The sequence below is a fragment of the Notolabrus celidotus genome, chromosome 2 (genome assembly GCF_009762535.1).
Source record: "Notolabrus celidotus isolate fNotCel1 chromosome 2, fNotCel1.pri, whole genome shotgun sequence".
Lineage (NCBI taxonomy): Eukaryota > Metazoa > Chordata > Actinopteri > Labriformes > Labridae > Notolabrus > Notolabrus celidotus.
In genome coordinates, this window is record NC_048273.1 from 22,168,013 (window position 1) to 22,238,645 (window position 70,633).

Sequence of the window (70,633 nt, forward strand, 5' to 3'; positions counted from 1 at the left end):
TTAATCAGAAAAACTCAAAGGGATCAGTTAACAGACGTTTAAATTATAAAGTTTGAGAAGTGCCTCAAACTGAAAACACATGACACATAAGAATTAACTGATCACCACATCAGTATCTTCTTTGTTTTAAATGTCTCTTTATATTTCCTTCATTCATTATAAAATCATCATATTTCATATTTCTATCCATTTCATCTTTAAAACCTGTCCTCGTGCTGCAGATCAATTCATGCTGTGTATACTTTGTCTCTAAATTTTTACTTGGAATTTTATTTTAATGAGGAACAAAAATATCCCCCACACGCTCTCACTCCATTCAGAGGATTTATCAAAATATACATGAACACGTTGATGATCCTGCTGTTTCCTGATTGAACTTTTACCTGAAAACTCAGTGAGTTCAGAAATGATTACACAGTTCATACAATTCAGTATTTAAACGGTTCAGTGGCACAGTGTTCACCAAGTGTTCGTTCAGTCTTGGAATCGAACCTATGATCTCTGAATCAGTCCCCTGAGCAAAGTCTCTGTCTGTAAACAACCCCCTCCTGGATCGTCCCACACCTGTATGTGGATCTAGAGCTCCATTCTGCTGCTGACAGCTCCCACAATGAGGTGGCGCTGTAGGCCCCGTCCTCCTCTGAAAACACCCACGACACCCGGGCATCTGGCAACACCACCGTGTCATTAACCCACCATAGGACACCTGGTAGAGGTGAGCGTAACCCACTGAGGACGCAGACCAGCAGGGGAGGAGTTCTTAGATCCTGAGCGAGTGGGATGGACGAGAGGATGTTAATAGATGGAGCTGAACCTGAGGACACAGAAAATAAAAATACATTTATTATTTTAAAGATAAGGTCAAAATGACAAAAATGTAACTCATTTTAAAATTGTGTGGCTCCATTCAAATCTACCTTTTCTGTGTTTACATGTTTGTTCATCAACCTACAGACAGCATGCAAGTGTACATCTCTGAATGAGTATAAAAATACATGTATCTGTATCTGTTAGTATCCACATCCCTGACATTAACTCTTGAGTCAGAGGTAGAAGAAAGTTCAGAGACACAAAACAACACCAAGATGTAAATAACAACATTGCAAGACAAAAAAACTGACTCAGAATAATTGTAAGGTCAAAAAACAACAATAAAGGTGTATTATAAAGAGACAGAACAACAAACCAAACTACAAAAGAGACACCTTCTGGCATGTATCTGTGAAGCACAGGATCATCTTCATCATGGTCCACCACTTCATCACTCTCTTCCACCAGCAGCTGAGTCCAGGTACTGAAGACCATCGAGAACATGGTCTGTCCTCTGTGCAGAGACCAAACACACCCACACCTGCATCAGAAAAACAACATTAAAGGGAAGGTCAACGTTTCTATGTGCCCTGCAAAACTCAGCTGAACTCTTACACATTTAATGTTCTCAAAAGTACATGCAGGGAAATACACAATGCTGTGCTTTAGTGACCCACACTGCATTTAAACTTAGATTACAGTACATTGAGGTGTTATAATGGAGACTCACCGTAGGAGGAAGAGGAGGATCAGCAGCAGAGTCTTCATCCCAAAGTCCTTGGTCTTCAGCAGTCAAGCAGGCTCACCTGAAATCACAAACCAGATGAGGATTATTCTGTGTACATATAAACTGTGAATGTAAAGTATTTTTCCTTATAATGTCTCCGGTGTTGAAGTAAAGTTCTGAAGTCCATATAGAGGCAAACTTCACTATAAATAAACATTGTGAAGCTTTATATTATAATTAAACAGCAGGTGTGAATGTGTGTAACGCAGGACCCAGTTTACCTATCAGTTCCATTCAAATACAAAATAATATAAAAGAACAATTTGTTAACAGCCTAGATGATGGTTTACCTTGAATAAAAGTGAATGAAATGTTGCTTTACAATTTGAAACCCTGAATAAAGCCCACTCTGGGTTTCTAAAATGCATTTACCTTTAGTGTGTTCAGCCCTAAGCAATAGATGTGGATCCTGCAGATCTTTGTGTGTTTGTGATCCTGTAGACTTTATGGGAAACAGAAACATGAAAACTGTCGGAGCAGAACAGCCACAGTCTCCAGAGGAGACAAACTGCTCCAGGATCAGACCGACGGTTAGTTCAGACGGTTGGTAAACGACAGAAAAACAGGAAATTTTCTCACTTCACTCTTGAATTGACTGTTGGTTCTCAAACTGTCAGATGTTCCTCAAACACTATAACAGATAACAGACAATAACAGTCAGCGCTACAGACATAAGAGGTGGCATACATAAAGATAAAAGATTATTGTCCGTATTTGTTACGTCAGAAGATGGAGTCAAAGTGTCTCTGCATCATCTTCTAAATATAACAAATATTAAGTGTCACCAATACACCTATAAATATTCTGTTATTTTATCATTCAATAGATTTGACTCCTGTCAGGCTTGAAATGTTAAAAATTATGTGTCTTATTTTCGTCTTATAGCTTTGTATTGAAAACATTATGCAGGGTATTCTAACGAGAGATAGTTTCAGTTATTCAGTCCTTGTGTTTTATTTTTCTGATGGGATTTAATCCCTTATTTAAATCTGGCATCTTCAAAATATAATCAGTAAAATAAAGAACAGATGGATAATAGGCCTAGTAGGATTTATCTGATGTTTTGTAAATTCTGTGAAAAGAGGCATTTAGGCTATTTGTTCATATTCCTATTTCACTCTAAGCTTAATAGGTCAGATTACAATGGAAATACAGTATTTGCTCAATATACATATTTAAACTATACTTGATGAGCTGATGTTTTGATGTTTTTGTTCAAAAGACGTGATAATGAGGTTGTGTTCAATTGATGTATCAGCAGGAGTTGCCAAGTCTGTCACTTTTCAATGAAACAACATGTTAAAAAAAATCAGTTTTACTGACACTACAAAGATCTGAATATTTCTTACTCAACACAGTAGTGTTATAGACTCTGAACATAAGAGATAAATGTGGTGCAACTTGTTTCTTCTATAAACTTTGTACTCTGAATTTGTTCATAAATGTGTGAACTGTAACCAACAGCATTGGTTACAGAACATATATAAATGCATAAACTTTGATAACCCTGGTTATTTAAAGCAGTTCATGATCCCATTCTTCTCAAACTACCAACTCAGACACACAACACAGCTTTTTTTTCTCTGTTCCTGTTGTCTCCAAGTCCACAGCTCAGAAAGCCTTCATGTTCAAAGCTTCTTCAGATTGGAACACCCTCCCTGCAAATATTCGGTCCATATCATACTTTCCTTTGTGTTGGAGCCATGAAGGAGTTCAACTGTTTATATTATGTTATTTTTTAGGTTTAGGGTAGGATATTGTTTGTATACTTTTTGTGGTGTTATTTTTGTTGTTTGTTTACAATATAGTTTATTGTGGGATCAGTTAATTAGGTTTTTGTTGACTGCTTCATTTACGCTATTCAAGCTATTTATCGCTTACTTTTGCTACTTTCTGTTTGTGCACTTTATCGTGAGTTGATTATTCTTTTTTCGTTAATAAAAGGTTAAACTTACTTTTTTGTGCAATAGTGATTTTTTGCTTTAGCTCGTCCGACAATAACTAGGCCCAGCATCAGCCTCTCAGCGGCTTTTGGCTCTTTGTAGTCGTTACATTTTGTTTAAAACTGTCCTGTCATCTTATTATAGAACAAGCTGCACCTGTACATAATAACATACTTAAACCCTTTCATGATACCATTGATTAAATCATACTCCTTAGCACTCTTACTACTATGACTGTTAACCAGACCACTTTATATTGACTGTTTTAATGAGTGGTTGATCCACTCTTTATAATGCTCTGTTGTGAACAAGGTCTCCTGATTTCCAAATGTATGTGTATGCGTCTGTATGTGCGTGTATATATGTGTGCATATATGTCCAAAGCTTGATCCGTAAGGATGAGAACCTTACAGACATGTGCATATGTATATAGATATATATTTTTTTCTTACTATGATCTTTCTATCTACATATATACATGTGTACATTCTTCTTTTTTTTTTGTAATGTAATGCCATCGAACTTCGTTTAGTTGACTTGTTCTTTTTATTTTTTATGTGTATTGGTTACTAGTGTGTATATATGTTTGTCTTGTAGGACCCCCTCGAAAACGAGATGATATATCTCAAGGGGTTATTCCCATAGGCTATTCGTAATAAATATTTTCAAGTGAAAAAAATATCTTAAAATGACAATTCTCTTTTAATGAGCGAAACAGCGCCCTCTAGGCTGTTATTGTTAATTGGCAGTCAGCCTTTGTGGTGAGAGAGAGTATTGCAGTGAAACTGTGAGGGAGTGATGTGAGTCAAAAGCTTGTTGAAGCTAATTTTATTCGACCATTAATATACAAAAGGAGTGAAGATTCGAAGGTACAGAACCCCACCGAAGGAAGAAAACTAAGGTATGTTTAACTCTGGCTAAAAATAAGATACATTTAGAAACACTTAACAGCAAGGTTAACTTGTTTTACAATGGTTAGCGCAGAAAGTGAGAAGCTCTGTAAACAAACAAAATGGCATTGTAGTAACACGTGGATCAAATTATCAGACAAGACGACAGTTTAAAGAACAACTGAGCATGTTAACACACCTGCAAAGCTTCTTTTAGATTCTGATTACTTTCTAACCCTACCAAAATTAAGTCTGTTATCAATGCTCACTAGAGATGGGATTTATGGCTCTTTGAAGGGAACCGGATCTTGAGGAGCCGTTCCTTTCAAAGAGCCATTCAAAAGACTGACTCTTTGGCTCATTGTTATATTTATTTATTTTTCAGAAGTCAACCAGGGGTAAGTCATTTTCATCAAGGAAACAATCACTGGTAGCAGTTAGAAGATAAGATTTGGATCAGAATAATTCAAACTTACACATCCCACCAATATATACTCTATTGGTGGGAATTATTCTGAAATATTGATTATAATTTCATTAGGCATTGTAAACATTCCATAAGATGGTGCCATATCCCCATGCTTCCACAGTGAGATCACTATTTTGAATTTTGCCTTACCAAAAAAACTTTGTGGCACTATAAAAACTACGCAGGCTACAGATAACTTCCATGCAAAACAACTTTACTGTAAAATTTTCCACACAAGAACATTTTAACAATACAGAAAAAAATATAAAAATATGGAGCTTGCTGTGGACAACTCACACTCGGAGATGGCGTTGGTCGTTCACGTGAAGGCAGCGGGACAACTCAGACTCATGGGGCACACAGGTGACAGCGGCCTGAAGGCAGCATGGGCAATCTGCATATAAAAACGGCTCCCAAATGAACGTCTCGAACTGCGAATCGTTCACTTAAAAGAGCCGTTCAAAAGACTGACTCGTGTGCGAACGTCACATCTCTAATGCTCACCTATCTTTCACTTGAGTCAGGTATTTTTAACTGAATCAGTGTTAAAATAACAAGACTAAGTGTCCATACCCAAATAAAGCCCTCTCCATGCAGCAGAATCAGTAGAACAAAGCTGCTAGTCACAAGAAACAATCAAACCCAACATTTCATAAAGAATATTACACTATAATTTACTCAGTTAATCAGTCAAGTAGCAAACGAGACAAAAGATACATTATATAGACTGCAGTAAAGTATGATTGGAGGGTAGAAGTATCAACACAGATTTCAATAATGGTGCCACATTCTTCACTTCATCTTTACTCACAACAAAAAAACAATGTCATTACAGTGAAGGTTAATGTAGACTGCAGGTGTGTTGTGGCCATACAGTACTGCACTCAGCTTTAGAAAAACAGAGATAAAGAGGAAAGATAAAATCCAACAGATTTTATGTCAACTAAGAGTCTGAACGTGAAATAAAAATGTAAAAGTCAAAGTAAAACCGTCTCAGTCCAGATCAGAGCTGTGGTCTGATCATGTCTCTTTGCGTCCCACCTCCTTGTCCCCGCCCAGACTGATCCCGCAGTAATAAAATGCTGTGTCGCTGTGCTGGGAGCTGTGAAGCCTAAGAGAGCCGTCCGACCCAGTGGAGACTTTATCCGGACTGATCCCGGCTCCATACTTCAGGACAGAGTCGTTTGACCTAACACTCAGCAGCATCACGGGACCCTGTCCTGCTGCCTGCCTGTACCAGCTAATTGTGGAGGAGGCGTTGCCAGGTGAGGTGGAGCCGGGTGGGGCGGCAGTGGAGGTGCTGTTGGTGGCATTGGAGACGTCCAGCAGGGGGCAGTGCAGGGTGATATCCTCCCCTGCTCTCACATGAACAGTGGAGGTTGGTAGGGTGGAGACATGCTGCTCCAGACAAACACCTTTAACGACAGAACGACAAAACATTTAAGACAAAGTTACAATACAGGAAGAAGACTGACATCATTATTAAAGATTCACACTATTAGATCATTAGTGGTAAGGGTTTGGTCTTTTTAATATCAGAAACATGAAAATTAGGTGATCAAATCCAGCAAACTGAAGAAGCAAACTGAAGAACAAACAGGTCTTTAATCCATTCATATCCTGTTAAAAAATGAACTGTGTGTCATAGATATTTAAGCTGTGTTTTGAGAGCATTAGTGGTAAGACATTGATAAATAAAATCAGACTCACCGCAGACAGAGATCAGAATCACACAGATCAGTTCAGACTCCATCCTTCACTGACTCTGAGAGCTGGGCGCTGGTTAAGCTCTGATAACTTGCTCAAACAGGAGTCTACAGACAGATTACTTCAGGGGTCTTCCCTCAGCCTCTCATTGGACTCTGCTGCATAAGAGGCCTGATTTGCATATCATGTGACCATGCGCACTTGAAGCCATAGTTTGATGTTTTTTTTGCCAGCCAGTTTAGCCAGTAATATTCCAGAGTTCTAACCACATAGGACAACTTTGAGACATAAGGTTTGGATAGCTATTTAAAACCTGCACTTGTCAGGAATTAAACCCAAAAATCAGAAATTAAACAGCAACTTTATGCCAACTTGCTGCACTGAGAGAGAAAGCGACCACTGTCTAAATACTCATTTACAATGTTTCCAGACATCTAGGCCAATGGAGCTGTGGAAAAAATTTCACTGTGCGTTTGATTCATTGTTATAATGCATATGTCACACCCTATAACATCCAGTGAGTGATAGAGAGAGGATGTTTGTTTTCATCTTTATTCCCACGTTTATTTCCATCTATAAAACCAGCACACGCAGCAGAGTCCTCCCCATCCCTCCTGTCACTCAGGGTGCTGTAAATCCCTCCAGACTTCATCCCGATCAGCTTGTGGAAGACTGTGATGCTGATTGATATTCAGAACAGTATGGTTATTATTATTATTATTTTATTATTATCAGTTTTCGGCCCCTGAGGACGCTGCTTGGTAAAAGCCTTGTTGTTTGTCTGTGCAGCTGCTCAGTGAGTAAATGTGGGGCTGAGACTCACTGACAGTTGATGTGACCACAAAAACACCTGCAGGAGTGAAAACATCAAATATGTTATTCCATGGGCTGAAGCAGTCAATAAACCACATAGATAAATAATCTGCAACAATTATATAACTGATTAAATGTTTTATTTTAGGAAAGAAAAAAGAGACAGCACTAATGTTCCTGGGTCAATTTGCCCTGGGGCATGTTTAATTATCCAAAAGTGTCAAAACCCCCAAAATCCTAATAAACATTTGTTTAATCTCATTATTAACTCCATTACTAACCATTTAAAACCACATTAAGTGCAATGGTGTTTTTTAATTCTCTCAGATCATGGTTCAATGAGGATAACTCACTCCTTTTTTAATGAAAATCCACTTTAAAACTTTTTTAAATGTACATTGGAAAGACCTAAATATAAATACAATATTTTTACATGACATAGATTTTATTTTGTATTTTGAACTATTATTTTTTTTATGAAGTGATGTTGATAAATTAACACAAGACACCTCTTCTGTCACATGCTGCCCTGATTTTGAGGCTGTTTTTAGCTGGTTTGGAAGGCATATATTGCCTAAAATGTGTATTGGACCATTATATTTGTATATGTTGATTTCACAAATAAAGCCAAGCAAAGATGTTTAATACCAAAAAAATACTTTTAACATTTTTTTTTTTTTTAGATTTTTGAACTTTAAAAAGGGTCAATTTGACCCGCAACATAACAGGGGAGTTAAATAATTTGAAATAATATGTCATCTGTTGATTGTTAAAACAGAATGTTTCACAGACAGGCGCATGTGCTGCTCCTCTCCATGATGCAGCTCCAGTTATTACTAATTTTAAATAAACAGGATCTTTATTCTCTGTACAAATGTATTATAGTATAGTACAGTGAGCCTCTGACTGCTGTGTGTGTAGTGTGTCAGAAGAGGGCAGTATATCACACGTCTCTGACCTGACTTCAGTGCATTTGATGAAATAATATGATCTGTAATAAAGCGTTCCTGCCTCACAGAGGTGCTGCTGAACCTCTACACAGAAACCACATTAATCAGGGTATTTTAGTGCACAGTGAAATAAATCATCAGATCATCAGACACACCCTGCAGGGACAGATCAGCAGACTAGTGACTGCTGCAGAAGAAACACATCGTCTCTGTTAGAGAATCTGAAGCTGCTGAAAGTCATCACAGCACTGAGAAATGTACTCGATGAAGTACTCGCATATCTCTTCCTCCACTTCTGATTGGATTGATCGATCTTTTAAACAGAGAGGCAAACGAAAAAGTCAAACTTCCTCTGTTTATTCCCTGCTTTAGTTTTGGGGCTAAAGATGTGTTCGAGTGAAGAGACAGACTGCTCAGTTTGTTGTCAGCGTGCTAGCTCCTGCAGCTAATCCCTGTAGTATTGTTTCCTTCCTGTGCGTGTCCTCAGCATTAGGACAGCTCTGCTCTGACTTTGCCTCAACACAGCTTCCTGTGTTTTGACAGAGGAAGCAGGGTGAGAGGTCAGCCGGCTGCTGTTCACGCTTCAGAGGTGTGAGGGTTTTTTAAGGTGATCATCATGGAGAGCTTGCTGTTGGCTGAATGTGTCAGAGCTGCACACACTGAACGTTTGGGTCTGATTTACTCTCTGCAGAATGTTTCTCTGTTTGTCTGCAGTGTTTTAGCCTGCGGTGCACATTGTTCATGATTGTACACAGCTGAATCTCATCAGAGTGACTGAGCTCCAGCTCCTGCAGTTAACCAGCTGCATGCAGCCTGGTGGACTGTATGCAACAGGCTGTGTGTTAGTACAATAGGTGAGGTCACATGACTTTGATTTGAAGCAAAAAAGTGCTTATGTGCATTTTAGATACACGGATTAAGGAAATCTGCAAAATCAATCAGCAAACTCCAGGACAGAAAAATAATGCTCACACTGAAGCATGAAAGACTGCAGTTCCTCTAGTGTTCACTAGAGCAGGGCTTCCCAAAGTGTGGGTCGGGATCAAGCAGCAACCTCCGGTCTAAAAATAAGAGTCCAAAGCGTAAGTGCTAAAAACTGCAGTTCATCAAGGATCCGCTTGAGGCTGGCTCCAGAAGTACCGGAAACCACATACAGACTAATTCAAAAAGCCGATCTTTACAGCAGAAATAAACATGTTTACAGCCTGGTACAAAAGACGAGTGTAGTCTGGTTAGCTCATTTCTCGATCGGCACACACTGTAGGGGGGGGTGATTTTTTTCTAACACGGCAATTTCGAAGATATTGAGATTACTAGTATTCCAATGAGAGGCACAGCTGACTTGATTGACAGGCGGGAACACTGTAGCTGTTGGCTAGGAGGCTCAAAGCCCGCCTCTTTATGTCACAATTGCTCGACAGCAGCAATATGGCTCCTGCCAACGATTGGCCTCAAAACAGTGCTTCAGGGGGCGCTGGTGGCCTAGCAGTCTAACCGCTCCATGTATCGAGGCTACAGTCCTCGTCGCAGAGGTTGCCGGTTGGACTCCCGGACGGTCGACCATTTGCTGCATGTCTTCCCCCACTATCTACTCCCCATGTTTCCTGTCTCTCTTCAGCTGTCCTATCAATAAAGGTGGAAAAAAGCGAACAAAACAGCGCTTCAGAAACAGATGGGTGACGTCACGGATACGTCCGTAGTCCATCAGTCTGTGGTCGGTCGCGAGACACAAATGTAGAGTCGTGAGATCTCTTCCAGAATGTTTCTTAAATAATTATCTAAAAATGTTCACCATTACTTATTTTTGTTATTTACCTTGTTATTAATTTTTATCTTCCTTTTTAATGTTTGTACTGTTTATTATTATTATTTCTTTACAATTATTATTATTATTATTATTATTATTATTATTATTATTATTATTATTATTATTATTTCTTTATTATTATTATTATTATTATTATTATTATTATTATTATTATTATTTCTTTATTATTGTTATTATTATTATTATTATTATTATTATTATTTCTTTATTATTATTATTATTATTTATTTATTATTATTATTATTATTATTATTATTTATTTATTATTATTATTATTATTATCATTATTATTATTATTATTATTTCTTTATTATTATTATTATTATTGTTATTATTATTATTATTATCATTATTTCTTTATTAGTATTATTATTATTTATTTATTATTATTATTATTATTATTATTATTATTATTATTTCTTTATTATTATTATTATTATCATTATTATTATTATTATTATTATTATTATTTCTTTATTATTATTATTATCATTATTATTATTATTATTATTATTATTATTATTTCTTTATTATTATAATTTTTAATTTTTTTCTCTTCTCTTTGTTGGTTTTGTATTACTTATATATAATTTGTTAACTTTTGGTGAACAAAGAAATACAGAAAAAAACAATAAAATAGGTAAAAATAGTCAATTTTACCATTTTATAGTACCAAATATTGACAAAAATAGTAGCTAAACTTGAATTAAAACCTTGAAAATATAAAATGTAACGAGTTTTCTGCCTTTCTTTGTTGGCACATGACTCCTAAGTTTAGGGTTAGTGAACAGTTAATTATCAAAAGCATCAGTAGCAGTAGATTCATTCATAACGGCACAGGAAACACAGCTACATGCTCATATAGGTAGGGTCATTTTATGTAGAGCAGCTAAATGAAGCCACATTAAATCACTTTGAGGGACAGTGGGGGTTACGGGTCTTGGCACCCCTGCACTAGAGTGTCTCCTGCAGTGAGTCTGTCCTCATAGAGGCCCATGTTAAAAGGTTACAGCAGAAATAAACATGTTTTACAGCCATGTACAAAAACAGTTAATGTCTCTACAGCTCATTTTTCTATTCATAAATATATATACAACTCACCTGTTTACATGAGATAAGGATTAAGGGGAGGTAGAATTAGGGGCGTGGCTTCTTTGGGCAACAGGTGGGAGCTCTCAGAAATGTCCAGTCTACTTGTTTTATTCTGATTCTGTCTTTGATTTTAACTCTCTAACACAGCCAGATTATACCACCAGTATGTAACTCCAGCTTGTTGGGGTGTGGCAGGAGGAGTGTCCTGGAGGAGGAGATGGGTGTGTCTTTGGTGAAGTGGGTGTGGTCCCGAAGAGGATGGCATTCACCCTGTGTGAGTCAGAAGCTTAGAGCTGGATCCTTGCAGGAATTCAAATGTTTATAGAGATGTTGTTTGGCTGTTTCCAGGAGTCCAAAGACTGTACTACCTCGCTCCTGATCACGCTCTCAGCCAATCACATCTCAGACAGACTGGCAGGGGGCGGGACCTGTGCCAGCTGTGTGCCAGCTGCTGGCAGGAGGTCAGGAAAGAGTGAGAGCTGCTGCTGAGGAGGAATGAAGGATAAAGGAGGGCGTTTTCTGCCTTTATTTCTTTCTTTTCTTTTTCATCTTCTTTCTTTCATCCTTCCCTTTTCTTCTCCTCTCTGTTTCTGTTTCTGTTTCTCTGAGTTTCATTTCTCTTGAAACAGCCTAAACCAGTCCTGCTGCCAAAGATCCATATTTACTGTTCAGAGTTCATCCAGGTCCATGCATGCTGCCAGGCCGGGAAACAGAAACAGAAAGCCTCAGTGTTCACACACACACACACACACACACACACACACACACACACACACACACACACACACACACACACACACACACACACACAAACACACACACACACAGAGTTTCTTTGGAAAGTTTCGTTTATGTGTGAAATCTGTGTGTGTGTGCTCTTATGTTGTGACTTTCCTGTTGACCATGGCGTCCTCTGTGGGCTCAATAACAGCGACATGCAGGGAGGAGGAGGAAGAAGGGGGGGACGTAGAGGAGGAGGGGGAGGTTGGGCGGGGAGTGGTGGATGTGGGGGGGAGAGTGTAGCAGGGTGAGGCAGGGGGTGTGGCCGAGGTTTTCCTCCTCCTGTCCCCCCTCCCTGTGTTCCTGCCTGCAGGGAAAGTCCGCCTCACTCCGACCTGAGAGAGACTGACTGAGAGCAACTCTACAGCTCGTCTTCATCATCCTCCATCCTCTTCACCTCCACCTCCACCCTCCTCATGGCTGACCCCTCCAAGTCCTCGCAGACGGCCAAGAATGTGGTCATCGCCCTGCTGGCGCTGTGGTCCATCATCTCGCTGGTCGTCATCGTGGTGTGGTCGACGTCTCCAGACATGAAGAGCGCGGCTCAGTGCCGCACCGAGCTACAGGACACCACAGAGAAGCTGGAGGGCGTGAAGGTGGTGTGCAAGAAGAACAAGGTGGCGCTGGAGGAGCAGGTGGAGGCCGAGCGGGAGGAGCAGCTCAAGCAGAAAGCAGAGATCCTGGTGCTGCTCGGACACCTCAACGCCACCAACCACACACTGGAGGAGTGCCGGCAGGAGAATGTGAGTGCAGGAGTTTATTTCTCTGATTCGGTTCAACTTAAAAAAAGGACCTGATTAAACAAGTCAAACTTTTTATTTTATGAATGAGAGAAATCATAAAAGTAGAATCAGTTTGTCTCTAAGAAATCTGAGTGTGCATGAAAACAAACCGACAGATATTTGATGTGATGAAAAGGTTGTGAGTTTGTTCTTGTTGAGGAAAGATGAACATCCTGTTGAATCAGTTCACTTTCATTTTTGATGAAGCCTCTTTCTCCTTGTGTGCTTCTGTGTGGATAAAAAACACACAAAGGTCAGAGGCAGGCACAAATATATGAAGTAATCAGTCAGTCTGTCGCAATGTTCCTGTAAATACCCACATTTGGTCCCGAGGGACATGAATTTAAATACTCTCACTCATCTTACACTCTCCTTAAAGGAATCATATAAAAGAGAATAAGACCTCTGGTTTTGTATTACATACATTTTGAGACACATATATCTGATTGGTTGCAGGGATCCATGACACGCAACACTTTATAAATTGTTCTAGTGAAACCTTCACTTAATTCATCTGAAGTAATGCAGAGGCTTCATACCGGCCTGCATCTGACAATAAACATGGCGGCCACCTAGCGGGTTAACTAGCTGGTCTTGTTGCTAAACATACTGTCACATCTTTAGCAGTGTATATCAGCCAAACACAATAGATGTGTCTTAGTTCAGGGGCACTGTGCATCTGAAGACTTCATTCATTTCTCATTTTGCATTTTGTGCATCTTCTTTGGCCCAACATGTCCAGCGACTGAAATCAGCTGACGCTTAGAGGGTTTTGTGCCAAGCGCGGAAAAGTGTGGCTATTTGGTTTGAATAGAAAAGAGGCGCTACCAGAGAAAAACAACTTCATAGCTAATGCTATTGACTCTTAATCCTGCTAGCACACTGTTAGCTTTTTTAAGCTAATAACTGAGTTGAGCAATTTACGAGCTGAGCAGATTAGAGACATCCGGCCAAGTTGTAGCTCATGTCAGATTTATGCTGTGGTGTAATGACCAACGTGACTTTAAACTTGTGTAATGTTTTGGATCAAAGGCAGGAGGTCGAGGCAGGTAGGTAGGACCATAAAAAGACGGAGTTAGAAACTTCAGGTTAAAAACCTTTCATGGATGCTCTTTAGCTGGGTTTTAGGCAAGCAGCAACCTCCGGTCTCAAACTATGAAGCCCTTGTGGAAGTGTTATAAACTGCAGTTCCTCGACAATCTGCTTGAGGCTGGCTGCAGAAACACCGGAAACCACATAGACACCAATTCAAAAAAGATGATCTTTAAAATAAACATGTTTACAACCTGGTTCAAAAAACGGCATGGCTCTTTGTAGCTAATTTCTCTATGGTGGATTTTTTTCTGACGCGACGGTTCAGAAGATATTAAGATTACAAGTTTTTGCCCAAATAAGGACATGACTGACTTGACTCCCAGACAGGAACACATAGCTGTTGGCTAAGAGGCTCAAACTCCGCCTATTTACGTCACACCATGCCTGGTTGAGTTCCGCATTTCCAATATGGCTGCCGCCGTCGATTGGCTTCAAAACAGTGCTCAGGAACAGATGGGTGACTTCCAGGATACTACTTCCATTATTTATAAAGTCTATGGTTTTAGGGAATCAAGGTGAGGCTGTTGCTAACTTTAGCTCAGACCTTCAAATGATTAAACAGTGATATGACTTTAACAGTCAGACAGCAGTAAATGTTTTATTGTTGTAACTCGTAACAGCTCGATGGGGAGGCTGATGAATATGAGAGCTTGATATTGAAGCGCTGTAATAATCTGATGGTCGGGGGCGTGCATCACATTGCATTTAAATGAAGCACAATTAATTTTTTGGTGCTTTAGGTCGTGGCTGTAGACAAACATCTGCTCGTTTTTTTTGTTTCCATTCATTCACTTTTTGAGAGACTGGCGAACAGCTTCAGTTAGCTTACAGCCTTAAAGCAGAGAGAAGGTGTCAGCATGTGTGTGTCCAGCGTTCGGCACTACACCAACAGACAGCTATTCAGATCCCAAATAAAATCCTTGTTTCATGTGGACACAGACTGCAGGTCACACAGACAGTAAATAACATGTGCACCTCTGAATAAATGAGCTGTTTCTACAGTTTAAACTCTTCCACAGTGTGTTACCGACTCCTCACCAAACTGATACTGAAAATAGAATCTTAATTCAGTTGAACTGCCAAAGCAGCGCGGCCCCACCCTCTTCACCAAAACACTAACAGCTTCCATCTGTCCTTACAAACAACCAACTCAGAGGCAGATAAGTAACGGATTATACCCAGAGACACTGGGCAGGGAGAGTGTGTTAAATACTCTATGATGTGAACACACACACCTCTCACTGTTTCCACTCTCAGAGGAGTTTTTAACATTTTCCTGTACAGTCTTTGAATAGTTTGTCCCTCCCAGCAGGCCGACAGTTCAAACTGTAAAAGGTTTTGTTTCTTCCAACATTTCCAGCTTCGGATTCTCTGAGTTGTTGGTTGGAAAAAGTGAGTGTTTTCCTTCACTCTCCCTCCTCCTCCTCTTCTGGTGGTTCCTCCTGACTCATTCCTCCTCTTCCTCTTCCTCCTCTTCCTCCTCCTCCTCCTCCTCCCTTCTCCTTTTTATTTTCTTCTCTTGTGACTCTACTTGTAAAAAAACGTCTGACTTCATTGCTTGAAGGGAAACTCTGAGCCTTGAAAGTCACATTTATTAATAGAAGAAGAAAGTGTGCAAATATGTTGGAGTGATGTTTTCCTGCCGACAGGAATGTTAAAATTTGCGACTGTTTGCCAACTTGTACCGCAATTCCCAGAATCCCCTGCTTACACTGCTGTGTCACCATGCGTGTTCTTATGAAATCAAGATTCCTCCAGAAGTTGCTCACAGCCCCGATGAAAGCTCCATGTGAGCTCTTGTGAAACATCATCAGTCTCAGATTTAGAAGGTCAAAGTTCAAATGCAGTCGGCAGCCATATTCTTCATTGTGAGGAGAACAAACTTATGAAAATGACACCATGATATCACTGAGAGTAAGACAAAGATAAGATAAACCAGAGCAGTTAAGTTGTGTTCAAAACAGCCAAAACAATGAGCTAACTACATGTCCCAGAATGCATTCTGGGTCATGTTTCGATGGATTTCTTCTGTTGTGCTATCACATTATAAATAGCTAATGTTAAACGACCAACATGAATCAGATTACAATCTCATAACTCATCGCTTATCATCTAGCGACTTACCTTCAATCAACCGGTCCTAAGTTTGCTGAAATAACATCGGTTTGTGGTGAGTCTCAGTTCCACTGTAAACAGTTAATTCCACAGAGGCTTCACTCCGGCTTACTTCAGAGGTACTGAACCTGAAATTGACTTTCTTGTTTTTAACTGGTCTTAAGTTTGCTGAAATAACAACATCATGAAGCAGATTAGTCACAAGTCAAAGGTCAAACATTGTCAGGTCTGTCCTCCTTATACGCTGATTGTCTTTGGTGACACAGCATCAAGCAGATTTGTGTCTCAGTGTGAATGTTTGATCTAGATCAGATTATTAGCTGCTCTTCATGCATATATCTGTTTATAGAGAGAAATAAATCCTCCTCAGATTATTAATCATGGGAGCCGGGGTGTCATTACGTTGGATTGTGTTCCACCCATAGACTGTAAAAAATATGGACGTAGTATCCGTGACGTCACCCATCTGTTTCTGAAGAGCTGTTTTGAGACCAATCGGCTGCGGCAGCCATATTGCTTCTGTCGAGACAGTGTGACGTAAAGAGGCGGGCTTTGAGCCTCCTAGCCAACAGCTGCAGTGTTCCCACAGGCAGCTGTTCCTCTCATTGGAAGACTGGTAATCTCAATATCTTAGAAATTGCCGAATTAGAAAAAAATTCACCCCCCTCACAGTGAGAGGACATCGAGAAATGAGCTATTCAGACTACACTCATCTTTTGTACCAGGCTGTAAACATGTTTATTAATGCTGCAAAGATCGTCTTTTCCCCATTCATGTGTATGTGACTTCCGGTACTTCCGTAGCCAGCCTCAAGCGGATCCTCGATGTACTGCAGCTTTTAACACTTCCGCATTGACTCATATTTTTAGACCGGAGGTTGCCGCTTGGTTCCACCTGCTTTTGCTCTCCACACAGACACAAAGGGGGCTTTTTGTTGCTGTTTGTTGATGCAGGTTATTTTCTGTACAGAGACTTTAAGGTTAAATAGGGAACAGTGCATAATGACACAGGCTGTTTTCATGGATTCACTACTTGAGAATAAAACATGGTTTTGTTAGTTTGGACATCACTCTTTATTGGCTAAGATGAACCTAACGTTTCTGTGTTGAAACCAAACAGTGGCAGAAGTAACTAACCATTTTACACACTTGGTTTGGTGTGGACTTTGCACGATAAGTCAATACCCAGCTGCTCGCAGTGATTTCAAATCAAGCCTTGGCTGTGTGGATGGAGCGGCTCCTCCCCGGTCTGCAAGACAAACTTCCTTTAACTGGCAGAGACTTCGAACAGAACCAGATTCACTGAGAAAAGACAGCCTCAAAACATTAGCAGGCAGAAATCTGATGATAGTATGGAGAGCAGGATATGAAATTAATCATCAAATCTGAAGTTCCCCTCATGTTGGGCATTTTTTGGGAAATCCCCCCATTTTAAAGACATTTTTCAGGCTCTGCTAACTCCTTAACACTGACATCTCCCCTCAATACCTCCAGCTGCTGTGTCTGTGAGAAAACAGTGTCAGATTGCCAACAATCGAACATTTTTCTTCTTCTCTCTTCCTTTTATACTTTTATGTAACTGCTACAGGTCACGTCTCATGATCAGCACAGCTGCCACACAGCTGCATTCCTGCACAGCTTTTATACGTGAGCTGAGCTCTGTAACTGCTCCCACCTGCAGCTTTGATTGACTCCACCTGGGCTCAGACTTTTCTGATCAGCTGCAGTGAGCCCAGTGCATGCTGGGTAAATATCTGTCATCTTTAACGTATCAGTGATGATAACAGCTCGGCCCTCCTGCCCTCAGCTGTGAAACTCCTGAAGCTCGTGTGGTATTTGCAGAAGCTGTGAGACATTTTCAGGGAGTGGGTTCACTCTGTGCCTCTCTTTGATCGGAGTCTCTGTTTCATTGATCTCAGCTCAGGTCGATCAGTTTGTCCTGGACACGTGTGTGTGTAAGTGAGTGTGTGTGATCAGGTCTGTTGTCATGCGTCTAACTCACTCCTGATCGTGTGACTTGGTGGTTAATCTCTTAAAGCTGTAGCAGAGTCCAAAAGAGATGAACATGGTCCACGTGCTGTCTGTCTGTGTTTATATCTGTCTGAGTTAAAGGAGTTCTTTAGAACGTTGCAGAGGTTTCTGAGAAGACTGAAGGGGGTGTTGATAGGCCTGAGAAGGACCTGGAGTTTGTTCCGGGACTCCTTAAGATCATTCTACACATTAGTAAAGATTCAAAGATTTTAAATATTAAAGGAGACGCCTAATGTCTCTCCTTGGACCAAAAGAGCATGGAGTTTTCTCCTCATGTCACTCATGTTTATTTGCTTTGGTTTAAAACAAACCCTGAATATTTGCCCTCCTGGATACGTCAGAAACACTGGAACAAAATATGTCGTCTCTGTGTTCATCTGTCACCTGGACTCTCTCCTGGCGGGTTAATGTCCCCTCCTCCTCTCTGAACTCTCATGCTGCTTCCAGCTACTTGAGGCTAACCGAGACTAGAGTGCACCGAGACCAAGACAAGACCAAGACATTTAGGGATCGAGACCGAGTCAAGACCCAGACCAAGGCAGGGCAAGACTGAGATAAGACCAAGACCATATATATATCAATGAAAAATCATGATGAAAGTTAACAGAATAAAAGACTTCTGTTTATTTTATTTATGTTTGCTTTAAATACAATTGACAGCGACAAACAAGGTTTGTTCTTTTTTTGTTGACTTTCTTTTGATGCGCTGTTAGAGACTTTTGACTCCTTAAGTTTCGTTTTGGTCGTTTGTTAGTTTAACTCTCGCTTTTGGGTAAAGTTAAAACAGTGTTTTCTGTTCCCTGTGATCTCAGGAGAGGTAGGAGGTCGTAGCGGTAGCTGAGCAGGATTATTTTGTCAAGCCTTTTTTTTCTCATTAGTTGTGTGCATTTTCTATTTTCTATTGTGGCCGTAAGGTGAAAAAAAATGAATGAATTGGGAAAGGGTTCTCTCTTATCACATGACAGGGACACAGAGTGCACCAGTGGTGATCTTGACCGGTCTTGATATAAAATACGGAGTCTGCCCAGTCCGAGACCGAGACAAGACCTAGTAAAAATGCTTTTGATTCTGAGACCTTAAATAGGCAGTCTCGAAACCAAGACCGGTCTCAATTACTACAACACTACGGATGAGTACCAAGATTTCTTTGATGGACAGCAACTAGAGTTCTGCTTCAGCTGTGGAGCACCTGTATATCTGTCTCCACTGAGTCTCAGCTTCACTATATCTAACAAGTCATGCTAAAGTCAACTGAAATATTGTACTACAGCAATGTGAAGCAGAGCTATTCAGATGTTACTGAGATTTATAATTAACAGATTCAAAATGCTTGTTATGTGGACAGAGTTGGTGTTGATCTTCAGGATAATCTCAGGGTGTCAGACTTTAGTGATGAACATTCACATGTTTGTTTTGCCCAAGTTGGAGAGAGGTAACTCAAAACTAATTGGTTTGTACTCTGACTCCGTCGTCATTGTGCTGCTTCTTACTTTGCTCCCTCACAGAGGTCTGTAAAGAGGTTAAAGGTCTTCCCGTTAGTCTCTTGGTCATGGTGTAAGCCGTGTTTGTGTAGTTCTAGTGGTCATTAAGGATGTGAAAGCAGTCCTCGAGGAAGTTCAGGAGCTCTCAAGAAGTGGACTGTATCATTGACGACACTGTGAACAGCAGCCTCTGATTGACTACTGAGAAAATTGTGAGATTTTGTGCAATGTTGCAAAACAAGAAAAGGCATGCAGGAGCGTCATCGTGCTGACCCACTGAGCAGCGTGTTAACCTGTCTCCTGCACTTCAAAAATCAGTCACTAGTATCAGTGTGAGGCGTTCAGGTGCAGGTGTTGTGTGAGGAGAAGAAAACATCAGCAGACGACAAGAGAAAGCTCCAGTTGTGGTTTGAAGAATTACAGTATAAGTGTGTGTGTGTGTGTGTGTGGGGGGGGGGGGGGGGGGGGGGGGGGGGGGGGGCTACTGTAACCACCAAGAGACTGAAGTGATTATCTCTATGAAAATGAGCTTCACTGCTGCTTCCTGGATGTCTCCTCCATGTGAGCAGATCCAGGTGTTTGCTGGGTCTTGAATCTGCAGCATGTAAATCAAGAGTAATGTCAGAGATGAACAAAGCTGTGTTTTCACACTGTGGTGAGATGACAGAGACTGCAGTTGACTTCAGATTTTCACAGCTATGTCCTTGAAAGTCTTCCAGAGGCCCTTGAGAAAATTTCAACTGGCTTTGATATGGCTCTATTGGCCCCTGAGGATGTTTCAGAGGGCCATAGGAAGGTTTCTTTGGTGCTTGATGAGGTCTTACTACCATACAAGGATGCTCCTGGGGACTCAAAGGGTGCATCTCAAAGCTCTAAACTTCTATCCTTGCATCCTTAACTCGTGTCCTTCGCTTACGTCCTTCACTCGTCCGTCTTTTTTCTAGTATTAAACTCAGTTGTTAAATTTCAGAGAAGTCTGAGCTGCTGCAGCGTCCAATCAGTGACAGGTGTTCGTTAAGGGGGCGTGTCTGTCAGAGAAAAGACTCCCACAAAGTCTGCTCTAGTGTTTCCTCACTCATCGCTCCTCCGATCAGTCTCCTCCGTCCTCTCGCCTCTCTCCTCCAGTAGAGTTGAGAGCTTTGGGACGCTACTTATAAAGGGGGGGTCTATAACTACTAACGGTTCTGCAGAACGAGGAGCGAGGAGACTGAAGTTAAGAGCTTTGAGATGCACGCAAAGACTCTCTGTGAAGAGTAATGTTCCCGTGGTCCTTGGAAATAAAGATTGTTAATTTGTACCTTAATTAGTTTCCGAAATGTCTGATCAGCTCTACTGCACCACCGGTGGTCAAACGGAGGAACTGCTGCAGAGGAAACAAACAGCTGATGTTTGCTCTCAGCAGGTTGAATCTGTGTGATGCTTAGCGAACATGACGTGGCAGTTAAGACTGTAGAGTTAGCTGTGATGTAAGTTGGCACGTCAGTTCTGTAGTCTGTGTGAGTACACAGTGTGCACTGTACATTGATGTTCCTGAACGCCTCTCTGCTGATCTAACTTTAACTGCTGCGTTCAATGAAAGGAATGTTACTAAAAGTTCTCAGCGTGCAGTCTGTCCTGCTTTCAATCAGCAGATGAGAGCACAGAGTCTGGCCTAATCTGGCACAGCACGGTCCAGCTGAGGGTCCTTCAGAGCAGGATCACCATGCACATGTTGGTCCACATGTGCTCAGAAATGTTCAGGATGAAGTGTTTCTTGTAGGATCAGTGATTTTGGTGCTAGTTTAAGGAAAGATAGAATGGTTAATCAGATCTGATTTGTGTGTGAGTTTTAAATGTTAATTCTTGGTTTGATGATTTCCTGACATCCCTGAATGCACCAGGCTCAAGTAGTGAGCTCACAGTGGAAAAAAATAACTGAAGTAGGGACGATAAAACACTTCTGTGGAGTAAGAGATAATATTTGGGACTTTCTGTGCCTTTATTTAGAGGATAGGACAGTTGATGAAGGAGGAAACTGGGATGTGACGTGGGGAATGTCATGCAGCACAGAGCTGGAATACAGACTGCATGCTTAAAATATCAGTTTATATTCACTATACATCATCACACAGCAAAGCAGTACTGACTTACCTGTACTTAGACATTCTTATATGAATGTAATCAGCAGCCACAGAGAACTGGAGAGACGTTTTGAGACAAAGTGTGGAGCATCAATAACTGCTCTGATCTCTGTGATATTTGAATCCTTCAGTGAAAACTCTCTGACGCTCCTTTGATAACCTGAATATGTGAACAAAGTGCGTCAGCATGAGAAATGTAATGAGCGTAATGTTCCTCTAACCCGTGACCCCCCCAGTAACAGCCTGTTTGTTTTGCCCCTGCAGCTCATCTTGCAGACGAACGTCAGCGTCCTGCAGGAGAACATCGAGCAGTTGCGTCTGACGGAGGCCAACCTCACAGCTCAGATCAGCCTGCAACAAGGTAGGAAAAACTGCATCACTGCCATGAAAGGAGAGTTTCTCCCTCCACACCGCGGTATTCTTAGCTGCATTTTCCCCCCCTGTTACTATGACGACCCGTGAGTCACCGTAAATAAACAACACACGCCATTGGTTAGAGTGAGCGGGAGATGGAGAGAGTCTCCTTTTAATTATGTCAGAGGAGGGAAAACCAGGGATATAAAACGTATCCTCAGTCACAGTTTAAGAAGAAAATAACACAGGCAACATTTTTGGGAGCTTTTACTCTCTGATGTGAAATAAAAAGTTGTATGGTGAGCGTGATTCAGTTCCTGAAACAGGAGAGTTTGTCTAAAAACAAAAATGAAGGAAAAGGGAAGATTATACGACGAGCACGAATATAACGACAAAGACTGAAGGCAGAACGACAGGCTGAGAATAAAGGAGAGAAACAGAAGCTGAAGAAGAAAATAGAGTTACTATTTTGTGCTCAAGTGAAGAATGAAAAAGAAGATGCTTTGCTCCAAATGCTACATTTTTTCTAGGCTGCATAAACATTACACAGAAGTGACAACATGGACATAGGAGACACCAGACAGAGTGATGAAGCAGAGGAACTTATAGCGAGTTGAAAACATGTGAATATGTTGGTACCATTTCTGATGAAGTTGAAGAGTAAGGGCTCAAATGAGGGGCTGGACTCGATGGTGAGCCTCCCTGCTCCTGGTCTGTGACGGTCAGCTCCCTACAGAGAGGCAGATAAATATGACTTCAGATGTCTGCACATAGATCAGGAAGTCTTTTTTAACACGACTGAAAATCTCTGATGCTATAATAATAAGAAAACTTTATTTTGTATTACTTTTCTTTGAAAGGCTACAACGTGCCTCAAAGAGAGAGTGGAGGAAAAAAAGGACGCAGACAAAAACAGCAATGAGTATACAAAAATGCAGGAGTTATGACTCAGAGCGTCTGAGAGCGTACAGTCAGACTAAAAGAAGAACCTAGATCTAATAGAAAAATCTAAATGAGTCATCTTCTAAATATGAAGGACAATATGGTTCGGTCTACTACAACTAAAAAGCAGCCCTGATCTGAAACAGAATGTCTTTCTGCATGTGAAGAAGTGACTGAAGAATGATCACTTATATGAGGGCACTACGGTGGTGCAGTGGTTAGTGCTGTCGCCTCACAAGAAGGTTCCTGCTTTGAATCCAGGAGCACTCCTTTCTGTGTGGAGTTTGTGTGTTCTACCCAAGCGGCAACCTCCGGTCTAAAAATATGAGTCAATGCGGAAGTGTTAAAAGCTGCAGTTCATCGAGGATCCACTTGAGGCTGGCTCCGGAAGTACCGGAAGTCACATACACATGAATGGGAAAAAGACGATCTTTGCAGCATTAATAAACATGTTTACAGCCTGGTACAAAAGATGAGTGTAGTCTGAATAAGCTAATTTCTCGATGTCCTCTCACTGTGAGGGGGGTGAATTTTTTTCTAATTCGGCAATTTGGAAGATATTGAGATTACTAGTCTTCCAATGAGAGGCACAGCTGCCTGCAGGAACACTGCAGCTGTTGGCTAGGAGGCTCAAAGCCAGCCTCTTTACGTCACACTGGCTCAACAGAAGCAATATGGCTGCCGCAGCCGATTGGTCTCAAAACAGCGTTCAGAAACAGATGGGTGACGTCACGGATACTACGTCCATATTTTTTACAGTCTATGGTTCTACCAGTACGGTGTGCGTCTGGTTTTGTGTCTGTTTGTCCTGTGATAGGCCAGAGACCTCTCAGCCAATCACAACAGGGATAGGCTCAAACAGGAATCAGCAAGTGTTCAGACTTCAGACAGACTCATTATGAACAAAAACACTGAGAAACCTGGGTTTGGGCTGTGTTCTCAGTCCAGAGCAAGGCATGATGGGAAATGTAGCACGAGTAGTCAAATAACTTGGAGAGGATTTCCCAGTGAGTGCTATGTTAACGTTAGCAGATTGGTCTGCTCACACACATCTCTGTTCCTCTGAGTTTTCCGTGTTAAGGCCAAATTCCACCAGATCCGTCTCCGATCCGTCAAGGCACCGGATCTGACAGGAAGTCAGGCTTCAAAACAAAATAAAGACCTGGTTAATTTTCAAAATAAAACACTCTGTGTTATCATTAGATCGTTTTTAACTTAACTATGACAACAAAATGTCATTTAGAGTGGAGGCAGGCCTGGAGTCATCAGGTCAGAGGTTTTCAGAGGCTGATAAAGACAACATGGATGAGGAGAGGAGGAGGAGAATCCTTGATTTAGTAATTACTGTGGGAAAACCTTGGTCACATGACTCCAGCTGCCTGGCGGTTTCGCTCCGTGCTGCTTTCTGAAAGCGCGACCGGTGGGTGTTGACGGACGAGAGCGCACAGAGCCGGACCGCAGCGGATCGGAGACGGACCGGACATGGAAGACCAGTGTCAGACCAACACGCAGAGATGCAGCAGCTATACCTGCATCCAGCTCGTCAGTCTCTGATGAAAGTTGAAATCTTCCTTAAAAAGCGGTCTTTACATAAACATGTTAAAGAAGTCTTTCTGTCCTTAAACACAGAGCACGTTCTAACGTGAGGCACAGAGAGCTGCTGATGTTTTTGCCTCAGGTTTTGGACGCAGTTTTCTCCTTTGTTAAATTTAAGGAGGTTTTTTTCCCTGACTAATCCTCTCCAGCATCTGCAGCAGGGCGGGAACAGTAGCATGATGGGAAGTGGAGGGAGCGTTTAATGACAGTGACTTCCTGCTCAGAAGGTGGGGGGGTGAGGTGTTGAATTCCAGTAGGAATCAGATATGAGAGAGGCATTGTATTCATGGGGAGCTGCTGATAAACACGCCTCATGTGTAATGAGAACATGGCAGGCAGGAACAAAGAAACACCTTCGCAGTTCAGGGCTGACATCATATTTCCATTCAGCTCAGTATGTTTACATTAAAGAAATTCAGACTAAAATGACTCCTGTAAGAACACTAATGTGACTAATAAAAATCTCTCACACTGAGAGTCTTTCTCAAGACATCTAAATACCGAAGACCTTACATGTAGCATCAAGTCAGAGCACTGTTACTGAACAGAGTGTGTTAGGTTCATTATATCTGACATGATCTGGGTAAATACTCTAACCTGACACCTGTGAGTCCACATGTTGATGTGCATCAGGGCCTGGTTGTTCGAAGGGTTTAATCTGGATCAGATTTGGAAATCCATTCTGTGCAATCCATGTTCAGTCCCTTTATTTAAACTGGACAGCAGTAACCTGACCATGAGACAGATTTAAATATTCTGCCAAATCTCACTTATTGCATGGAAATAGTTAATTATTTTGATGATAATGGTTCTGAATGAAACATGGTTAGATTACAAAATGTAATCTGATTTTGTGATCCTTTTTAAGGATTTAATCTAAGCTGGTATCCAGTCAGATAATCCAGTTGTATCGCTCTCAAAGAGCTGGGCCTGGTTGTAAGGGCTGCAAAAAGTCAGCTCACAAAACAGGAAATTAAAGTGATAGATGGAAGAAATATTGCCTGAAATGAAAACTAGAAATAAATATATCTGCAGGAGAACAGCAAAAACACAGGAGGAATCAATCTAAACCTATCATTATAAAATAAAGGTCAGATCTCAGCAGGTAAAGTAACATTGCAGTGCAGCGAAGGAAAGAATATCTCTCTCTGAGGTGTGCTGGAGTAAAAAATCCAGGATCTGCTCACAATAAGCTAAAGAACAGAAAACATGAGAGCTGGCAGCCGAGCTCATTCCACTCATAACACACAGATAAGACTCTGCGCTGCCTTATAAGTTAATAGAGACTCAGAGCTGAACCGAACCCTGTTCAGACCTGCTTCATTCACTGGGTTATTCCCAGACCTCAGGCTCAGGTCACACTGTGTCCCAGGACCCCCCCACCCCCGTCCTCCTCTTAGTTACTGTTGCTGTGTTGGACAATTTTTAAACATTATCACGGCTTCATCTCCAACCCAAGCAGAACGAGAGTCCTTTTATTCTCTGATATTGACCACACCTCATGGTCTTCCTCATAAAAGCTCTGCTATTATTTTATTGATTCTACTGCTTCTATCTTTCTTAACACCAGTGTTGTTTTTGGCAGCTATCTTAGTTTTAGTCCTAGCCTTAGTCTTTTGGACGAAAATGCTTATTAGTTTTAGTCACATTTTAGTCATTTATATAAGTGATAGTTTTAGTCTAGTTTTAGTCAGTTTTAATTAAAAAAAAAAAAAAAAGGATTAATCTTTTTCACAAATAAATTACTGGAAATTATATCAAATCTGATATTGTTTATTGTTATAATAAACAATAGTAGATGTATTATACACACAGTGTTATTTCTCATAGGCCAGGCTTATGTTAAGATAAAGGCAAATGAAGCATGAATTAATATGATAGACGGTTTATTTATCTACTTGAATTACAGTTGTAAACTTACTAAATACTTTGACTTGCAGTCTTCGAAGCGTTCACCACAACTACTTAACAAAATTCTGCCAAACAAATGTTTTAAGTTTAAAGCATGTTTAATGTGAATCAGATGAACGGAGGTGTTGCACACAGAGGAGACGCTCAGCTGGGGGCTGCGACTGAGTGACAGCTCTTTTCTCTGCCGCCGGACTGATTATGACTCAGTTGCACTCCTGGCTGACACCTGACCACATAAACATGCTTATTTTTCTCAATAAGAACGAGTAGACCGTAAACTGGACACTGTGAGTCTTAAATATGATTCTGTTCAGTTGCCCTGTTGCAGTAAATCCACGTTGTCTAGGTCTTCACTGACTCTGCGTAATATCTTCTGAACCGTTACGTTAGAAAAAATTTCACCTCCCATACAGTGTGTGTCCATAGAGAGATTAGCTTCGTAGGGCCAAGCCGTTTTTTGAACCAGGCTGTAAACATGTTTATTAATGCTGCAAAGATCGTCTTTTTCCCATTCATGTCTATGTGGTTTCCGGTGTTTCTGCAGCCAGCCTCGAGTGGATTCTCGATGTATTGCAGTTTATAACACTTCCACATGGGCTTCATCGTTTGAGACCGGAGGTTGCCGCTTGGTCTCGTCTCGTCAACGAAAACTCACACACGTCTCGTCATGTTTTCGTCATCAAAGCGCCATGTTTAGCTCGTCACCGTCTCGTTATCGTCATGAAAAAAAGGGGCGTCAACGAAATAATTTCGTCATCGTCATCGTTGACGAAAACAACTGTGCTTAACACTTAGATATCTTTCCCTTTTCTACTGTTCAACCTCTCTATTGCTTTGATCTCACTCTGTTGCTTTGTCCTCATTCTATTCCTGCGATCTCATTCTATTTCTCTGATCATATTCTATTTCTTTAATCTCATTCTACTGTTTTGATCTTATTTCATTGCTTGATCTCATTATATTGCTTTGATATAATTATCTTGCTTTGATCACATTATTTTGCTCTGATCACATTCTAAGTATAATGTCCAGCAGGGAACAACCCAACTATAGCATTCTATGAGAAAATGGTCCTGCTTCTCAGCTGATTGTTTTCCTTCAGTAAACATTTTCCTAATGAGTTTATGGTCTCATTCTCTAGTTTTAAGTCTTCTTCAACACAGCATAATGTTCATTTAGCAAATGATAGTCCCATTAAGAGTCACTGAGACCCGAAGCAGGGGCGGAGTTAGACGGAATACCTGGGACTGACGAAGCAATGTCTATCCACCCTTAAATGACAACAGAGGGTGCTGAAGTAACCAGGAGAGAGACTCATATTAAGATTCAGAGCTCCTGTGAGGACCCTTCTCTTAGCGTGGGGTTTGGCGCCCTCTGTGATCAAAGCAATGCCTCTGATCTTAGCTGATTGAGTCCTCTATTTGTGTTTGAAGTGATATAAAAAGAAAACACGTCACCCATTTGTCTAACAGTCAGATCAGACAGACAGTGAACCATTGCTGTGGAGAATGTAGTGTCTGGTACTGCAGCAAGCTATGTCACCTTGTCTGACATACTCCCTTCGGTAGTAGTCTCAGGCGTTGATAATGAGTATGTAGGAATCATCTGTGTTGTAGCTGATGGTCTTGTTTTCCGTTGCAGGTCATAAACAGTCATGATTATCAGTGTCAGTCTGTTTTGGGACCCATGAAAGTCCTCACAATAGCTTTAAAGACCGGACGGTGACTGATGAGGTTTTATTTGTGTGTTCAGATCAGATCGACGCCATGGAGCAGAACCTAACCCAGGCCGCCCATCAAACCGAGGCCTGCGCCAGCCTGAGAGCAGCTGCTGAGAGCCAGATGTTAGCTGCTCAGAGTCAGACCCGAGCCTGTGAGTCGGGACAGCAGTACATGAAGAAACAGCTGTGAGTCAAACCTACACCTGTTCACTGTTTGACTCTGATAACCTCAGAGTGAGCTTCACAGAGACTTTACAGCTCTGACTGTGTGTGTGTGTGTGTGTGTGGGTGTGTGTGTGTGTGTGTGTGTTTGTGTGTGTGTGTGTGTGCTCGTGGTCACAGTCTGAAGTGTAAGCTGGAAGAGTCGGAGGCTCCTGAGCAGTCGCAGCAGGTTCCCCCCGCACCGACCCCTTCTTCAGATGCCTCGCCCCTCTCTGGTATTCCTGCGCTGATGCTGCTCGTCTGCAGCGCTCTGCGTCTCATTACCTGAGTGAGTACTGACGCCTGTATGCTCACACACTCACACACTCACACACAGCTGTAAATCAACACAATGAAAACCAGCAGAAACGGTTGAACCTGAATGCATCGTCACGCCCTGAAAACCCTGGTGTAAGTAATCCATCATGTCAGTCAGTCTGTGGTTTATTAAGACGAGTGAAGAAAACAGTAATGCATAACATTCATCATTATATTCATATTTTTATACCAAGATATTTCTAAATGAAACTTGTTTGATTATAAACAGATGAATAGTTGCTTTGCAAAACAAACAAACTGCATCAGAACATTCCTTCACTACTTTTAGACGTTCAAACTATGAGATGTTTCTGAGATTTAAAAATTCACAAGAAAATAATTTGTGCTTTTAGTGTTGAGCCATATAAACAGAAAAACTTTTCTCCTTATCAAAAAATATGGATTTTTTAAGATTACATTTATAGAATTAATATATCATTAAATATAAAGTTTTTTTTTAATGCAAAAGAAACAAAGTATTGTCCTAGCATCCTGAACTCAGTGACTTATTTTTGCTTTAATATTTCAATATTTTAAAATCATTCTCATTAAAAGTGACTCTGAAGTTGAGGTGTGTTGGAGCTTTACATTTGTTTTTGTTTTTTGTTTTTTTCTATATATGTTCTTGTTGAAATTCTTATACTGTACACCTCCTTGTTTGCTGCTAAGTTTCTCCCTGTTGTGGGACGAATAAAGGAGTATCTTATCTTAAGAACTCCCCCTGCTGGTCAGAGCTGCTCACTGCAGGAAGAAGAGTGTATCATAGATAGGACAAATGATCAATGAAGAGCTCCTCAAACCAGAGAGGAAAAACACAAAAAACTAAATTATTTAGAATAATAAATTACTTTTTTATCCAGAGGGGAGTGTTATTGAGGGATAAGATGTTGTTTCTACATCTGATAAATCAATAAAGAACCAGATTTAATTTTAAAAACATAAAGGAGGTGTTGTAGATTAATATCCAGAAGTGAGTTTTAAACAGCAGCTTCCTCAGAATTATCTTTATTTATGAATCAGAGTAAACACAAACAAACCTCTTCAGGATGCATTCTGGGTAAACAGGGTCAGACTGTGGGGGCTGGGCTTGTTAACAGGTACCAACATGGACATAATAAAAAGTAGACGCCGCGCTGCTACTACCTGTTGGCACGGACGAGCCGTGGGTAATCTGTTTGGCAGGCGCAATTAAGTGTCAGCACATTTAATCAATCATAACTCGCTGAATACTAAACTGATTTTCATGCTTTTTTTTTTCTGCAAACTTCATACATGTAGGTATGATACAGGACACATGGTTCGGCGTATTTTAATATTCATAGTGGGCTTAACAGTAATAGAATATTCTGATATGTGATAAATGTGATGTATGATAGGTATTTTGCCGCACAGTGCTCTGGCATGTTGAAGTCTCTGCTGCTTCAGCTTACGTTTACAGGTAGGATCATGGGAAGAATGACCGGAGGATGACCAAGATGGGGGCCGTATTTCTTGCGCCCCAGCAGCCAATGCGACGTCTACTCTTTATATGTCAATGGGTACCAACGTGTGTTGTCCTGTTTTTTCAGGAGCTCAGTGAAGCGGCAACCTGTCCATCGACGGCGAGCACTGTGGTCCAGGACGAGGGGGCGGTGGAGCCTGGACGGACCTGATGACTGCTGTACAACCTTCCTGTCTACGCACCTGATCGCTATGGAGACGCTGACGTGTCACGCTGTCGTATGATGAATGATTGGACGTTGACTGACTGTTTAAAGACAAATGCTGCTTCACTCTGTCGGCTAAGACGTTTTTTACTCCGCAGCTTCAACTTGATTTATTTTGCTTCTTAAATCTTCAGTTTTTAAATCCTCCGGCAGGTTTCCTCTTCACTTTGATTATCATACTGCAGTTTATCCTAATGAAGCTTCACTGTGTTTTAAAATGCTCCATAATGGAGAATTCAGGGACATGGGATGTTGAAGAATCAGCTGTTATTTTTGTCTGTTTACTCTTCATTATAGCTCTGATTATTTTAATTTGATCTGCAGGTGTTGATGAACTTGCAGGTGTTGAAGAAGGTTGCATTCCCTGACTCTCTGAGTGAAACTTCTCGTTCAGAGGAAACACTCCGTGATGAGTTCAGGTCATTCATCAATCTGTAACATAGACGGTATAAAATATTGTTAACCAATAGAAAGCCGTCCTGTCAGAGCTGAGGCGGGAAGGGAAAAATGGAGGGAGTTGGTGAAGTTATTATCCCACATCTTAATTTAAGACTGTCTTTCTTCATGCAGTCAAAGCTCTGTAATCACTCGTCGGCAACGGTCTCCTTACTGAAACACCAGAGAAACGAAAACCTGCTCTCACACCAAAAGATTCTGTGTTCTTAGCTGTAAAGAGAAATCATCTGTACTGAAGCACATCTTACTGTTCAGTCTGAAATGTAGTTACTGATGAGTGTGCTGAATAAGCAGAATATGCTCCAGATGGTCGAGGTCTTTGCAGAACTGTGCTGAGATCAACTGTTTGTTAATTTATTGATCAGTTTTTCAGACTCTGTTCTGAGGGTCGACTTCTCTTTCAAACAGAGAGAAGGTCTAACGCAGACGTGATGGTGCTGAGTTCAGTCTATTTATTCAAAGTGATAAAATCTAAAACCTGACAGAGGATTTAAAACGATCAGCAGGGATACAAACAAAGCTTTATGCATTTTCTATTAATTTAAAGACCCTGATCACACCTGACTCCTCTCAGCTCACAGTGAACGGTGTTGTCATGGTCATCCTCAACGTGCCCGGGCTCAGCAGCGCCATCTGGAGTCTACGAGGAGACAGATTTTGAAGGCGTTGATTCTTCTTCTGCTGAGTAATAAAACAACATGAAGTCATGAGCTGATCCAGAGTCAGGTGTGAACAGGCTCAGAGTGTGTGTGAGTGTTTTAGTTGTTTTTAATTTTCCTGACATTTAGAGAAGCTTGAAGCTCCGATGCTGCAGCGACGACTCGACTTTTAGAGGCTTTTATCTAATTTTGTGGAGGGGGAGGGTGGGGGAGGGACGGATTTTTTCATGAGAGTAATAAATCTGATGTTTGTAACACATGTCTCTGACCTCATTTATTCAAAGTTTGTTCAAGTTTCTCAAATTTCTAGCTTCTAAAACCATAGAAAACAACGCTGGAGAAACAAATATATGAATCTTAGGCAGCCTCAAGGTAGTAACAGCAGCAGAGTGTTTGCTCTGTAGGGGGATGTAAACACTCAGAGCAGTGGGGTTTTGGAAAATGTGCCTTTATTTTGAAGTTTGCACCAGAGGTGGGTGGGTGGGAGAGAGAGAGAGAGAGAGAGAGAGAGAGAGAGAGAGAGAGAGAGAGAGAGAGAGAGACAGAGGGAGAGAGAGAGAGAGGGAGAGAGAGAGAGAGGGAGAGAGAGAGAGAGAGAGAGAGAGAGAGAGGGAGAGAGACTACAGACATTTGAGGACGCTGAAGTTGCAGACTGTTCCTGCAGGACATCCACACAACTTCCCGAACCTGGCACCTTTACGCACAGCGCACTGCTCCTCTGCATCACACTGACACGCACGCACACACACACACACACGCACAGAGACACACAGAGACACACAGAGACACAGGGAAATAGGTGAAAACACAGCAGCTTTATAAACGATGATCTAAAGCAGGGGTGTCAAACATACGGCCCCCGGGCCAAAACCAGCCCACCAGAGGTTCCAATACGGCCCGCGGATGACTTCTCAAAATGACAAAATTACAGAGAAGACATTAACTGCAATTTCTCAATAAAAGTAACTGCTATATCAGATTTGTTCTCTGGGGTTGCATACAATCATTGTGCTGATGGAGTGCACCTGAACAACGCAGGTTAGTGGGAAACCTGTGTGCTTGGTGTGTTTGCAGCAGGTTTCAGTGCTTAAAGAATATAATACTTGGCCCCACTATATGACTCATTATGGTGAAAATTCCAATAGCTGTTTTAGTAAAAATATAGTTCATTAAATATGAACATTTTCAGAATGTACTGGTACTTTTTGGACTAAAACTAAGGGAACAATTTGTAGTTGTCCTTTTTATGTTATTATGTTGTGATTTTACTGGTCCGGCCCACTTGAGATCAAATTGGGCTTTATGTGGCCCCTGAACTGAAATTAGTTTGACACCCCTGATCTAAAGAATGACAGAGTTCTTACTGAAGGAAGTAAGCCGAGCTTCTTCTCTGACGGCGGCAGCTGTTTGCTCTTTAACTTCTCCAGGACTTCCTGCAGAGCTTCAATCTGACGACAGAAACACACACTCTTTACACTTCACATGAGATACAAATGATTCTACATCTGCCTCTGCCTTTAATACAGCTGTGTGTGTTTGTACAGTGTGACAAGAATCAGGGTAGAAACAGGAGCTATGTGTGACTGAGGTTCATACTCTACATCTCAGAGGGAAACATGAGCACAGATCTCTGCAGTCAGGCTGAATGCAAAACCACGAGGATGAAGGTCATTACAAAATAATGACAGAGTTCAGAGTTCAGTGTCAGGTTTAAGAAGAAACTGATAACATTTTTATCTTTATTCAGCTGACCACAGTTGCACTTTAGTACATTTATTTTAATAACTTTAGTACAGTTCTAATTTTTACAAACATTTTGTATCACTGCACTGTAACCTTTTTTCATATTTTAAACATTTGTTTTTAGGGTTTTATTTGATCCAATCTTTTCTTTTTCGTTATTTATAAACATATCTTTCTCTTTGCCTTCAGACGCTTCATATATTAAACTCTAGTGTAATATGTTAAACTTGAGTTCATTTGTTTTAATACCACTCAGTTGTATTGATGAACATAACTAAACTTTTATCATATTATTCTGAGTTTCCTCTTAAGACTTCCTCTTCCTCTAGACACTTTGTCAGCAAGATGAAGACTTCTTCCTGAAAAGATTTACAAGTCTTTGCTTGATCATCCTTTATAATAAAGGACTTTGACAAATATTAGAGTCTCGGTTTAGTATCAGCACTTCGACAGCAGTCAGAAATCTGAAGACTTCCTCCAGGTCAGATCAGAACTATTTTAAAATATTTCAGATTTTGTAAAATTATTTAAAATGATAACCTGCAGTCAGCTGCTGAATGTAAACACATGAACGTAAGACTCACCAGCTCCTTCTCCTCCTGAGTCTCGATTGCATCCTCCGCTGATCGCTCCATCATCCTCTCCCCGCTCCCCCAAACCACCAGCAGCCAGCAGGAGGCGCTGAGGAGCAGCATCCTGCAGCTGACCATGGTGCTGACCAGGAGGGGACGAGTCACTCACAACTCACCCAGGCCTTCTGACTGTACAGGTCCTGGTCTTTGTCTGTGGAGAGGACACTGAAGTCTGGGTCTGTCAGTTAGGGGGTCTTAGAGGTCTGGGTCTGTCCTGTGGGCTCTGAGGCCCTCGTCTACGTCTGACAGGTTTATATTTGAGCGGCAGTGACGTCAGAATGAAAATATTGACCTGCTGATAATGAGACATGAGCAGACTGACCTCAGAGGTCAGGAGGAGCCGCTCCGTCAGAGGAAGTGACGTCAGGGCGTGTGTTTCATAAAGGAGTTTCAACCTTAACCCATTAAACACACTTACATAAGACGCAGAGTCCAGGATGTAACACAGAAATATAGAAACCCGTTCTCACTGCACTTGAGGACTGAAAGTGGAGATTAGGAGAAGAAAACTAGCTCAGGTGTTGATCTCAGTGTTCAGCGTGTTGATGTTAATACTGACAAACTGACCAAACTTTGATTGTCTGAATATGAAGCTGAAAATAATTTAAGTCTCCAGACCTGATCGTGTCCCTCCACGTCACATTAGTAGCTTGTAGACGAGCCTTTAGCATAATGAAAGCTAAAGACATTGTGAATACCACCAGAGGCTCAAAGCATTGTGGGACAGCAGGGAGGTGACTCTTCTGTTAGTGTTTGTTACGTTTCCTCTCACCGTTCCTCCTCTACTCTGGTAATGTGGTGCACACAGGCCTGCCTCATTGGTCAACAGAGCTGTCAATCATGAAGTCACATTCCCTCTTTTTACAGCATCAAATAACTAATTTGAAGTAAACTATTAAGAAAAATTAAGCGTGACATAAACCAGTATGATAAGACCTAACTATAATGACAGAAACCATGTCTGACCTGTGTTTGGATTTTAGAGTTTGACCCATGTCCCATCTGTTAACATGGAGGAGGCTGGGTTTATAAGCTCTACTGCAGCCAGCCCAGCAGGATCAGCTCTACATGTTTCATGTACATTTAGTCTTTGGTAGGGCTTGAAATCTCCAGAGTGAGAAGCATAGACATATGAAGAGTAGACACCGCATCCGCTACTACCTGTTGGTGCTGACGAGCCGTGGGTCCGCCATCCTGGTCCGGTCACCCGCTCCACTCAGTGTAATCTGTTTGGCAGGCACAATTAAGTGTCAGCACATTTAATCAATCATAGCTCGCTGAATACTAAACTGATTTTCATGCGAGGGTTTTTTTCTGCAAACTTCATACATGTAGGTATGATACAGGACACATGGTTCTGCGTATTTTAATATTCATAGTGGGCTTAACAGTAATAGAATATTCTGATATGTGATAAATGTGATGTATGATGGGTATTTTGCCGCACAGTGCTCTGGCATGTTGAAGTCTCTGCTGCTTCAGCTTACGTTTACAGGTAGGATCATGGGTAGGATGACCGGAGGATGACCAAGATGGGGACCGTATTTCTTGCGCTCCAGCAGCCAATGCGGCATCCACTCTATATGTCTATGGTGAGCAGTTCATCCTGGTCTGTATTTTGCTTTTTAGGGGACTGTTCCTTTAAGAATGATGGACAGGAAGTAGTGTGACGTGCCAAGGTCTCTGTGTGTCAGCATTTACGTCAAAGTACACAAAGGTTTTAATATGTTCCTCAGAGTGAGACCTGTCGAGGTTGACGTGAGTCAAACATTATTTAACAGAGTTAACTGCACTGAGCGACACAAGAGAAGCTTTAAGTTTCCACCTTCATTTATTGACAACACAAAGATACTGAAGAGATCCATGAGTTTTCTTTAACAACAAACTAAAAAGATAATTAAATAATTAAAAATAAATTTGAACACTTCAATTTCATTTCAAACTGGAGAGAGTCCAGAAACTCTGAAACTTTAAGCAAACGTTAAACAGAAGAAATCTTCTCTGAACTCAAACTAAGCAGAACTGTTCGTAGACGCACTGCAAACAAACAACTGAAGCATTCTGCGTCACGTGAACTGAGAGCAAATTAAAGGATCACAGAAATCAAACACTAAATGTTAAAGTGCACACTGAAGTAAGGAAACATAAAGCTGCAGCTCATCCCACATCTCTCTTTCGCTTTCTCTTCGGCTCTGAAGCTGGAAGGAAAATATAGACAGCTGGGTTACCTCTGAGTGTAAATGGGAACACAGTCTGTACCTGTGTGTTCAGTTGAGTTTAGAGTGGTGTTCTCTTACCTTTCAGTCTTTGGAGCCGGACTTGAACGCCTGCTGAGCCTGAAACACAAACACACAACGTTACAAACACACAAACATAAACCTCAGAGAGTCATGTAACCTCACATACTGACTACAGCAATCAGTGACTCCAACACGACTCATCTCTGAGTTTCTACCCTAGGAAACCTTTTCACTGATTTCAAGTATCTCCAGGCTCACAACACTTCAACGGAGACACTGATCTGTTTCTTTAAATTCTCATTTGAGGGTCTGATTGGTGCAAATTCTCAAAAAACAAACATGAACAGTTGATCTCTCCGTGATCTGAGCTGAGCTGTAAATATATGTCAGAGTAACGGAGGGAGACCTACAGGTAAGGAGGTTTTCTGTCACTGACCAGGAAGTTGCCGGTGTGAAATCCACACATGTACCACAGCATCAGCATGTTGGAGGCGGAGTCAACACCTGCAGTCTCTTTACCTCCGACTGCCCAGGCAGAAGGAGGAGGAGGAGGAGGGGTGAAGGACAAAGAGTCCTGCAGAGACAAGAGAGAAACATCAGTAACAGCTGGAGGAACAAACCTGTGTGAGTGTGTGTGGGTCACTCTTACCCCTGAGTTTGACTGATAAGGAGGAAAAGGAGGGAAGAAAGGAAAGCTGGGATTGGTGGGTTTCTCTCCATCTTTCTTCTTCTCTTCTTTCTCTGCTTTGTTCTGATAGCTGGGTCTCTCTTTGACCTGGGAAAAAGAAATGGCATGCTCACTCGAAAGTACTCAAAAAGTCATCCGGTGCTGACCCAAAGGACGAGTTGAAAAAATGTCAGCACTCGCAAGAAGTTCAAAACTTTTAGAGCAGAAATCGACAGCAGCTCAAAGAATCAAACGCGTTTCAGCCCGAGGTTTTACATCAGCGTCTCGAAGACTGCGATATAAGTTTTAAACTTCTTGCGAGTGCTGACATTTTTTCAACTCGTCTCTCTGTGACCTGTTCACAAACAAACACAGGTCATGGCTCGGTTCTAAGATACCAGATGCAGGACCCACAGCTGACCAGCAGGTGGCACTGTTTTTATTAGAGTTGGTTAAACAGGCGACTCACCCAGGAGTTGTGCTGCTCATCTCTCCACACTGACTTCCTCTCTGCTCCTCTATCCCCCGGTCTATCCTCCCTCCTGCTGCTCACACTCATCTTCCTGCCGCACTGCAGGTGAAACGAAACACCGGCTGAACAAGTCTGTGGTCACACCGAGACTTTGATCACTTTTTTGGTTTAGAGAGGATATCTTTACATCCAAATCTGAGAAGACCTGATCCAGGCTCATGATTTAAGTCAGGAGAAAAACAGTCTGATCATCTAAACACCCAGCCCTGGTCCAGGTCCTGGCCTAGACTCAGGTCCAAGTCCTGACCTTGGCTGCAGTGGCTCTGATGGGTCTGTGGAGCTCGTTGATGTTCAGCAGGCTGCTGACGTCCTGCTCCTCCTCGTTGTTGTAGTCATCGTAGCGAACGCAGCACCGCTGACCTTTGACCCACAGAATCACAGCCGGATACACCAGACCATCCCCTGAGTACATGGCCCTGCATCGATAACCAGATCTCCAGTCCTGAACACAGACCACAATGAGGTTCTGATCACTCCCTCTTTAATGATGGATGACCATCAGATGCTCACATGGATGTGTTCCATAAACTTCCTCTGACCAGTCTCTGCTGATTTACCTTTGACTCGGTGCAGGAGGGTTCAGCTGCAGGTGGAGAGACAGTCTGTCCGTCCTGCTGCCTGTCCCTCTGTCCATCATGCTGTCTGTCATTCTGTCCGTCTTGCTGCCTGTCCTTTTGTCTGTCCTGCTGTGTGTCTTCCAGCTCCGGTTTCTCTCTGCTGTCCGTCTCCACTGAGGCTGCACCTCCTGACGAACCCACATCCTGCACACACACAGAAACCCCAACAGTCCAGAATCACATCAGTGTGGCATTTACCTGATAAGCTTCACCTCCACTTGTCATTCCATCAGTCTCCAGCAGAGCACACTGCAGGGGTACTGGACTGAGATGAGTGTTCATCAGCTCACTGTGCACTTCACAGATGTATAATCAGAAAGGAATCTTCCATACCTGGACTCATCAGACCTGGACTAGATTATTCCAGATTGTCTATAGATCTTTTTAAAGAACAGTTTCAGATTTGTGAAACCTTTAACAGGGTTCCCACTCTTTTCCAGAGATCATTTTCCAGGACATTTCCAGGACATTTCCAGGACATTTTCATTGATGATCAAGCTGGTATGACAGTCTAAATTTAGTTCCTAATTTAGTTCCTAAATAGTCTAATATGTTCCTCTCAGTGGAAGTCTACATTGAAAGACATGTAGTCTAGGAGTCTAGGAGTTTCTGTGCAGCTGGGTCGCTCTTTTTGTTCCGTTTGTTTTCACTATCGGGAGTTTGCACTCCTACTAGCTAGAGCAGGGGTTCTCAAACTTTTTTGAGCCAGGGACCCCTTACAGGTGAGAAAATTGTCCAAGGACCCCCTCATAATTGTAACACAGATTAAGCACATTAGAGAGGTGTTATGTTCAAAAGCTGCGGCTCTGAGAGCCGATGCTTTATAGTGAATCAGAAGACCCGGCTTGCATCAAGAGAGAGATGGCTCCCAGTTTTTTCCTTTCGTTTTTTTCTCACAGTGTTCAGTCCCAGCTCTGCTCACAGCAGAACTTGGTGTTGATTGGTCAGCTTGGCAGCCATGCAGCCAATCACATGTGAGGATATAGGATACAGGTGATGGAGGGGAGGCTGTGTATCCTGGCTTCATCTGTTCCTTCGGATTTTTCTCAATGCCAACCTGAGGACATTAATAATGTTTGCTTGAGTTTGGTTCTGGTTCTGTTTGCTTGAGTTCGGTTCTGGTTCTGGTTCGGTTCTGGTTCAGTTTTGGTTAAGTTCTGGTTCGGTTCTGTTTCGGATCTGGTTTGGTTCTGGCACGGTTCTGGTTCGGGTTCAGTTCTGGTTCAGTTCTGGTTCAATTCTGGTTCGGTTCTTGTGCGGTTCTGGCACAGTTCTGGTTCGGTTCGGTTCTGGTTCGGTTCTGGCTGAGTTCTGGAACGTTCTGGTTCGGTTCTGGCTGAGTTTGGTTCGGTTCTGGTTTGGTTCTGGCACGGTTCTGGTTCGGTTCGCTTCAGTTCTGGAACGTTCTGGTTCGGTTCTGGCTGAGTTTGGTTCGGTTCTGGTTTGGTTCTGGCACGGTTCTGGTTCGGTTCGCTTCAGTTCTGGATCAGTTCTGGTACGTTCTGGCTCGGGTCTGGTTTGGTTCTGGTTGTGTTTGGTTCTGGTTCTGTTTGCTTGAGTTCGGTTCTGGTTCTGGTTCGGTTCTGGTTCAGTTCTGGTTCGGTTCTTTTACGGTTCTGGCACGGTTCTGGTTCGGTTCGGTTCTTGTTCGGTTCGGTTCTGGTTCGGTTCTGGCACGTTCTGGTTCGGTTCGGTGCGGTTCTGGTTCGGTTCAGTTCTGGTTCGGTTCAGTTCTGGTTCGGGTTCAGTTCTGGTTCGGTTCTGGCTCGGTTCTGGCACGTTCTGGTTCGGTTCGGTGCGGTTCTGGAACGTTCTGGTTTGGTTCTGGCTGAGTATGGTTCGGTTCTGGTTTGGTTCTGGCACGGTTCGGTTCGCTTCGGTCTGGTTCGGTTCTGGTTTAGTTCTGTTACGTTCTGGCTTGGGTCTGGTTCGGTTCTGGTTGTGTTTGCTTGAGTTTGGTTCTGGTTCTGTTTGCATGAGTTTGGTTCTGGTTCTGTTTACTTAAATTTAGTTCTGGTTCTAACCCTAACCCTAACCCTAACCCTAATCCTAACCCTAATCATAACCCTAACCCTAATCTGAACCCTAACCCTAACCCTAATCCTAACCCTAATCCTAACCCTAATCCTAACCCTAACCCTAATCTGAACCCTAACCCTAATCTGAACCCTAACCCTAATCCTAACCCTAACCCTAATCTGAACCCTAACCCTAACCCCAACCCTAATCCGAACCCTAACCCTAATCTGAACCCTAACCCTAACCCCAACCCTAATCTGAACCCTAACCCTAACCCTAATCTGAACCCTAACCCTAACCCTAATCTGAACCCTAACCCTAACCCTAATCCTAACCCTAATCCTAATCTGAACCCTAACCCTAATCTTAACCCTAACCATAATCCTAACCCTAATCTGAACCCTAACCCTAATCTGAACCCTAACCCTAATCTGAACCCTAACCCTAACCCTAAACTGAATCCTAACCCTAACCCTAATCCTAACCCTAATCTGAACCCTAACCCTAATCTGAACCCTAACCCTAATCTGAACCCTCACCCTAACCCTAATCTGAACCCTCACCCTAATCATAACCCTAATCTGAACCCTAACCCTAATCTGAACCCTAACCCTAACCCTAATCTGAACCCTAACCCTAACCCTAATCCTAACCCTAATCTGAACCCTAACCCTAACCCTAATCTGAACCCTAACCCTAATCTGAACCCTAACCCTAATCCTAACCCTAATCTGAACCCTAACCCTAACCCTAATTCTAACCCTAATCTGAACCCTAACCCTAATCCTAATCCTAACCCTAATCCTAACCCTAATCTGAACCCTAACCCTAACCTTAACCCTAACCCTAATCTGAACCCTAACCCTAACCCTAACCCTAATCATAACCCTAACCCTAATCTGAACCCTAATCTGAACCCTTACCCTAATCCTAACCCTAATCTTAACCCTAACCCTAATCTTAACCCTAACCCTAATCCTAACCCTAACCCTAATCTGAACCCTAACCATAACCCTAATCTGAATCCTAACCCTAACCCTAATCCTAACCCTAATCTGAACCCTAACCCTAACCCTAATCTTAACCCTAACCCTAATCTGAACCCTAACCCTAATCTGAACCCTAACCCTAACCCTAATCACAACCCTAACCCTAATCTGAACCCTAATCTGAACCCTAACCCTAACCCTAATCTTAACCCTAACCCTAATCTGAACCCTAATCTGAACCCTAACCCTAATCCTAACCCTAATCGTAACCATAAGCCTATCCCTATCCCTAACCCTAATCACAACCCTAACCCTAATCCTAACCCTTATCATAACCCTAACCCTAATCACAACCCTAACCCTAATCATAATCACAACCCTAATCACAACCCTAACCCTAATTACAATCATAACCCTAGGATCAGGGTGAGAATGTTTTTTTTAACAGAAATGCACAAAATTGGTCAATTATAAGGCTGCTCATAAAAACACAGTACCTTAAATGGTTTTCAACACAAACCATTAGTTTTTTCAAAGTTAAGGTAAAATATACGGCAACAAAAGATCCTAAATTAAGAGCCGTTCGGGAGTCGAAAGAGCCGGCTCTTCGTTGGGAGCCGAGTCAAAAGAGCCGGCTCTCTGAAAAGAGCTGAACTTCCCATCACTAAAGCACATGCTTACTACCATTTGCACTCTTAGTTGCCCTTGGAACTATTTGTATTGTAAAACGTATCAATGTAAATACTTCAGACCTGTACCATAGTGATAAACAGATAACACTTCAATTTGAATCAAGTAAATATCACTTGTATACTTTAAAACAGAGGGTCATTTCATTCCTTGTGGACTCAACATGACATCATTTAGACTTTTCAAGTAATTGATCTTAAACGCTTTCAGAAAATTAACAGTAACAAGACTCACATATCCCTTCGAGCCACCAAATGGTATCATAACAATGGTGTATGCTGTTTTGTAATGACAGCACAATTTTATAATTTATTAGAAATGTATTCAAATTATTTCACGAACCCCCACGCTATGGTTCACGGACCCCCAGGGGTCCCAGGACCCCACTTTGAGAACAACTGAGCTAGAGTACGGTAATTGAGCTCTCAGCCTGCAGAGAAAGTTGTGAGGCACAGACCCCCAAGCTCTCTGCCCGACTCCACTGGTCACACTATAACTTAAATATAAGACTCTTTTAATCAAAAGAGCACTCTACAAGGTTAATGTACCATAAAACTAGACAATATACCCCCGTTTTCTGTGAATGCATGATTATGAAGTGAAGGAGAAAAGATGTGGCAAAAGTTGCGCAGTGTCGCTGTCTTTTCCAGCACAGCGTGGACTCAACTTTCAATGAATGGGGATGTGTTTTGTTAATAGGGTCAGGTCACATGCAGCCATGTTGGAATAATTTTCCAGGACTATATGTGATTTTCCAGGACATTTTACTTTTTCTCCCATTTTCCAGGTATTTTCCAGTGCTGGAAAACTGGTCAACTGTTTTCCAGGTTTTCCAGGTTTTCCAGGACACGTGGGAACCCTGTTTAATCTGTTTGTGAAAGTGAATTTTCACTTTTGCTTCACTGGCCTGGTCCACTGTGGTCCAGAGGTGTCAGTCTATAGTTGAAGTTCAGGTACAGTTTTATCAGACCCTCCATACTCTGATATATTAACGCAAGGGTGTCAAACGTGCGGCCCGCGGGCAAAAACCTGCCCGCCAGAGGTTCCAATCCGGCCTGCGGAAGAACTTTGCAAAGTGAAAAAATTACAGAGAAGACATTAACTGGAATTTTTCAATAAATGTAACTACTAATTCAAATTTGTCATCTGGGGGCCGCATAAAATCATAGTGCTGACGGGGCGCACCTGAACAGTGCTCCGGGACTTTTTTTCTCAAAGTGAGAAAATACATGACTTGCTGTTTGTGTAATCCTGTTGAGATTCATAAAGACTTTTTAGAGCACTATAAGATGATCCACTAACTACTAACACTGGCATTACACCCCTGCATACAACACTGTCCAGTAAACAAACTGTAAAAATCAACTTTACCTTCTTCATTATTATAATCTATCTGTTCTTTTGATGTAAACATTTCACTCTGTATCAGGTGAATGGGTGGACTGTGTGTTTGGTGTGTTCGCAGCAGGTTTCAGGGCTTAAAGAATATCATATTCGGCCCACTATGAGACCAGTGTTGTTTTGGTCAACGATGACGATGACGAAATTATTTTGCTGAAGGCCCTTTTTCCATGACGATAACGAGACGGTGACAGGCTAAACATGGCTCTTTGATGACGAAAACATAACAAGACGTGTGCGAGTTTTTGTTTACGAGACGAGACAGGACGAAAATGAATATCAACGTGAGGAGCAGGCTCATTAATAATGTCAGCAGACGCAGAGTCAGTGAAGACCATAGACTGTATAAAATATGAACGCAGTATCCGTGACGTCACCCATCTGTTCCTGAGCGCTGTTTTGAAGCCAATCGACAGCGGCAGCCATATTGGAAATGCGGAACTCAACCAGGCAGAGTGTGACGTAGTTTGAGCCTCTTAGCCATAGACTGTAAAAAATATGGACGTAGTATCCGTGACGTCACCCATCTGTTCCTGAGAGCTGTTTTGAAGCAAATCGACGGCAGCAGCCATATTGGTAATGCGGAACTCAACTAGGCAGAGTGTGACGTAGTGTGAGTCTCTTAGCCAATGGCTGTGTGTTCCCGACTGGGAGTCACGTCAGTCATGTCCTTATTTGGGCAAAACTCATAATCTTAATATCTTCTTAACCGTCATGTTAGAAAAAAAATTCACCCCCCATACAGTGTGTGCCATTAGAGAGATTAGCGTTGTAGGGCCAAGCCGTTTTTTGAACCAGGCTGTAAACATGTTTATTAATGCTGCAAAGATCGTCTTTTTCCCATTCATATCTATGTGGTTTCCGGTGTTTCTGCAGCCAGCCTCAAGCGGATTTTCGATGTATTGCAGTTTATATCACTTCTGCATTGGCTTCATCGTTTGAGACCGGAGTTTGCCGCTTGCTCCTAGCCAACAGCTATGTGTTCCCGACCGGGATTCACGTCAGTCATGTCCTTATTTGGGCAAAAACTCGTAATCTTAATATCTTCTGAACCGCTGTATTAGAAAAAACTTCCAACCACCATACAGTGTGTGAAATATCGTCTTCTTCCCATTCATGTCTATGTGATTTCTGGTGTTTCTGCAGCCAGCCTCAAGTGGATTTTCGATGTATTGCAGTTTGCAGGTTGCCGTTTGGTGAAGACCCAGGCAACGTGGATTTACTGCAACAGGACAACTGAACAGAATCATATTTCAGACTCACAGTGTCCAGTTTACTGTCTACTCGTTCTTATTGAGAAAAATTAGCATGTTTATGTGGTCAGGTGTCAGCCAGGAGTGCAACTGAGTCATAATCAGTCCGGCGGCAGAGAAAAAAAGAGAGCTGTCACTCAGTCGCAGCCCCCAGCTGAGCGTCTCCTCTGTGTGCAACACCTTCGGTCATCTGATTCACATTAAACATGCTTTAAACTTAAAACATTTGTTTGGCAGAATTTTGTTAAGTAGTTGTGGTGAACGCTTCGAAGACTGCAAGTCAAAGTATTTAGTAAGTTTACAACTGTAATTGAAGTAGATAAATAAATCATCTTTCATGTTAATTCTTTTTTTTTTTCTTACTAAAACTGATTAAAACTAGACTAAAACGTGACTAAATATAGAAATGACTTAAATGTGACTAAAACTAATAAGCATTTTCGTCCAAAAGACTGAGACTAAGACTAAAACGAAGATAGCTGCCAAAAACAACACTGTGCTCATCATGGCAAAAATACAACAGCTGTTTTTGTAGAAAGATAGTTCATTAAATGTGAACATTTTCAGAGTGTACTTGTACTTTTTTGCCCTAAAACAAAAGGAAAAATTTAGAGTTGTCGTTATTTATAGGTTATTATGTTATGATTTTACTGGTCCGGTCCACTTCAGATCAACTTGGGCTTTATGTGGCCCCTGACCTGATATGAGTTTGACGCCCCTGTATTAACGCGTTAAAAATACTATTCAGAAACTAACCTGAGAAATGTCCAGAGTTTTTTCAAAGACTTCAGTGAGAGGAGTTTCTTCTGTAACCTTGTTGGAGTCCTCCTGCAGACAGAGAGGTTTCATGTTAACCTCGTTAGCTGCTAACAGACCGCCTCGGTCCGGTAACCTGTTGGCTCCTATGGTCGGCTCCGGTGAGTCAGCTGCTTAACGAGCAGCCAAACAAACTTACATTAATCTAAAGGAACCTACCTGTTCCTCAGGTGTGTGGACAGCAATGTTTTCTGTGCTTTCAGTCATGGCTTTTGTCACTGACACAAACAATGGTTTCACGCGGGTTACGAATTTACCGCTTCATTCTGCGTCAGGCTCGAACCCAGGTGATAGACAGCTGCGTGACGGCTTCTGCTTCTTCTTCTTCTTCTCTCGATTTACTGGCGGGTCGCAACCAAATTAAAAAGGTGCAAACCGCCACCTACTGCACCGGAGTGTGTACCTTCAGAGTGTTGTTAAGGTGACCCTGTAGGACAAAAACACATTTACAAATAATGAAACACTTTTATAAAGCTGAAGACAAATTTACATATTGGAAAACATTTCTACATTTTATAAAACAAAATTACATTAGCAGAACACTTTTACCATGGCCAAAACAAATACACATTTAAGAAAACAAATGTAAAAAAACCAAAAAACAAAACACATTTACAACCGGTGAGACAATTTTACAAATGACAGAACACTTTTACCATTCCTGAAACAAATGTACATTCATTTTTAACGGAAAGGGAATGTACCAAACGCCGGAAATGATCCGGTACCAAATGGAGTAACAGTACCAAACATCGCTCCATTTGGTTTTCCTCCATCCAAACAAACTAAATGACCTCTCACTCCATCACTCCCAGATCACTACCGGCTTTTGGTACATTCCCTTTCCGTTAAAAATAAATGTAAATTTGTTTCAGAAATGGTAAAAGTGTTCCGTCGTTTGTAAAATTGTCTCACCACTTGCAAAAGTGTTTTTTTGATTTTATAATTTTGTTGTCTTAAATGTAAATTTGTTTTCCAAAATGCACATTTTTCTCCAACTTTATTAAAGTGTTTCATCTTTTGTAAATCTGTTTTGTCCTTCAGGGCCACCGTATGTTGTACTTCAGGTAACATTCTACATCATGCAAACATGAAAACAAATAACCAAACAATAAACAGAAATTAAGTAACTAAGTAATATATGTATATAATAGTAACAAATAAATAACTAGTAATAATGACAATGGATAATAATAATGACAATAGAAAATAATAATAATAATAATAATAATAATATACAAATAAATAACAACAAATAAAAAATCAATAACTAATCAAAATAAATTAATTCATTGAATAAATAACTAGATAAATTATATCACACGATGTAAACCTTTTTCTTTCAGATATACTGAAAGAGCCCTATAGCATTCTCCCATCCCATCACTCCTCCCCAGAATTCCCTTCAAACCCCAACACCGCTCCAGCCCAAATACTCTACCGCGTAATCTCCTCCTCTGTATGCCATATGTTTTGTATCTCAGATACATAGAAGAGGATTTACAAATGCTGATTACTCTGATCCAGATAAAACGTTTAAACAGCCGCACTGGTTTCTTTATATTCTGATCAGTGGTGGAGGAAGTACTCAGGTTAAAGAACAAAAACACTCTGCAGACATACTTAGGTCAAAGTCCTGCAGAGAAAACATTCCTTCATTAAGGTATTCAATCAACCATCAGAGTAAAAACAACGAATCAAAACATCCTGAAAATGAAAAAATATAATGTTTGACATGAAAAAAACCTGAGGTGAAGTGGAAAACTGTCCTGTGGTGTGATGAATCAAAATCTGACATTCTTTTTGGAAATCATGGATGCTGTGTGCTCCACTCTAAGCATGTTTGACTATGCTCTTTTTACTGATGGAGTCAAAGTTTCAGCTGTGTGTGTATAACCATTGTTGTGATTTCTTTGAAACAGAAAGTCATACTTGATAAACTTTTACTTCAAAAAGGAGTGAATGAAGTGGATTAAGATTTCCTTCTGGTGTAGTTGAGTAGGAGTAGAGACTAAAGTGAATCATAAGTAGCTCTCATTTGTGCTTAAATAGAGCACTTAGTTATTTCCACCTGGGTTTTAATGAACTTTGACGCTGAGTGAACGAGGCAGGAGTGGATTCAGACTTCACACAGAGCGGCCGAGTGTGTTCATGAAACGACTCAGCTCTGCTCTGAAGAAGCCACCAGACTCCAGAGGAAAAAACAGAGTTTAAGTACGTGTGAGAGGAACGACTGCAGACTGAGGATGAGTGTTTGCCAGCAGGAGGGCTCACACACACACACACACACACACACACACACACACACACACACACACACACACACACACACACACACACACACACACACACACACACACACACACACACACACATACAAACAAATTGTATTGTGTATTGAAAACTTCAAGGCTTAATGAGTCAGTTTGTGGATTGTGAATCTTATTAAAACTCACATTTCACATGAAGAGGTTAGAGTCAAAACTCCTCAATGTTAAACCCAAAGAAGGAAACTCATGTGTGAATTTAAGCCTTTTAAACATTAAACCGTCTTCTTGTCAGCAGAAAATAAAAGTGTGTCTAAAGCATGAATCTTACACAGCAATCCCGAGATGTGAATCCATCAGAGTGAAGAACTCCTGACCTTCAAAACCTTCAGAAACACCTTCAACCCTTGTCTAAAACTGAGAATAATGAAGGTCCCCTAACACTAAACTCTGCCCTTAAATTCTAAAGAAAAGCCTCTCACTTTATTCTATCTAACTTGATACTGACTTCAATCTTTATAATCATATTTTAAAACAGCCTTCAGCTTTAATGTTATACTTTAATGTTAAATATCCCCTAACAGACAGCTCATTAAAAGTAAGAATAAATAAATATAAAATTACTTTGTTAACGTTTATCAAATCAGTGACTGACGACCTGCTGATCACTCATCGATGAACCCATCAGGTCTGAGTACTGACCCTGATGAGAAGTTTCACACGACTAAGAGTCTCAACTTTCTAATTTAAATCTGAGTTCCCTCTGAAAGCTTCCTTTAAACCTGACTTTAAACTAAATTTACAACTTTAAAATGTCTGTTTAAGACTCTTTAATGAAAAGCTGAAAAGTCCTACACTTTAACATAATGCTTAAACTGAAAATAACTAAAAAACAACTCTTAGGATTTAATCTGACTCTCTTCCAATCCCTAATTGTAATTCCACGCTTCAAAACATCTCATTACCTTTAACCTTAATGTAAAGTTTTATATTGAAAGCCATTTAACTCCCAAACTGTGGCATACACTTAATAAACTTAGTCCTGCTTAATGTCTTCAAATATGTTAGCTCCCAGCTCTCTGAAACTTTCTTGATTTATAGAGAGGTCCCTGAAATGTTCATTTGAAACATCTTATTCTGTTAGTGATAATCTAACTTTATTTTGTACAGGATCAAATGAAAGCTTCCTTAAAATAATATTTCACATCTTTTAAGTCCCTCCTGGTATTTCTAAATCCAAACCTTAAAACATTTTAACTTTATCTGAGACCTGAGAAGCGAGAGAGACCCTGCATGGTTATTTTTGTACGTGCTGTGTTCATATTTCAGTGTTTCTGGAGTTGCTGGAACTTAATTTCCTCACTTAAAACTTCCTCCACATGCAGCGGAAACTGTCTTACGTTTACATTTCAGGGAAAGATCCTTGAATCAAAATGTTACATCTTTAAATTGGCTTACACTACACAAACCCTGCAGATGTTTTCATATTTACAATGGCCTGAAACTTTAACTCTGTACCTCAAAGTATTCTCAGGTACACTTTTAAGCTTTTTTTAAAAGAGTTTTCGAGTTTTAAGACATTAACTTGCAGCTTCATTTAAGAAATCTTACATATATTAAATCTTTTCTCAGATTATTTGAGTCTCTTTGTTCTTGAAGTGTTTCTCTTGAATCTAAATTAATCTTTTAAAGAGTTTCATGTGACTCAGAAGACTCTGATTCCAACTTTCTGTTGGAATCAATGAAGATAGAGTGACGATCCTCAGATCATTGATGAGGACACTCTCAGTGCCACCATGTGATCATCAGTTCACAGATCAAAGGATTAATACTGAAGTACCACTGATTGAGCTGATCAGAGGTCATGTGATCAGTTTATAGCTAATCATCACTTGTGATTGGCTGCTAATGAGTCTAATCACTCATTACAAAATCTCTAATGTCTCTGAGCAGGTTTCACTTTAACTTAATGAGCCAAGTACCCAAACTGAAAGGAGTCATGTAACTAAACCGTTTCACTCTGAGAGTTACAAACTCAAAATGAAAGATTGAAGATTCAACTCTAAACTTTAATTTCTTCTTCTTAAACTGCAGACTCTGTAAACATTCACTCAACATTGTCTTGAAAATAAATGTGTGACCTGTAAACAGCATAGACCTTAATCAAATGCAGATTATTTTAGGAGACATCTGGAAAAAGGAATAAGGTTCGGAAAATCTAATATTGCATTTTTTAGAACCACTAAAGCAATTTAGATTGACACATATAATGGAATAATATAAACTTTATGTTAAAGCTTGAACTGTGCACTGTGATCCTCCTGTATGATCTGAGACAGAGCAGCAGGGGGCAGCAGAGCACGAGAGCTGTAGATCTGCAGAAAACCTAACTTTTGTCTTTGCTGCTTGTTTTATTCAATTAATAAAATGTCAACACTGTTATCTTTTTATTATGATATATCTATTGTATCAAACTGGAATATTATTTTATTTTTACTTCATCAACATGAGGATGACAAATAAAGGCAGACTGCACAGATCCTCATCTTCACTATCATCTGTCAGAGTCAAATAAAAGCTCCGAAAAGCACTGAGGAGACTTAAAACCCTCTGGAATCTCTAAATGAAACTTCAAAGCTTCCTTAAGTATTTCCAAAAATCTCCAGAAATCCCCAAATAATTTCACTCATGTCTCAGTTCAAAACTTTGGATTCCAAAATCTTTCACCTGAAACCTTAGATTATAATTTAACAACCTCATGTCCTTAAGCATCATGTCTGAAGAAAAAAGAAAAATGCACTATGGATATTGAAGGTATAAAACTGATGAATTAAAACAACTATGAAAAGAATGAGTTTAAAATTCCGTTTTGCCTTTTTTATCAGTTGAATAATAATAACACATAAGAGAAGGATAAGATATTTCTAAATCAATGACCTCAGGGGATAAGATTACTCTAAACCCTCATTGTGTGAGTGGGCTCCGAGTTTTCAGAGCTGATGAAGATGTGATGACATCATGTTAAACCACTCTGTTAATGAGTCCTCAGTATGATTTGAATATTAAAGAAGAAAGTGAAACCTGAGGGATTATATCTGGATTATTTCAGGATATTGTCTGAAAGCCCCAGACAGTCTTTCAGGAGCCTTAACACCTCTAAGGCCTGCTAACAACCCATGAAACTCCCCCAGTCCAACCCACCCCCCAAACTTCTTCATCTCTCCACTAAAACCTCCATAACGAACCCTGAAACCTCCCCGAGACCTTCAGGGACTCCCCCCTCTGAGTCTGCACGGGACCCTGTTCCGGGAACTGGTATCGAGTCCCGGCGTGTTCTGACATGTTCTGCTTGTTTCACTGCTGCAGTGTGGCTACGGGGCCGCTGAGGGGCGTCTGAGACCTGGTTTCACCCTGCAGACAGTGCAGACCAGTCCTGCAGAACCTGATTTTAGAGGGGTCAGACCAGACACCGGTGTGTGACATGAAACCTGCATTTGCATCACGCTACAGCAGAATGACTGCATGAATGTTCAGACACTTCCAATAAAACATAAAAATCCTGTTATGTGTTCTGCGGCTGCGCCAGGCTTCAGCCGGTACACAGCCCCGGTCCTGTGACTCGGGATATTTTTAGTCCGGTTGTCCTGGTGCAGACCCAGCAGGCTGCAGCTGAAGCTTCCAGAACAGAAGGTGATCTGCAGCAGAACCTCAGACTGTCTGCAGGAATAAACCCAACCTCATCTGAACCACTAACCAAACCGTCATCTGAATCTCTCGTGATTTCACCTCGTGTTAATCAAAACGCACATTTCCATCTTTTATTTTTAACTCTGCTCTTGCACAACCTGCAGCCAGGCCTCCGATATACAATGCAGAAGCAGCTCTGTCCCTGAGCTCGTGCTCTGACACGGGGCTGATCACCTGCTCCAGCTTCCTTGAAGTGCTTGTGCAAGAACCATACTGCGTTTGAAAATATATGAATTCAGTGTATCGTGTGGGGTTATTTGTGTGTTTCTGAAGAGTCATGATGTGTATGCATTGCAGATAGGAGGCTGTCTTTCGTCCGGCTGGGATTCAGCTGAATCCTGCAGCTCTCCTGGACAGCAGGGTCAGATTCCGGGAGCTGGGAAAAAAGTCGCAGGGTGGAGGATCTGGAAATTCCTACACTCAGAGAGAAAGACTCCCGGTAAACAAACTGGGAGAGTATGAGGAAAGAAAGAAGGAGGGGGGAGAGAGCGGGGGATTCTCCGAAACCACCCACGTGGGATCACCAGCGTCTAGTGAGCGCTAAGCCAATGAGCGTAGAGTACGGGGGATCTTTTTACAGCCGCGGACCAATCAGAAAACGAGCGGCTGGGCGGGGTAACGCCCCCTGTGCGGAGCGGGTATAAAGCAGAGAGCGACTCTAGTCCGGGCAGCAGAGATCTTTCTTCTAACACACGCTCACATCACGGACCAATCTCACAGTTTGTGAACTCTCATTACGGACTCTGGAAGGATCTTTGTACCGATCTGGATTATCACTTGTTTGGACTTTAGTCCGGGATATTAACAGGACAGCAGCCTACTCGCGCTGTGGATATTTCTTCTTATCCTGGATTTTGTGGATTATTTTACTGACTTCAACATGACTCTGGAAGAGGTCGTCGGATCTAACAGTGCCGAGAAAAAGTAAGTTACTGATGTGTAATTGCGCACCGGCATGCAAATGCACGAGTGTCGGTTTACTTCCCAGACCAGGTTCTGGTGCAGATAGTGATACCTGATCACATTTTGAGACTTGTTGCTCATATTATTACATGTTTTCATGCAGTTAGTCGCAATTTGTGTGTGTGTGCTCAGCGGGTTTCGGTCACGTTTCTAACCTACTCTTTCCCTGTGTGTGTTTGTGCAGGATGGAGACTGTGAGTCAGGCTCTGGAGGAGTTACTGGTAGCAACTCAGAAGCAGGATTGTCTCACTGTGGGAGTCTACGAGTCCGCAAAGCTCATGAATGTGTAAGTTTGATTTTCTTCAAATTCATATTCACCTCCTTTATTGAAAATGCATCCTCTGATTCATGTCATGTCAAGTTCCGATATTAACCTGGTCTCCCCCTCCTTTCCCCCTGCAGTGACCCAGACAGTGTTGTCCTGTGCGTCCTCGCCACTGATGAGGAAGATGAAGATGACATCGCGCTGCAGATTCACTTCACGCTGCTGCAAGCTTTCTGCTGCGACAACGATATCAACATCCTGCGGGTGTCTGGCATGAGGCGTCTCGCTCAGGTGCTCGAGGAAGACACCAAGGACAGCAACGGCAACGAGCCGAGAGACCTGCACTGCATCCTGGTCACTGTAAGTTCACTTTCTGCACCTTGTGTTAGCAAAAACATAATACGATGCAAAATAAATATAAAAGTTTCAAGTGTGACCTCAGTTACATGGAGTCTAACCGTCTCTTCCGCCTTGCTTTGCAGAACCCTCCCGTGCAGCCTTTGCAGAGCAGTGCCCTGCAGAGCATCAGCAGCTTCTGCGAGGAGAGCCGCTGCAGGAACCAGTGGGTTCCCTGCCTGGATCTGCAGGACCGCTGAGCCGAACCGGGCCGAACCAAACCGTGTCAGACCGCTGTGGAGCGGTGAGAAGGAGTGGAAACAGTCCAAACAGCCTGCCTCTACTGAAGAGGATTAACGGCGTTTGAGTTGAGAGATGGGCCGAACCGAGCCAAGCCGAGCCGGGCCTGCCCGTTAGCTGAATGGGGATTGAGTTAACCGGGGACGCGTGAGATGCTGGCAGGTGCCGGACGGGTTCTGAAACCGGACCAGAAGTCCCGCTTTAGGAGTATGCAGGAGGGCCCAGGCCCTGGAGCTGCAGAAAGGGAGAGAACTGTCTTCGTGACTGACCGGCAGCAGCTGGATGTCACGTGACTGAACTGAACTGAACTGACTGATGTTAAAGTGAATTGAAGAGCAGCACGTGAAGTTCTGGAGCAGCTGAAGCACAGGCTGCTACTCATGAACTGAGTTGAAGTTACAGGACGTGAGACGTCACGTTTAGTATTTCCTGTTATTGATGACGTAATGGATTACATAGTGTCGTGAAGCTGATAATTTAAAGGAGCAGAGTAATATATGAGTGAACCCACCTGTTATTTAATGTGATCAATAAATTATTGAACGAAGTTTTTGATTCCTGAGTGTTTCATCCAGGTGTTTTTGTGTGTGCGTGTGTGTGGGCGTGTGTGTGACTCTTGCAGTCATTGTTGAGTAACAGGAGGTAAATCAAGAACTGTGATGAGTAATCATCGCTATTGATTGCCTGTAATGTCTTATTAAGAAATCTCATTGAAACCTGGGGGAAAATTATGATGTGATCAAAACCACTTATGTCGCCTACTTTTCTTCTTTCAGTCTAAGGTCAATCTTTAGAATAAAAAAAAAGAAAAACACTGACTAAGATACATGGTGTGTTCAGAGCACAATGGTGTCTGTTCTATGGAAACCAGCAGGTCATCGTAGCATTAAGGTTTAGTCTTACTGAAAATGAAGGGCTAAGATCAGACTGGTGTCTAATGTTAAAAAACAAATTTCGCCTGAATGCATATTCTACTTGAAGATCAGTGCAGTTAACTCTGAGTACAGGATCACAAAAGGGTAAAAAAGTTTGTGAAATGATACCGGAAATTTCTGGATATGCAGAACAATTATTATTCACATTTAATACCTGCATACAAATGAAGCAAAAGACTATTTACTGATTTATGTGACCAGTTATCAGAGTGATAATGACCTACCCTAATCAGGAAACCTTCAATGTTGTGTGGACCTAAACCAAAATCTCTATCTTTGAATGTTCACAAAGTCTTTTTTAAAAGCTTTGTTTTCCCCCTATGACCCTGAGGGTTACCTGTAAAGACCGTTACAGTCTCACTTGGTCTACTGCAGTGGAGACTTTGCTCACCACTCCAAAGACACAGACACTTCTGATACGCCCAGCCTATAGAACGCCTCAGCTGTTAGGTAGCAAGCTAACTATGATAGAAAGATTCATGTATGCAGGTCAGTGGACCACAGATCGACTGCCTCATAGTTGTGTTGTGCATGGTCCCTGTCAAATAAACTAAAATATAGTAAAATAATATAAAACATTTAAAAAGGATACAGATTCATTCTTAGATTAAGTTTTGGGGCCTGCATCCTTAAACGCTGCCCTTGTGCTGAGAGTGTGTTTTCTGTATAAACCAGTGCAGCTCAGTGTTTGAGTGCTCAGCATCCTCAACACTCAAACATCCTCAGGGTCAGCTGTTTTTTGTCACTGTGCTCTCAGCACTCTCAGATGAAAATAGTTTATCTTTAGGGTCACCGTGTGCTCTTCAATGTAACGTCTCAATCTGGGAGCTATCAAAATCAAGACTCCTGGAATCAGTTTGGTCAACAGTAACAATGGAGAACTGAACCACGTTCTTTTCAAGATGTAGAGCTGCTGCTGATGCTACGACATGATGTCTGTCAGTTGATTTTATGCTCTTTGTGAAATGCTTACTGAAAGCAAATATACAAAACAGACGTAAAGGTCACTATGATGGAAACAACTTTGGTAATCTAGCAACATAAGTGAGTAGAGTAGCGTTCTGACGTTGAGGTTGTGTCAGCTGTAAAGGGACACAGGCTCTTTTTCGACAGCAAGCTTACGTGCCACGTCATCATACCAAATCAATGCTTAGATTTCCACAACACAAATATTCTTAGTCAAATTATTCTGGATTGATATCGTCTGTTGTCAGGTGTTAACTGCCCTGCTGTATCAAGTAGTCAAGTGTTTACCTATATCTTAATAATTGAATACTTATGTAGTTTAAATCAACAGAAAACAGGGATGAAAAAATCCTCAAAAGACACTTTCAGACATCAACCATCTGTCTTTAGTTTCTGAGCTCACACTGGAGCACCACATGGATCTGTCTTCGGTCCTTCACTCTTTCTCGCCTACATGCTTCCTTGGTACAAAAACATCAAATCAGCTTCTTTTTTTGTGATGAAGATGACTCGTGGATCTCTTTGAACTTGAATTATGGTGTGAAACTAGCCAAATAAAGGTCTGAGTAAATCTGGATAAGTCTGGATGCTCTAGTTTCAGCTCTGGGAGACCTAATCCAGTTTTTGTTCTCTGAACCTGTTTAAGGCATATAAGCTGTTGGGTATATCCTGTTGTTAGACTAAGAGTCTGTAACTATTTTTCTAAATCAGTGCAATCTTTTCAAACTAAAGTTGTTTTAAGGGCCCCAGAAAATCTGAACCCATCAAAACCAAGTTCAGGTAATCCGTTTCATTTATTAATCTGCTTCTTAATGTGACGGATGTTCCTATATTCATGCAGAGAACCAGCACTAGATGAGATCACCGCAGGAGGAAAATAGATGTTACATGAGGAGTGTGTTGGTGGAGATCTTCACACCCACTCTGTTTCCATGGCACTGTCTGCAGTGTGTGTCTGAGTGTGTGTTCACAGCCATGAAGCAGGTTGTTCTGTGTTAATTATGTGAGGGTTGAACCTGCAGCTCTACAGCCGTCCTAGGTTAGGTTAGCAGCTTGTGCTTAGCTAGCATACCTGATAGTGTCTCAGGTGTTTCAGGAAATAACATCTTTTATTTTTCGGGGGCCTTAAAATAACCTAAGCCAGACTGTGTATTGCTTTAATGCTGTCTTTAATGCATAGTTTGTCTATTCAGCCTCTATGCCTGTTTAGCTCTGTTGTTACAGCTTGGTTAGTTTAGAGTTAGCTTCTGTGTTCATTTAGTCTTTGATGAACCTTCTGTGTCATTTTACAGTTCATGTTAGCTTGGTCCTGTTAGCTTTCTACTGGTAAAAAGTAGCTTCCATGCCCTTTTTTGCTACAGTGCTAACTGCTAGGTCTTGGAGAAAATTTTATATATCCATTTAGCTTAGTATTAGCTTTAAGGTCCCGTTTGCTTAAAGCTAGGGTTGTTAGTCATGGAAAACTAGCATGAATTTGAATGTAGCATTTCCTCAGGACTCCGTCTAACCCCTCCCCTCGGAGCTCCTCCAAAACGACGCCCCCGCTCACATGCACGAGCACTGCTGATTCACGACCATATGATCATGACTGATTCAAAACCGGTCCTCAGTATATTGTTTGTAATTTGAACTACGTTAGCTCATGTCTCACTCAGCGGTAAGAAAACACCAAAACATTATCATAGTGAAAGTTAAAAATACAAACAAACATGAGATGTACGCGCAGGAGGCGGGCAGAACGGCGGGACAGGATTTGATTGGTTTTCATAATTAGGCTCCTGATAGCAGGGATTGGTTGGTGTTTACCCAGGTTTACTCCGGCTGTAGATAGCGGCTCTTTTTTAAGAACACATTATGTATTGATTGCCATTGGGACATAAAGATCATTTTAACCATTATAACAGAAAGTGTATCTAAATCTGACTACCAACCCCAGTTTTAAGGTTAGCTGCTTGGGCCTGTAAGTTAAGAGTTAGCTTAGGCTCCACTGGGTTAGAGTTAGCTGTTAGATGCTTTTTATATTTGTGTTAGCTTCATAGGCGTTTCTAGCCCATTTTGGGGGGTGTTGAAGCATCTCTAAATTAATTCCCAGCACCCCTAAAATTTGAGAGATTTTTTTTTCTTTACTGTATGTCCTTTTTTAACAAGCTAGAACATTTTCAAAACCATACAGTACTTGGTTGAAACATAATATTTTAATAACAAAAATACAGCAGCTCCACCGCGTTTTACATGTTGTTCATTGCATTTCAAATGAAAGTCCAAAAAATAACTACAACATCATTTTTGGGTATTTGTGGTACTCACTATAGGGGGCTGGTTTACCCCAGAAACATACATACTGTTTAGCTATATTGAGGAGCTGCTGTATCAAAATGAGTTGTCTTTCCCCAGAAATTAGGGTTACCGTATGTTTCTTTTATTATTCCAATGCATTTCTCTTTTGCTGTCGCTCAGCATTTAAATAATCTTGATCAGACTTGATTGTTTAGTCACAGACTTTCCCAAAAAGTGTTATACTTTTCCTTCACAAATGTGGGAATGAAATTGCATTAAAATGTACAAAACAGTTAAATTTATCTTGCCCAGCTCAGCACCCCTAAACATCCGATCCTAGAATTGCCCCTGGTTAGCTTTCAGGTCCTGTCAGATAAAAATATACCTTCTTAGCCCTCTTGTGTTGCAGCTATCCTAGATTAGCTCATGGAACTTTTGGTCTAGATTTAATTCCTTTGTTCTTTAACATTAGTGTTAGCTTTGAAATCTTTCAGTTAGCTCCATACACTCTTATCATAGTATTAGCTTCAGTTAAGAGTTAGGATACCATCAGCCTACTGTTTGTTAAGAGTTAGCTTTGTGTTAGCTTGTCTGTTATCAGCTGGTGATTAAACTCAGAAGACCTCAGTCTCAGTGAGATGAAAGTGGTCTCTTTGTTCTGTGAACACGTCTAAAGTTCAGAGTCAACAAAGCTAACGACAAAGATAAAACATGACTCATCTTCTGACTCAAGTTTGCCCTTTTAGCTTCACTTTGTGTGATTTCTTGAGAAACATTTGTACAGTGAAGATGAAATATCAAATGACTCAGATGAACTTGAAATACAGCACACCTGTGCTTATTCAGGCAGGTATGTGGAGGATATGCAGTTTGACTTTTACTTCCTCGAATCCAACCATGAAAGCAAACACGTTCAACCTGTCAGAGAAACATTGAATTCAAGTTTGATTTCTGAAACAAAAAGCTTAGCTTCTGAAGTTTGAAGCTTGGTGTCCTGAAGGGGATCATATTTCTGCAATCAGCTGTTTGCCCCATGTGAATTCAAAACAATGAGGCAGAGGAAAATGCTTCAGATGTTAACGTGTTTCTCAAATGTGAGAGGAGTCTGCAGGTCGGATCAGGTCCTCCAAGCTCAGCATGTTTCTGTCCTTTTGTCAGAGAATAATCAGACAGTCTTTGGTGCATCTGCAGTGAAAAGACAGGTGAAACTTGCCTGCACTGTGTGCAGGGTGTGTGTGCAGGGTGTGGTGTGTGGGCTCATTGACAGAAGAGGCAAAGGGAAACCAAGGGCAGATAGCAGGATTTCACTCACACACGATCTTAGGTCTTGAATAAATAACTGCAGGTATCCTGGTATAAATAAAGGTTGAATAGAAGAGATCATATTCTGTGTAGCATGGTTGGTGTGAATTAGTCTACACTGGTATCTGATCTTTCCTTACAGGTTTTGGACCATCTTCAGATGTGGACCAAAATCAGATAGAGGTTGGGTCTTTGGTGGTGTGGCCTCCGTCTGAACAGCAGGTCATAGTGGATGTGTCTGTGGGCCTTGACTCTGTCATTTTACAGCTTTATCTCACAGCTCGCAGGGCAACATGTTTCATCACAGCAGAGAGTCTCTGTGGTTCCCTCTGAGTTTCCTTCGTGCCCCTGACCTTTGAAGTCTATTTTTCGCTCCTGTTTTTCTTTGAACGTTTTGGGCATTAAATGTTTCTATAAAAACACAACACCAGGACACTGAGTTCTTCCAGCTGTGTGTTTGTGTGTAACCTGCTGAGCTCTGCAGCCACCTCTGCTCAAACAGCCTCCAGCCTCTCACCGTGATGTCACATCCTGATGTCACATCCTGTTGTAATGGGGACTCCGCCGCTCTGCTGACGCCACAGGGCTGTTTGTTTTGGCAACCAGCCTCTCAGCCGAGGGCCAGCGAGGCAGACAGGGCCATGAATCACTGAACCCAGAACTACATAAGGGGTTTGAAGGAGAAATAATCTGCTGCCTGAGAAAAATATCAGACTCTGAATAAACTGCAGCACTGACAGTGAGCACTCACAATATCTGAGCCCACATGGACGTCACACCCACACCGATGCGTCTGTACCTCTCTGACTGTTATGAAGACTGTGTGACGGAGCTTTGTTCACACGTTGAACTTGTAAGATCGTCTTAGCTTCATCTCACTGCACACCCTCAGCTGTCTGCGACGACCTGACAGGTGACAGGAAGCCTCAAGCTTTATGACTCTCTCTGACTGCACACTCATGCTGTCACTGCACGCTGTGTTATTGTTTTAAGGATCATTCAGACTACCTTAAAGCCTCTTTACAGTGAATAGTACACAAACAGCATCCGGTTTGAACTGTAACCATGAACACAAGCCACCAACACTGGGCTGTGTTGATGATAAAAGCTCTCTGAGGGGATTTAACAATGTTTAACCTCCATGTTTGATCAGAGATACAACACTTCAGAGCAGGATGTCGAGCTGTGAGCTCTGACTTCCTTTCAAACGTTTGTTTCTTGTTCCAAGTCTTTGTTTATTCACGACATTCTTAAGATTAAATGATTTCTAGTTGAAGTCTTTAGCTCCTCAAAGAGCCTCAGAGGAAATCAGAGATGCTGCTTGTTTCTGTGCAGAAGAAACGAATGTGCTTTGGTTGTTACGCACTCATGGTGCTCCTACATGAGACTGATTTTGATCTACTCATGAAGAAATTGTATACAAGCCACAAAAATCAACAAAAGGCCCTGTGATTGGTGGTTTTCCTCCGATGTCAATCAGCTGTCAATCAAAGGAAGAAAACTCCACTGAAGCTTCATTTCCCTGCAGGTTTTAAATCCATGTTTATGCTCAATATTTAAAAAGTTATGTACAAAATTCATGTCCAAATATATATAAAAATACATATTTTCAATAAAAAATACAAAAAATGAGACTGTGTTTTGATTGCTGTGAAGTGTTTACAGAGCAACAGTCTGCAGGTCATTCTGAGTGAAAGCTATTTCAAACATTATAAACTTCCAATAAAAAATATGAAGTTTGTCTGTTGTTTTATGGACATTGTTAGCATCAGAGCTCACTGCTATTATGTCAATGAAAGTAAAATATGGTTGTCATGGCTACATAACATAAACACCAACAGAGAGAGTGATCTGAAGACAAACAGCTCACACCCTGACTGTACACAGAGCTAAAGGAACCACTCCGTGATGCAGACACATGGACGTCAGTGACATCAGAGGTCACATGACTTTAATTTGACAAACAAACACACACGCACAGAAAGTGACATGGATCCGGTGGAAGGAATGTACTTACCTTGGCTAATCATCTCACACACCCAGAGCAGCTCTGAGCGTGTGCAGAGAGAGAAAACACAGGTAGTGTGAAGACTTGACACAAATCAGAATAGAATAGAATGTACTGTGCAGACACACTACCTTAATGCAATGATCACACACACTCAAACCAAGCGGCAACCTCCGGTCTAAAAATATGAGTCCAATGTGGAAGTGCTAAAAACTGCAGTTCATCAAGGATCTGCTTGAGGCTGGCTCCAGAAGTACCGGAAACCACATACACACCAATTAAAAAAAGCTGATCTTTACAGCAGAAATAAACATGTTTACAGCCTGGTACAAAAGACGAGTGTAGTCTGGATAGCTCATTTCTTGATCGGCTCACATTGTGAGGGGGGGTAATTTTTTTCTAACGTGGCAATTTCGAAGATATTGAGATTACGAGTCTTCCAATGAGAGGCACAGCTGACTGCGGGAACACAGTAGCTGTTGGCTAGGAGGCTCAAACTCCGCCTCTTTACGTCACTATCACTTGACAGCAGCAATAAGGCTGCTGCAGCCGATTGGCCTCTAACAGCTCTTCAGAAACAGATGGGTGACGTCACGAATACTACGTCCATATTTTATAAGTCTATGACTCGAACACATATTTCAACCTGTGAGGCTGATGGATTAATCAACACTGAGGTCCCAAAACCTACACTTCCCCTCATGCCAACTTATGTCTCCTGCAGTGAGTCAGTCCCCATAGAACCCCATGTTGTATCCATGTTCATATCAGACAAATAATCTGTTTGTCTGTGCGCTTTTCTGGTATTGGACTAACAGACCGTCCAAGAGTTGTAGGAGTCAGGATTGTTGTTAACAGTGAAGCAGCAAGTTTATGTTCTACAATCTGTCATAGCTTCAAGAAACAACTGCAATTAGCTGCTACCACAAGTAGCATCTCATGGCTGGTTAGTTCATTTGAGAGTTAATCAGCAAGCAGATATGACAGGTCCTCCTCTTCCATCCAACTCACCCTCCCACCTGCTCGCTTGACCACCATGGAGTAGAGAGCCGTCAGTCGCTCGGCCCCCCGCCTCTGGAACTCTCTCCCCCTGGACGTACAAAATTCCACCTCTCCCACCACCCTTAAATTCCGCCTAAAAACTCACCTTTTCTGCCAAGCATACTCACTCTAATCTGTCTCTTTGGGACTGAAATGACTTCCCCCCTTTCATCTTTCTAGTATTGTATCTTTATTCTAATGTATGTATTTATTTACTGTTGAGTGTTGCTTATATTATTGCTATCCTGTAAGGTGACCTTGGGTGTCCAGAAAGGTGCCTAAATAAATGAATTATGACTTATCACAAGCTCTACCCTCTCATCCATATTTGGTTGTTTCTGGCCACAGAAAACCACTAAGGGGACTGACAAAAAGAGCTAAACTAAAGCTTCAAAATGTCAGTCAAAGGGCAGATGCATCAACTCGAGGTGGCTTTGTCTGTGCAAGATACTATACACGGGGGTCATCCCAATTAGAAACCTGACAAGGTGAATAGGACCCTGTTTTTATGTAAGGAGACTCCATGAACCCGAGCACCTTTTGAAAGCCTCTGAGTGTAAAAAATCTCCAAACCTCCTAGATCAGTAAAAGGTTTATGAAGAAATCCAAATCCAAGCAGCAATCATTGGTCAGAACCAGAACTGTGCTGCTTTCTTTGAGGACCGAAGGTTGGTTTGATGACTGACAGGGTGCAGAGTCTCTCAAAATAGTCAAAGGAAAAGTCAAGACATATCTGTGATTGGGACGTGGACAGTAGAACTTTTACAAAGAGCATCATTGAATATAAAAGGGAACCATGTTGTGGTAATATGAAGCAGTGTGGTGATAATCATGATGTGTTTGATGACCCTCTATGCTCTTCAGCACACGATGCAGATCTAAGACTGTCGCTGATTTCAGGAATAGCAGTTTTATTTTGGGAGGAGGAATGTGTGTCACAGTTATTTCTGTTCCTCTGCAGCATCCACGAACAGCGAGGAGGCCTCCCCACTCTCGGCTCTGCGTCACATCACCGTGGAAACACTCAGAGTCTGGTGATTGGATCGTTGAGTCGAGCAGCTGGTGGGAGCCGTGGTGGTGTTTATTGGATAACGAGCAGGGGCCTGAGCTTAAAGACACGTCGACGTGTTACGTAGGGAGATCCTGCTGCAACGTCATTGACCATTTAAGGCCAATTTAGGTTCAGAAAGTGAGTCACACAGGAGGAGGAGGGAGGAGGGGGAGGAAGAAGAAGAAGAGGAGTGAGAGAGGACAGTGAGAGGCACAAAATCAAATGAAAGAGGAATGTGTGAGAGGCAGAGATCGCTGTAGTACCACAGAAACACTGACAGCAGAATCACAGGAGGAGGAGATACATGTCCGCTTTCTGATGCTGAGAACAGGTCTTTGAAGGCAACACAAGCAAACATAATAAATCTGAAATATTAGAAAATCTAACTCATCTCAGAGAGATTTAAGAGATTATTAAATCTTAATGGTACAGACAGAACTTTGGTTAATACTGCAAACAGAAACCAGAACAGTAGTCAGGCTAGTCAGGTGTCAGCAGGCTTTTGTGTCTGCAGGAAAAACAGTCTATATGGAGAGCAAAAGCAGGAGGAACACAATCCAGTGTGATCCCAGCTCCCAACGTTGGCATGTGAAGATTACCAACGATGGAACTAAATCTTTACAGTGAAACTGAGACTCACAAAAAATAGATGAATGGGCACTCCTCTGTAATGAACCAAGAAATGACAAGAGTTTATTTGGCAAACATATCTGGAGGGGAATTTATTTTTTTATCTGAACACACAGTCACTGCTCAAGTTGTTCTGAAGAAAAGAAAAGCTGGGCTCGAAGTCATTTATTGCTTACTGCTGGTTGCACCTGCATGCTATAGTTCATCATCACTCCCAGAGTCATATATCATAACCAGGTGATAGCTGATGAGTACCTGATAGGAATGTAGCTTATGACTGTTTGATCTCAACTGGGGACTTGACTTGAGTCTGTGAGTCTTGACTTTGAACTTGTTGGTCTTGATCTGAGATGAGTTCAGACACTAGTAGTCACAGACAAACTACAGACAGATAATCTTGCTTTTTGTCTTGCTGGGATACCTTGAGTAATGGCACTAAGTATGTGGCCTGTGGCAGAATCCTGATTTCCATCATCAACAGATTGGAGTTGTTGTGTAGTTAAGTTTTACGGGCTCATCATCAGAATCAGGTCAAACAGCAGCACACATGCCTGCATCTCACCTGTAAAGTCTCCTGTTCACCTCTGAGCACAGACTGTTTTATGGCAGCTGGTCGACAGATGGACCACTTCACTCCTCGAAACCACCTCTCAGACGAGTCCTTCCTCCAGGTAATAAAGACCGGAGGCAGCTCTGTTGTTTGTTGCCATGGTCACAACAACACAGCAGACAAACTGACCACCAGTCACAGGTGATGCAGAGCTTCAGGAGTAAGGTTACCAGTTCACTTACAAGAGGAAGTGAGAAGAGCAGGTCCCACAATCTCAGACCAGAGTTTAACACCTGAATGTTTTTACCTGCAGTGCTGTGGGGGGCATCGTGGGAGGTGTAGTTTTTAAATATTGGGCCCAAAGACATGACCGCAGACTATGCAGATGTGTTACTGTGTGTGAGATAACATGTGAAATGCTTGTCTGCAGTACAGGTGATAAACCCTGCCTCCTCCATGTTAACAGATGGAACATGGGTCAAACTGTCAAATCCAAATACAGGTCAAAAGAAAGTTTGTCAAACATGGTTTCTGTCATGGTTAGTTCTTATCATGCTGATTTAGGTCATGTTTGAGGATTTATTTTGGCTTGATCTTGGTACAACAGGAGGAGGTGGAGGCACCTGGTCCTTCTTTCTATACAGCTCCAAATAGACCAATAACTCTAATCATTTCTGCTTATATAATCATTTTACCCCCCGAACACTAAAAGAGACCACTACACGTTTAGCTGTTATTTTGAGTCTCTCAGAGTTTCCACAGAGAGAACGTGGCTGCAGAACGTCGGCTTCAAATTCTGGAACATCGTCTCGTGTCAGGACAAAAAAACTCCATGTTTATGTTTCCACCTCCGCCCAGTGCTAGTTTCTCCCGACTCTCTCTCCTCAGAGTTTCCCTCACCCCGCTCCTGATCCTCCTCCAGGTTTTTCCAGACCGAAATAAAGTGAAACCACAACCTGGAGACTCCGTCTGCAATGCATGCTGGTCCTCAGGCGACCCTGTAGATGTCCAGATATGATTAATAAAAAATGCAGAACAAGATGTAGAAACTTTGACCTGCAGCTCACTTTACATTGATTTTAATTGAACTATTTAAATGTGCTCTATATATATATATTTTTTACATGTAAAGAGCATCTGAAGCTAACAGAGAAATGTTAAGAAGTAAAGTATTAAGTGTTAAAAATAATCAAATCCTCACTTCTCTCTGTGCAAACTGATGAAGTCTTTTATTTTAGATCTCAGAGACTGCAGCCTCTCTTCTTTTTATTCTCTACAGCTCAGGCTGATCTATAAATATCTCTGTACTGGCTGATGGTTATTTTTATCCCAGCTGAGGCTAAATTTACTGAGCCGGGCGTCTCCCTCCCGTCCCGCCGCAGAGTAACCCCCCCTCCTCCCCTCTGACTCTCCACTGTGTTTGCAGCCAAACCGCAGACCTGAAGCCACTCTGAGTTTGTGTGAGTCAGAGAAGCGGGTCAGACAGAAAAGCTTTAGTTCGTCTGAGCAGAGATGTCTCAGAGCAGTTACAGTAAAAATATTAAAGAGGTATATTAAACCTGCAGAACCCAGTGTATGTTTCTGTTTGAGTCAGAGTTTAAAGATCCATGAGAGTGCATACATTTCTATCTTAAAGGGTGTTTCTGTTTTACATTCTCTGCGAGAGGAGACAGTGTTAGTTATCTGAAATACCAACTAACTTCATTAATGCACATAAAAAAGACAAGTATGAGAGCAAATTAAAGTAAGTTTGCAGAGAAGCTAGAATTATTGCAGCTGAGTTTTAGAACCTCCACTGTAACCAAGCTTCAGTTTGTAAAGAAGTTTGTGAGAATTTTTTCAGAATAGAGCGGGGAGTAGTGGAACTTCTTCTCCTCACAGATCTTCAGCCGCTTGGTCTAAACACAGAGCTCCTTTCTCTGAGTGCACGAGCCCACAATTACAGACCATGTGCTGAGGTAACCCCCCCCCACCCCTCCACCCACCACCAGCCTAACCCCACCCACCCAAACCACACTTTGATCTCAAACCAAACGCCCCCTCCTGCTGCTGGAAAACCCTCTGGCTTCAGTTTCTCCTCCAGACCTCAAACCAGAGAAGCAGGGGGACTCTAAGGACTCCAGACCTGCAGTGACCCAGCTGCAGGTCTGCAGGGACAAGGCCTGGAGAAACCTGGAAAAAGAGATTTCCAAGACTTTAGTGTGACAGGAGCTGGAAAAGTGTTTGAAAAGTTGTTGTTCAGGAAAAACTGTTAAATGTGGGTTCCCTTAAGGTCAGACACGAGACTGTCTTTGCTGGAAAGACAACTCGTGCTCGTGCATTGTGTTATTTGTCCGTCAGCAAGAACAGTTTAGACGGTCATTAAATATGCAAAATATCCAAACCTCTTATTCTCGTCAGAAATTCTCAAAAATCATGCTAACACTTTCTCAGAAAGACAGAGGATCAGTTTCATGTGTTAATGTTTCAGTTCCTCCACCTCTCTTGATGCAAATCTTGGTTGTTTGGGGTTTCCCAGCATGCTGCAGGGTCATGACCACCTCAGACCCCTAACACACCTGAACCCTCCAGCTGTATGAGGATGGAGGTCAATATGCAAATAAGGGTGAGATTCAGCCAATCAAGAGTCTTCTCTTGATACTATCATTTACAATGTGGAACTGCAGAATCCCAGAGGAAAGACAAGCACACACACACACACACACACACACACACACACACACACACACACACACACACACACACACACACACACACACACACACACACACACACACTATTGAAGGACTGTATCTGTGTTTCCTACAGAGACAGTTTTTGGTCCAGACTGAAACACCAACACAGTGTCCCTCTGTAGGACATCTCCAGCAGCTGTTTGCATGCCAACTTAAGCTCAGCTCAGTTCTTTGCATGCTGTTGCTTTTGCATGGATAGACCTGAGTGACAGTGAATGTTCTGCTGTAGACTGTCACTGCGTTTATTATAATAATGTACTCACAAGAATAGAAAAGCAGGCCTGTGTGTGCAGGTGTGTTTGCTCAGTCATTAGCAGAGCTGTGTCTCTCACTGGAGCTCAGTTGCCAAGTTATAAACACACCAGCTCAGGAAACCTTATCTTTAAAATGTTATAAAGGATGCTTGAAAAAACTTTTAACCACTGTTACTTAATTATACTCATCATGCTCAACCACATATTCATAAACAGGTGTCCATACATGTCATATTCATATTTTGTACTTTTGAATTCTGTTGATGAAATAACTGTATTTATATTAATTGTTAATTTTGTATATTGTTATGTTATTTTATTTTTAGTATCAACTATTGTCTTTATGTGTGTCAATTTAGTATTTTTTTATGAAGTTTTGATATTAGAACACTATATGGGTGGATGCTTCAAATAAGCTCTCTGAGTTTTTAATGTTTATCTATCTATCTATCTATCTATCTATCTATCTATCTATCTATCTATCTATCTATCTATCTATCTATCTATCTATCTATCTATCTATCTATCCATCTATCTATCTATCTATCTATCTATCTATCTATCTATCTATCTATCTACCCTGTGTGTTTCAGTCAAAAACAGAAAACAGAAAACACACATGTCTGGTATTGAGAGTTGTTTTCTCTGAAAGTACTAAAAATGACGCTGTGCTCTGATTGGTCGGTGGCCTTAGCAGCAAGAAGTCCTTCATGTTAAATGACTTCCTGCTCTTCTGAGCTTCCTGCCTGGACTTTACTTATCAGTTACAAACACACAGATCATCAATGCTGATGGAGTTTGTGAACGGCTCAGTAGAGGAGCATTCACAGTGTAGCAATAAATTAAAAACAAACAGTAAAAATATCCCTGTTGTGAGTGCTGCTCTGTGATTGGTCTCTCAGGCAGGTCAGCTGATAAGGTCAGTAAGTAATTATTGATCAGTTCTGGAGCTGTGATCAGGAAGCCTGAGGCGTGAATATGAATGAAGGAAACGCGACGGTTTCAGCAAACAGAGCTAACAAGTCAACGTCTGTCAGTCACGTGATAATGTGGTGCTAATGCTAATGCTAGCAGAGACTCCTGCTGTGAGACTAATCTCTTTACAACACACACACGCACACGCACACACACACACACACACACACACACACACACACACACACACACACACACACACACACACACACACACACACACACACACACTTTGCAAACCCCCTCCAGCTATTAGTCTCAGCGTGTTTCCAGACCTTCAATAAACAAGATAATTGTCGTGTTCACATGATGCTTGATGCTTCATGTTAGAGCTCTTGTTTTAAAAGAAAAAAAGGAACTTAACATAATAAGAGAAGAAAAAGGAGGTGGAAAACTCAACAATAGCAACATGCTTCTGAATGAATGGAGTAAATAAGCTCATATAAGCAAGAATAACAATAATAGCCCAACACATGTTTAATAACTGTTTGTCTTTGTGTCATAAGCTTTTCATTACAGTAAAAGATCTCTGATTGTTTCTTTTAAATATGAATATAAAGAAGTTCACATTTAACTTTTGTTTTTGGTGTTTAAATGAATATGAAATGCAATCAGCAGCAGCTTTTAAAACTTTGTGGAGAAACATCAGCTGCTGTTGTTGGAACCTGAAAGAGTGAAGAAATGTCATTCAATCCCTGAAACTTGTAAACATGAGACACTAAAATAAGAACAAATGGAAAACACATTTTTTCTGATTCCATTCCATTGGTTAGCTTCAGGATAAAATAAGAAAAAAAGCTCAGTGGAAAACCAGAGCAGCAGTTTAATCAGTTTGTCAAACACTCCACGATATTCCAAAGGTCATTTGTTGCATTAGTATGAATAAAACCGGACTGTAAACAGGTTTGTCAGGCAGGAAGTCCGACTAACATACCTGGATACTGACTCACTGATACCAATCAACACCTTTTTGAACTACAGTACTTTATGTGTAGATTGCTGTTGAGATGCTTAGAGTTCATTTATAAAAATAACTGCAAAAATGCACTGTAGATAAATGTATCTACACTAACTGTGGCAACTATTAAATTAACATGTGACTTTGATGATGCTCATATAGTGAAAAAGGTCCCACATTATAATCAAGGCAGCTACAACACAGCCTTCATCTCTGTTACAACAGAGTCCAACATGACAGATTTTCTAACAGCGGTCCTAACTGACGGTTTGAGTTTTGAAGAGTTTGACCGTGAGCGCCGCCCACTTAACGAGCAGTAACGGTCTCAGTAACGACAAATCAGAGGAACAAATGAACCGCCAGTCTTTGTGTCACCGTCTGTCCTCTCCTGCGGGAGGACACCTGCTGCTGCTTCTTCTTCTTTGGTGCAGTCAGGCTCCAGTTACATTCAGAATCCGGTCTCAACCATAGACTGTATAAATATGGTGACGTCACTCATCTGTTCCTGAGCGCTGTTTTGAAGCCAATCGACGGCGGCAGCCATATTGGAAATGCGGAACTCAACCAGGCATAGTGTGACGTGAAGAGGCGGAGTTTAAGCCTCCTAGCCAACAGCTATGTGTTCCCGTCTGTCAGTCAAGTCAGTCATGTCCTTATTTGGGCAAAAACTCGTAATCTTAATATCTTCTGAACCGTCGCATTAGAAAAAACGTCGTCCCTGTACAGTGTGTGCCGATAGAGAAATTAGTTATGTGGAACCAAGCCGTTTTTTTTAAACCAGGCTGTAAACATGTTTATTAATGCTGCAAAGATCGTCTTTTTTGAATTGGTGTCTATGTGGTTTACAGTGTTTCTGCAGCCAGCCTCAAGCTGATTTTCGCTGAATTTACAGTTTATAACACTTCCACATGGGTTTTCATAGTTTGAGTCCGGAGGTTGCCGCTTGGTCTTCACTCAACCTTTGCGCAGAGACACACCTGAGCCGCACACAGAGAGAGGCCACGGGAACGTCAACATTCGGCAGGAAGTGAGGTGCTGTTTGCTAAGCGGTGTGAGTGCGCCCCATGTACAGAGGATATAGTCGACTTTGCTGCATGTCTTCCCCCTCTCTCTTCTCTTCTGTCTTACCTGATGAAAGCAAAAATAACTTAAAGAAACATGTATGGCAGGAAGTGATGTCACAGTATGGAGATATAAGTAATCAAAAGTAGATAAATGATCGTGCAGTCACATTTTGGAAGAAGAAGCATCAAATAGAAATATATTCTGAGCGGTACTCGTTCCCCTCCACGCCTCTGTTTAATTCTGTGTGCTTTATTCTGGTGGCACATCACTGAGGGTAAAAATAGACTCAAAAGAGGACCACAATCCACCACAAGAGCCCCCACCCCACCCAAAATTCACCACAGCAGCCCCTGCAGACCCTCCTAACACCCCAAACCACCAAACCAGCAGCACCACAGGCCCCGCCCTGCAGAGGGAGGGGCTCCAACCACAGCACATTACAGCAGACCCCAAATACCACTACCAACCAAGACCCCCTGAATACATGTGGACTCCCCGCCTGCCTGTCAGTGAATGTTATAAATGCATCGCATAGAGAAGCTGCAGTGATTCTGTCTCTTTGTATTCAAATTTCATTGTGTCTATAATTAGCTTCTTAAACAGGGAGTGCTTTCAATACTTTTATTGTGTTTTTGAAAAGTTAAGTCTCCTTATGTTGTTCGACCTGTTAAAATATTTCTGCGTTACGGTATCATGACTTTAACACAAGTTAAGATCTAATGGTTTTATCTGTACTTTTAAGAGTTAGTTTAGCATGCAGAGCTGCAGAGTGACTTCACAGCTTGGTTATACGACTACCAACACACTCTTTCACACACACTCATAGTATTGTGAAAGCTCTCCTGCTGAGGCGTG

At 41.6% G+C, this 70,633-nt stretch overlaps 5 protein-coding genes across 8 annotated transcripts; 2 read left to right on the forward strand and 3 right to left on the reverse strand.

Annotated features, from left to right (window-relative positions):
- Positions 1–5,919: 5,919 nt before the first annotated feature.
- Positions 5,920–7,013, reverse strand: sid1 (secreted immunoglobulin domain 1). The gene is made up of 2 exons (XM_034706210.1): positions 6,610–7,013; positions 5,920–6,314 (listed from the first exon to the last, which is right to left on the reverse strand). The coding sequence occupies exons 1-2, from the start codon at positions 6,650–6,652 to the stop codon at positions 5,920–5,922; spliced, it is 438 nt and encodes a 145-aa protein (XP_034562101.1). The 5' UTR covers positions 6,653–7,013.
- Positions 7,014–12,308: 5,295 nt separating this feature from the next.
- Positions 12,309–30,582, forward strand: si:ch211-1a19.3 (coiled-coil domain-containing protein 18). Its single transcript, XM_034707413.1, has 5 exons — positions 12,309–12,812; positions 21,957–22,053; positions 28,248–28,401; positions 28,558–28,705; positions 30,303–30,582. Exons 1-4 carry the CDS (start codon positions 12,486–12,488, stop codon positions 28,703–28,705), a joined length of 726 nt encoding a protein of 241 aa, XP_034563304.1. The 5' UTR covers positions 12,309–12,485; the 3' UTR covers positions 30,303–30,582.
- Positions 30,583–32,110: 1,528 nt separating this feature from the next.
- On the reverse strand, positions 32,111–35,633 carry LOC117832422 (cocaine- and amphetamine-regulated transcript protein-like). The gene is made up of 4 exons (XM_034711546.1): positions 35,418–35,633; positions 33,883–35,156; positions 32,920–33,003; positions 32,111–32,283 (listed from the first exon to the last, which is right to left on the reverse strand). The coding sequence occupies exons 2-4, from the start codon at positions 34,006–34,008 to the stop codon at positions 32,176–32,178; spliced, it is 318 nt and encodes a 105-aa protein (XP_034567437.1). The 5' UTR covers positions 34,009–35,156; positions 35,418–35,633; the 3' UTR covers positions 32,111–32,175.
- A 109-nt stretch (positions 35,634–35,742) lies between these two features.
- Positions 35,743–45,499, reverse strand: LOC117832402 (survival of motor neuron protein-like). 4 transcript variants are annotated; one of them, XM_034711505.1, is made up of 9 exons: positions 45,314–45,497; positions 45,095–45,166; positions 37,927–38,130; positions 37,617–37,811; positions 37,307–37,441; positions 36,820–36,945; positions 36,607–36,744; positions 36,228–36,266; positions 35,743–36,128 (listed from the first exon to the last, which is right to left on the reverse strand). In XM_034711505.1, exons 1-8 carry the CDS (start codon positions 45,359–45,361, stop codon positions 36,231–36,233), a joined length of 954 nt encoding a protein of 317 aa, XP_034567396.1. In that variant the 5' UTR covers positions 45,362–45,497; the 3' UTR covers positions 35,743–36,128; positions 36,228–36,230. The 4 variants fall into 4 exon arrangements, with proteins under 4 accessions (XP_034567396.1, XP_034567405.1, XP_034567415.1 ...); XM_034711514.1 differs by having other exon boundaries at positions 37,307–37,408; positions 45,314–45,494; XM_034711524.1 differs by lacking the exon at positions 45,095–45,166 and having other exon boundaries at positions 45,314–45,499.
- A 5,966-nt stretch (positions 45,500–51,465) lies between these two features.
- LOC117807673 (growth arrest and DNA damage-inducible protein GADD45 beta-like) lies at positions 51,466–53,579 on the forward strand. The gene is made up of 4 exons (XM_034677034.1): positions 51,466–52,092; positions 52,316–52,417; positions 52,534–52,756; positions 52,879–53,579. The coding sequence occupies exons 1-4, from the start codon at positions 52,049–52,051 to the stop codon at positions 52,990–52,992; spliced, it is 483 nt and encodes a 160-aa protein (XP_034532925.1). The 5' UTR covers positions 51,466–52,048; the 3' UTR covers positions 52,993–53,579.
- The last annotated feature ends 17,054 nt before the right edge of the window (positions 53,580–70,633 follow it).

Coding starts and splice junctions, on each gene's coding strand:
- sid1 (XM_034706210.1), bottom strand. CDS start 6,652: ATGGAGTCTGAACTGATCTGTGTGATTCTGATCTCTGTCTGCG. Junction 6,315..6,609: donor GATTCTGATCTCTGTCTGCG/GTGAGTCTGATT, acceptor CTGTCGTTAAAG/GTGTTTGTCTGGAGCAGCAT.
- si:ch211-1a19.3 (XM_034707413.1), top strand. CDS start 12,486: ATGGCTGACCCCTCCAAGTCCTCGCAGACGGCCAAGAATGTGGTCATC. Junction 22,054..28,247: donor TCAGATCAGCCTGCAACAAG/GTAGGAAAAACT, acceptor TTGTGTGTTCAG/ATCAGATCGACGCCATGGAG. Junction 28,402..28,557: donor CAGTACATGAAGAAACAGCT/GTGAGTCAAACC, acceptor TCGTGGTCACAG/TCTGAAGTGTAAGCTGGAAG.
- LOC117832422 (XM_034711546.1), bottom strand. CDS start 34,008: ATGGTCAGCTGCAGGATGCTGCTCCTCAGCGCCTCCTGCTGGCTGCTG. Junction 33,004..33,882: donor CTCAGGAGGAGAAGGAGCTG/GTGAGTCTTACG, acceptor TTCTGTCGTCAG/ATTGAAGCTCTGCAGGAAGT. Junction 32,284..32,919: donor AGCTCGGCTTACTTCCTTCA/GTAAGAACTCTG, acceptor CGTGCGTGTCAG/TGTGATGCAGAGGAGCAGTG.
- LOC117832402 (XM_034711505.1), bottom strand. CDS start 45,361: ATGACTGAAAGCACAGAAAACATTGCTGTCCACACACCTGAGGAACAG. Junction 45,167..45,313: donor TCCACACACCTGAGGAACAG/GTAGGTTCCTTT, acceptor CTCTGTCTGCAG/GAGGACTCCAACAAGGTTAC. Junction 36,946..37,306: donor ATGAGCAGCACAACTCCTGG/GTGAGTCGCCTG, acceptor TCTTTTTCCCAG/GTCAAAGAGAGACCCAGCTA.
- LOC117807673 (XM_034677034.1), top strand. CDS start 52,049: ATGACTCTGGAAGAGGTCGTCGGATCTAACAGTGCCGAGAAAAA. Junction 52,093..52,315: donor TCTAACAGTGCCGAGAAAAA/GTAAGTTACTGA, acceptor GTGTTTGTGCAG/GATGGAGACTGTGAGTCAGG. Junction 52,757..52,878: donor TGCACTGCATCCTGGTCACT/GTAAGTTCACTT, acceptor CTTGCTTTGCAG/AACCCTCCCGTGCAGCCTTT.